The sequence below is a fragment of the Haliotis asinina genome, chromosome 8, assembly GCF_037392515.1.
Source record: "Haliotis asinina isolate JCU_RB_2024 chromosome 8, JCU_Hal_asi_v2, whole genome shotgun sequence".
Taxonomy (NCBI): Eukaryota; Metazoa; Mollusca; class Gastropoda; order Lepetellida; family Haliotidae; genus Haliotis; species Haliotis asinina.
The window spans coordinates 121,478-193,566 of record NC_090287.1 but is presented as its reverse complement, the minus strand read 5'-3'; the positions used below and the strand labels follow the sequence as shown (position 1 = coordinate 193,566).

The following is a 72,089-nucleotide window of genomic DNA, read 5'->3' as shown; positions in this document are numbered from 1 at the left end:
TGAAAATTCGAATTTTGACTGTCACTGTCACTAGGAAACGTCTCCATTTGTATTGTCTAAAAGCTTCAAGTGAGGAGGTAATTCTTTTAAAATAAAATTTTGCAATTTTATGGATCTCTTTGCAGTATATACAATTTTTTTTTAAATACACAATTTCAAAAATTCTCATCTTCCAACCATTTCTTTGAAAATACAAGTCTCAAAGTTTATTTGGAATTATTTCTTTATAGCCTATGTTTACAATCAATCCAGTATCATAGTGAGCTGACAAAAGTCAACAGTTTAATAAAACCTTCTTGATCTGGTAAATCTATGTGACAATGTATAGCAATGACTTTCCAGTGTGAAATTTAAACCACCAGCTGCGAAGTACGATCATGCTGACAACTGCGGGGTGTAACAGCTTAGCATTAATCTGGGAAGGTGCCCGGTTAGAACGATAACTCTGAAAGGCACAATTTGCGCATTGCACCTTCTTTGACATTTGCATTTGTTGGTTACGATAATCGTTGTTAGTAGCGGATTAGTATTAATTAACCATACTAAAAAAAGGAAAAAAATCAGCATGAAAAGTGACATATTTCTCCAAAACATCAATAAATATAATCATGATCAAGATGAAGTTAGATATTTGATATCTATTTGATATATATATCACTGCACTCGTTCCCCAAGTCAGGGTCCATAATACTGATATGGTCTCTGCCCGAGTTATTCTTTCATAACCCTCACTCCTTCGATCGTTTTCATTAGGGAGTTAACCATAATGACAAAGTGCTGTCTTATAAAATACAAACAACAAATACGAGTATCCACAAACTGATTTTACGCCCTCGTTAAATTGTACTGGCATGCGAGCTTCCCTTAGTGGCGAGTACTTTGATTGGTTTCCCTCTTTTTATGTATGTATGTGTGAGTGTGTGTGTGTGTGTGTGTGTGAGAGAGAGAGAGAGAGAGAGAGAGAGAGAGTGTGTGTGTGTGTGTGTGTGTGTGTGTGTGTGTGTGTGTGTGTGTGTGTGTGTGTGTGTGTGTGTGTACGTATTTATTTATTGTCGTCCCCTATACAAACAAACAAAAAACTCAGGCTAGTAGGTTCTATTCTATTTTTTCTTTGAACGTTCATAGCTTCAATGTCAAAACGTACACATATTCTCATGAAACATGTACCAATTAATTGATTTCATGTCTCACCCAGTTCACTAAATTAGACAAACTCAGGTGAAAGTCTGATTTCTGCGGTTGACTGGTTACAGGCCGGGAAAGCCACATTTCCACATTTTGCATCTTTTAAAGCGAAAGCGGTAGACTAACAGCTAGTCTCTGAAATGAACATATTTTACTGAAAAAAACGTTCATAGTGAAAAAAAAGCTAATATAATATAATGAAATGGATCCCCGAGACTCTCTTCATTTTCAGAAAGAAATCTAAAGTTGCCACATTTTCTAGACTTGCGTGGGTTTTCTTGGATATAAACTGAAGGGCAAAAGAAACTATACCAAAATATTTTTCATGATGATGATATCATTTTGGATTCGCATCATAAGTTTTGAAGTGGAAAAAATCGCCCGAACGCAACTGTACTGGGTCAAACAAGGAAAACACGTGCTTCATCCCAAATATGCACTTTATTGAACCTTTTACGTGAAAATCAACATGCACGTGCATCGTGACAAGATGGCGGCAAACGGTATAAAAACCGTCCATTGGCAAGCCTTACATCAATGTTACACCGATGCACGTAACTGGCATGCCGAGGTTAACTGCAGAACAGCGCGAGAGAGCAATTTGAATGATCCAGCTTGGAGCACGTCATGCACACGTTGCAAGAATTTTCAACTGCACCCGTACAACAATAACCAGACTGCAAACACGATTACGACAAACAGGCACGACCGCGGACAGGCCAAGGAGCGGTTACAACTCCAGCCGAAGACCAGTATCTGCGGACCATTCATCTTCGTAATCGTTTCGTGACGGTGACGTCGACGGCAGCAACAGCTCTTCACCATGTTGTCAGCAGGAGAACTGTTTCCCGACGTCTCCGACGACATGGTATTCGAGCCTACAGGCCCTTCCGTGGAATGACCCTGACCCGTCAAGATCGACGTAACCGTCTCCAATTGTCGAGGAGATTACAACATTGGCAGAACCGGAACTGGCAAAGGATACTGTTCACGGACGAGAGCAGGTTCCAGTTGTATCGAGCTGACGGGAGAATCCGTGTATATCGCCGAAGGGGGGAACGGACGGCGCAATGTTCTATCCAGGAGACGGTACCGTTCGGGGGTGGAAGCGTGATGGTTTGGGGCGGAATATGCAGTGACCACACAACTGACCTTGTCGTGTTTGAACGAAACCTCAATGCCAAGGGGTACATCGACGACGTGCTTCGCCCTGTTGTCATTCCCTACCTCCAACAGAACCGACGAGTGCTGTTCCAACACGCCAACGCTCGTCCCCATACAGCCAGGGTTACAAGAGACTTTCTAGCGGCAAACAACGTCAACACCTTGCCGTGGCCTGTCAGATCACCAGACCTGTCGCCCATTGAACACCTTTGGGACCATCTTGACCGGCAAATAAGGGCCAGACATCCACCTCCATCAAGCAGAGACACCTTGATACAGGCACTGGAAGAGGAATGGCAAGCCGTACCGAATCACGTCATCAGACGTCTCATCAACTCTGTTCGTCGACGTGTTCAAGCGTGCATTGATGCCAGTGGGGTGCACACGCGTTTTTGACGCTATTGACTGCCATAACTTGTGTTCCTGTCAGTACAGTTTATGTCATTTTGATGTGTAACTTCCATTAAAATGTTGGCAAATACATTCTCTTTGAATCCCACCTAATGTTTCATGTCAACATAGTTTTATGTGTCGTATTTCATGATTGAAATGTTGGTATAGTTTTTTTTTGCCCATCAGTTTATATACTTCAGGGTCTGTATGACAGACTACGAAAGTGGTAACCTCCTAAAACCCCTACAGATTATATCGCCTATTTCAGCACGGCTCCTTTGGATGCTTCGTGCCGTTGGATACAGCTGGATCTATAGGCTACAAAGAGAATGTTTCCGTTTGTTTTCATGCAATTTAATAGCAAGTAAGGTTTCTGTGATTTTAAGCTGTCTGTCTTTCAGACAGGTCCCGGTGGAAGAATTTTGTTCCGTGCAGCTTCCTAGGGTAAGTGGCCTGCACCATATTGCTTTTTGGAAGCCTTCTACTTTGTCATATCTATGTATGTTATACATTGTTGGAAACCCGAGGAAACGCTCTCTCCAAATATGCAAACGTGAGTATTATGCTGCCCCTGGTAACCAGTTCAGACTGAAACTCCGACGTGGTGATGTTTTGTGTAATGTTACTGAAGTCTTCTGTGCTATAGACATTTTTCGCCCACATAATACAGGCATGGTATAACGGCTAATACTCTTACACATCACCTCAGAAAATTCTTTTCTACGGCAGCAATAATTTCAATGTCCGTAATCCGAAATTAAATACATGAAATGCATCGGAAAGCCCTTTAATTGACTTCCAACGACGTATGACAAGAGCACGTGCGACCTTGTGCGAAGGTACTAGACATGTCCGGGTATAATGTCGCATCTCTAATTTCTTTATTCATATGTCGGTTTTTAATACCTATAATGCATTTGAAATGCCTCTCCACTGCGCTTCTAACAACGTATAACATGCACGCTAGACGTTACCGGCATTTTCCGAAAGCTTGCCCTCTCGTTTAGAAACCTATGGGCTACTATTCGGAAGTGTTTTTTTTTTTTTACGACTAGAAGCCCATGGGCATTTTTATTCGATATGAATGTCACTTTGGAAAAACGAATAAAAGACCCTGTTTCCGAATATAAGCCTGCACAAAGATGGTGTTCAAAGTTCACTTGTCAAGGTCCCTATTTTCGGGATCGAAGCCCAAGGCTTTCTTTCTTTAAACAACGGTACACACGTCCGTACCGCCGCTAGCTTATTTAGTTGGCGATTAACGACACCTCAGCTCGGGCTTTGTCTTACCGCGTCTTTGTTTTCTTCTAAATGTCGTATCCTTATCTGCAACATACCTTTAATGGTATCACTAGAAAGCTCTTTTGACGGCGATGACTGTTGTGAAAACAGATTTCATGTATCCTGGAGATTTAAAATATATATTGCACAATTTGTTTTAAAAAATAACACTTTTTGCTATATCTTTATGGAACATCCTATGTAACTTTTTCTCAAAATTCGTATTGGGTTATATTGCAAGAAGTCCATTCAATGGCCCATGAAAAACGGTGCTATTCTTTCTCTTCACATAAAGTATTCACAACATTTTAAAATGCATAGTACTCTTAAGTGTAACGTTCCTACGTATTGTTGGGGTTTTCTTTACTTGCATATCGAAAAGCCGGTTTTCGTTCAGGGTATCGTGATACGTATCGATTTCATGTCTACACCGGTTTTGTTGCGTTCCTTAGAGGACAGGCGATAGAGGCGAAACGGTGGCTGGCGGAGGCAAACTAGTTCGAGTCTTGGCAGACGCGCAGAGGAGATGTGGCTTTAACTGGACAAGATTAGCCTTGCCCCATGTCGACCCCATGACAATCTGAGCGTTCCATGCACATGGCGACATAATATGCGTGCATATGCCTCTTTATCCGTGTGCGAGACAGTAAACGGGACGCACCGGCCAAACCCGGATGTTATCAAATCTGAGCAATTTTAGCTCCCGTCACACGCATGGGACTTAGTTTAGGGTGGCTTTAAGGGTGGGGAAAATGACGACATCCGCACGTGTCGTACATGACGTGAAACCCAATACACAGGACTTACAGTCCTTAGCAACCTCCAAACCCTGTGGTCGATGTACGAAACATGACAAGTACCCGCAGCGTGAAAAACTACCCAAAAAATCCGGTTAAATCGGGCTTACAAGCACCCCGACGTCGAACCTGTTAAAGGCCACCAGTTATCCCTGGAAACCAGCTTCACGTCGATGTGCTGCACGTGAGTGGGTTTTATATATTCAACGTCCACACGACGTTTAAAGGACGGCATCCATGGTTTCTGGCCGCTGGTATATAGGCCCGTTAATCTGTACTACAAGCCTAAACATAGCACACCAGTGCCTGTCACTGACACTACAGGTACAACGGATAACAGGTGAACCTTTGCGGCACAACTATAACATGCTTGCACAGCAGGCATTGTAATTGTCTCATGCAGCGTGTCACGTTTTCAGATGAGACTGGCTTCAACCAGCACACCCACTCTTCAGAAAAGATTTGTCGGGGATGCAGTATGTTCTACTCACCGGAGTAGAGCCACTGAGCTGCTCTACTATATGCAATGACAAGTCTCTGAACAGTGCTCTGGGGACGAAACACTTACGATCTTTCTTCCATTTGCGCGGCGTTTCTGTCATGTTTTGTCTATTAGGACGACATTACCCACGATAACCGTGCAATCGGTCCAACACAACACCCGTAGACTGATCGCACATGTGTTCCTCCGCTGAAGACGCGTTGAACACGGCACAGGGACGTCTGCGCCGATGACGTGTGCCGAAAGGTACCAGGAATGGCACAGACTCCACCAAAGCGCCCCTGGAAGTTTGATATGTAGCACGTCTCTCCCATTTAATGTCACAAATCGGTAGAACACACGTCTGATCGCAATACGTCACCTGTAAATGTTCCATTGTTGCCACTATGGCATGAAACAAACGGTTTCATAACTGCTGCCGTACCGACTAGGGGTTTCCACCATAGTCACTCTTCCCCCCCCCTCCCCCCCCCCCCCCCCCCCACACACACACACACGCACCTATACATAGTGTACATATATGTGAAATCCAAACAACAGAAAGTGAGTGAGTGAGTTGAGTTAATAGTGAGTGAGTTAATATTTAACGTCACATCGGCAGTATTGCAGCCATATTGTGACGAGAACATTCTTGGAAAAAGGAATTTATGTGTATGGTAAAAACCTGTCGACAAAGGACAGTAAAACAACTAGAATATCACAACAAGAAATAAAACTAGCGTTTTACACCATCCCCTCAGCTGCTGGTGATTGTATGCGAGATTAGTCACAAATTAAAATGACAGAAATACTACGGTTAAACAAAATGGAAGATTAAATTTGACTTCAAATGTTTTGGAACTTACGTATCCTCTCAGGAGGACAATGATTTTACGGTACTTCAACCCCCCTCGAGGATACAGTCACTAACAATCTCAGTTTCTAATTCAATTCCCAATCATAAAACACGTATTTATTTACAAGTCAGACAACAAATCTAATTCTTATAAAAATGCAATAATTGAATGCGAACTTACGTTACTAAAAAGTAAACTAAATAGTTCTTGATTTGAAATAATTGTCCCTTGTGATGGAATATTCAACACAGTCAAGCAAGACATGCTTGACCGTGATTATTTCATCACAAGGGATGCAGAACGGAGAATCCTCGCCTTTCAAAAGATATTCATGTGTATACCTGGTGTTTCCAATACGACACCGTCGTATAATGACCTCTTCATATCTGGACTGACAACCCAAGTAGGTGTAACCGACATATGGTCTTATTGCATGTAATTTATTAATACCTACCTAGGTGTCCCACTTCTTCTGCATCAGATCACGGATACCAGCCTGGCTGGGTAACCAACAGAAGATGATGTCGTATTGGCCAGTAGCAAGCTCAGTAATTTCTATAAGTGGATGCTTACACGATAAGTTTTTTATATCCTGAAGGCAAGAAAGAGAGTCAGAAAAGATTATGTATTGTTTATGTTTAGGGTGTCTTTGAATATATTTAAGAGCTGTTAATATGGCGTTTGCTTCTGCAGTAAAAATAAAGCTGTTATCTGGTATTCTAGAAGATATTGTTCCTGATCCAGTGACTGTGGCACAAGCTACTGCGCCACTGTCCTTGGAACCATCTGTACATAAGGGTTTGTTATTGCTATATTTAGTTTTTAATTGATTATACTCTTGTCTATATTGTAATTCATTCGTTTCTGATTTTCTTAATGTGGCCAATGTTAGGTCAACTTGTGGCCTAACCAATTGCCAAGGAGGAGAAGAAAGAAGTCTGGATGGAGCTATATTTTCCAGCTCAATGCTAGAATGCTGAGCCCAAGAGGCGCAACAAGTGAAGACGTTTTGTTATACAAATCCTCATAGAGAGGATTGAAGACACAATTAAAGGCAGGATTAGACTCATTTGTAATATATTATAATGATAATTTTATACGGCGTTGGGTAAGATATGGCTCATCTGCCTCAACATACAGACTGTCAACAGGAAAAGTTCTGAAGGACCCTAGACAAAGTCTCAGGCCCTCGTGGTGGACAGAATCTAGTAGTTTCAGGTTGCTTTTGCAGGCTCCACCATATACGATGGAGCCATAATCAAGTTTGGAACGGACCAGGGATCTGTATAGGTGAAGGAGGGTAGTTTGATCTCCTCCCCACTTTGAATTAGAAACGACTTTTAATAAAACAGCGCCTTTAGGCATTTAGTTTTCAGGGATTTGATATGGGGGACTTGGCCTCCTTAACAGCTTTGATATGAGCGCCACTTAAAAATAATTCTGGGTCTTTATGCGGTTTGTATTTTCTACAAAAATGTATACAATTGGTTTTCGAAAATTTAAAACCGTTTTCAAGATATCATTTATTTATTTTGTTTAAGCACAGTTGGAGTTGCCTTTCAATAGTATACATTTTTACCTCGACAAGAAATATTAAAATCATCCACAAAAAGTGAACCATCGATTGAATCATTTAAAACCTTGGATAAACTGTTTATCTTAATACTAAAAGTGTTACAGACAAAATACTGCCCTGTGGGACACCCTGATCCCGATTATAATGATCAGACAAGGTTGAGCCCACTCGGACTTGAGATTGCCTGTCTTTTAAAAACTGTGATATAAAAAGAGGTAAACGACCCCTCAAACCAAAGTCATGTAAATCCTTCAAAATGCCATGCTTCCAGGTGGCATCGTAGGCTTTCTCGAGATCAAAGAAAATCGATACTGCATGTTGTTTATTTACTAGACCATTTTTAACAAAGGATTCTAGGCGTACCAGATGATCAATGGTATTACGATTTTTCCTGAAACCACACTGAATATTTGTGATAAGGTTATTGGTTTCAAGATACCAAACTAATCTATTATTCACCATACGTTCCATGGTTTTACACACACAGCTAGTGAGAGATATTGGTCTGTAATTCGACGGATCTGTATGATCCCGGCTAGGTTTTGGGATTGGGACTACAATGGCATTACGCCAGGAAGGTGGGAAATTCCCTGATGTCGATATTGAATCGAAAATATTGAGCAACGTTTCAAGACACGATTCAGGAAAATTCTTCAGGAGCTGATAGTGGATATCATCAGCACCTGTTTCTGTATCATGAGCTTGCTCAAGGGCGGTATGTAGCTCATGTATTGAAAATAATTCATTATAATCCTCACCGTTGTCGGAGTTAAAATTTAATCTCTTCTTCTCCTGTTGTTTCTGAAACTTTTGAAACTCAAGGACATAATTGGATGAAGATGAATGCTTGGCGAGAGTTTCGCCAAGTTTATTTGCAATGTCAGTTTTGTTAGTTAATAAATTATCACCATCCTTTAGATGATGAACAGTAGATTTATTCTTTGAATCATGTTCCACACCTTTGTCATTGGCGTGCGTGAATTTATTTTACTAACGTAATTTCTCCACAACTGACGCTTATTTTGTTTGAAAGTTCGTCTAGCTTTGGCATGTAAAATGTTTACTTTATCTAGATTATGTACGGTGGGGTGTCGGTGAAAATACTTTTCAGCTTTCCTTCTACATTTTCTGGACTGTTTACATTCGATATTGAACCACGGTTTACGAATGTGAGGAACTGCAGAGGACTTAGGAACAGACTGGTCAGCAATTTCATATAATTGAGCAGAAAACAACTCTATCGGGTTTGATATATTGATAAAATTTTCCGGTATTAAGTTTTCATACACAATGTTTCATATAAAGACCAATTTGCCTTATTAAAATTACACCGTGAAAAAGGTGGGTCATCTTCCGGGTTGATAGCTTTTAGGACAGTTGGGAAGGGGTCACTTCCACAAAGGTCATTATGAACAGACCAGTCAAATTCGTTGTAGACATTCAAATCAGCGAGGGACAGATCTAGAGCAGAATAGGATCCTGTGCCAGGATGTAAATACGTTTTTGATTCGTCATTAAAAACACATAAGTTATTATCAGATATAAAATCCTCAATAACCTTGCCTCAATAACCTTTGACGAGGGTGGAATGTACAAAGAGCATAGAGTGATCGCAATGTTCAAGCTGAAGCGAATAGCTATGGCTTGGAGATTTGTATTCAGGTGAACAGCGCTATGAATGATATCCTGTCTAACTAATATAGTTGAACCTCCAGTTGCTTTATCCCCTGGAGGATAAAATGCATGATAAGAACAATACTGCCTTAAATCAAATGCATCGGCATGTTTGAGATACGTCTCTTGGAGACATAGTGCTGACGGTTTTAAGTCTTGAACCAACAACTGTACTTCATTTAAGTTATGTTTAAGTCCTCTGCAGTTCCATTGCACTAGATTAGGCGAATAACCCATGATGGTTTAAATATCTAAGGAGCAGTAACAGGAGATACTGTTCTCCCTTTCTTTTTCGGTGAGTGACCACTTGAATGGCCACAAGCGCTCACACGGGTGGATATCTTCAAGCAATCCATATTTATTGTGATGTAGCACAGTGTCTTTTAGTGCCTTCGACAGTCTATCTGACTGACTCTGCTTTTTCTTAATATCTACTTTGGTACACTTTTACAATTTAATTTGATGGGATTCTGTTTGTGTAGAAGATGTTGTTCCTGTTGGTTTTAATGATGGCTGTTTTGAATCTGGGGCTGCTTTTTGAATCATTACTGTTTCAGAAAGGGATGCTGGATGTTCCGATGTGACCCAAGTCAAATCAGTTTGAGAAGGAACAGACACCTTTTTGGCTGCTGAAGCATAAGATGGACGTTCAGCATTTTCAGGTATAAGTAATCGGGCTTGTCTGGCATCAGAGTAACTGTTTCGTTTCTCATGCTTCAGTTTCTGCACATGGGACAGTCTCTTGATGATGCCATGTGATCACCTTTGCAATGTAAGCACTTAATGGTGTTAGTGCACATCTTCCCATCATGATCAGATTCTCCACATCTGAAACAAGTCAAATTATTCTTACAAGAATTTTGCCCATGACCAAACGTCTGGTAATTGAAACAACGGGTAGGGCGTGGAATAAAAAGATCCACAGGCATAGAAAAACATCCAACCTTAATAGAAATCGGCAGTACTGGCGTGTCAAAAGTCAAAAACGTATGTATCTGACGGAAAAACACGGTCATCTTTACGATAAGTAAACCGCATGGCATCAATGACACCTTGACTTCTAAGCTCTGATACTATTCCTTCAATATATTCATCAGCGAGGCTTCGGTCTCTATCACTGATGAGACCCTTAGAGAAATTAAGGGTTTTTTGTGCAGAGCAGGTAATTGGAATGTCTGCTAATTTGGTTGAAGTCATAAGATTAATGGCCTGTGATTTCCTGGCGCATTCAACCAAAAGACCTCCAGAGCGTAATTTTGTAACGTCTTTCAAGACAACGGCTTTACCTTGTAGACCCTTTTCCAAAAGAAATAGTGAGTAGGAAGAAAGGGCACGCTCACCCTTTGCTTCCAGCACAAGAAAACGTGGCCAAGTATCCCTTTCGGAATACAATAATTTGGTAACGATTTCATCTTCATCAGAATCAAGTTCAGAATCAGATTCTGAAAGTTGACGTTTTGGTTTTTTGGGATTGTGTTTACCCATGTTGAAATGCATATTGGTTCAGTAAACCTGTACCCTGCCCGCCATGGAGCGCCAACAAGGGCGATGTCATACGTAAGCGGACCTCCAGCAAACTGACACCAAAGGGTTACAGGAATGGTATACTCCAGTTAATTGTTTAAACATATTTTATTCAGTGAAGAAATGGATTAGGAACAAGTTATCCAACTTAGGTAACCCTCTCCCGAGTATTTACAACATGGTAGATATAATATACAACAACCAAGGAAGGAAAATGGAAGGCAATATGGTACAGAAGTAGTAGAGGTCTATGTACAAAGATAGTTATTTACTTATATGAAAATATTTACAGCATTCAAGAAAAACGCTTGCTATTTGATATATACTGCTGAACTCTTCGTTCTATGTACATTATGTAGGAAACACTCAAGGAGGAAGTGATAAACATTTTCACAGAAATAGCCACACATACATTTTGAGTCCATCTTAATGCCAACATGAAATAGATCATAATTCAAGTCACTTACATGATATCTTAAACGAGTATGAATAATATTTTCTTTGCGGATACCTGTAAAAAAATATGATGGTGCCATGTCAATAGGTTTTTTCAAATATGACTTAAAGTTCTCTGTTGATGGTAACATTCGTTTTTCTAATGGAATATTATTCCATAACATTGCAGTTGATGGGATAAAAGACTGACATGAGTGTTTAAGCCTATATGATGGTTTTACAAAATCTTCAGAGTTTCTGAGATCATACGTTGTAGAGTCGCTAACAGTTTGAGGAAGCAAATCTGTCAGATATGAAGGTGCATTACCACATCTCATTTTGTAATATAATGTTAACTTTCTTCTTTCTCTATGTATCGATAATTTTTCCCACCCAGTTTCAAAATAGAGATATTTATGCGGTGTATATTTTGGTAGTCCAGTAACAATACGGGCTGCTTCTAGTTGTAGTTGTTCTAGCCTCAGTGACTGTACATGGTTACACCCATCCCAGACCTCGCAGGCATATTCAAAGTGTGGTCTGATAAACATAGTATAAATGTTATTCAAAATTTGCCTACTGAGCAGAAATTTCAATTTACGCATGGAATTTATCATCTTTGAGCTTGATTTTACTATTTTATCAATATGTTTATTCCAATTCCCATCTGCCGAGAACATTACACCTAAGTGTTTATGTTCATTTACATTACTAATTTCACAACCGTCAAAGTATAAAGTTATATTGTCACTTTGTTTCTTGAGAGTAAAAATGATAGCCTCTGTTTTATTTGGGTTATATTTAAGAAGCCAATGTTTTCCCCAAGTGCTCAGTTTCTGTAGGTTGGAATTTAAAGTAGACTGAAGCAATCTATGATCGGTTGATGAAAACCCCAGTGATGTATCATCAGCAAAGAGTCTTGTCAAACAGTTTAATTCATCAGCTATGTCATTTATGTAAATAATTCATCCCAATCTAAACTATCTAAGACTGTTCAACTTGGCGAAATCTGCCTGTTTGTAACACCATACTTCTCTTTTGTAAGACCTTTCACTGATTGATATATAGGTTCCCTTGTGGTCATATATGTTTCTACCAAAGTCAATCACACCACAATCACTGACAATTACATCATCACTTACTATAACTGGGTCCAACAGAGTGCTAGTTGTTGCGGTTACTCTAGTAGGATCTTTAATTACATTTCTTAATTGTTTCCGTTCAAATATATTCTGCAAATGACAACTCTTTCCTGATAATAAGTTTTCATTCAAGTCACCAACTATTATAATTTTGTGGGAAATGTCTAATGCTCTCTCAATACTTACATCTAGTCGATTCCAAAATTGAACAGGGTTGTGTTCTGGTCTTTAAACTGTACACAGTATAAATGTTTTTTGCGGAAGAAATATCTTTAACCAAATCGATTCATCGTATATATTTTCCAGATGAATAATTCTTTTGAAAGTTAATTTCTTGGTCACATAAACCATTACTCCACCTCCAAAACAATTTCTGTCTTTACGAATTGGCAAATGATAGTTGCTCCACTCAAGATTAACATCATTAACTTTGTGATCCAAATGTGTTTCAGTAAAGCATATGATGTCAAAGTCTGACAAATACTCTTTTAAAAACTGCTGCTTACCTCTGACACTTCTACTATTTAAATGAAAAATGGAAATACTGGAGTTACAACTAATATTTTTTTCTTCGTGATTTGGCCCTGGATTTGTTTCAACATCACCCGCAAGTTGAAGTAACAATAAGATAGCAAGCATGGCGTTGTGATTACCTAAGTAAGCTTGAAGAAAACAAAGAAACACGCTTACATTACACGCAGTCAGGTTAACTGACAATATATCAGACATAAGCTTTCCTTCGTTCAGCAGCAAGTCTATTACATAACAAGAAGTAAATGAAAGTGTTGTAGTAGATTTTCTCATGAATCCTTTTATGTAAAATTTACAATGAAAAACGCCAATCGTGACACGATACTGGCTAAGGTCGTTACCCATGTGGAAGTTTTACAATGCGAATAATTAAGCAACGCGCGAAGAGTGTCGGGGTAGATTTAACATGATGTGATTTGTTGGATATTTCGCACAAAATCTGGATAACAGCGAGTGGCTGTAAGTTGCCTGTGTTACATGAACGCTGTGATTGATGCTGTCTTAACAATACACACAATGTAAAGGATAGTAACTGAGAAGGGATAGTTGTTAAATATACAAGAACATGTACAAACAATATATACATTATGATACAAACATGAGGATGACACATGTGCACAATCCTATTGTTGTATGTTGTGGTATAGTTGGTGTTGTCTACAGATTATACAAGTAGTATATACAATGGGGGTTTTAAAACACTTTCAAGAAAAGACTCTACAAAGCCTTATTTACTAAATAAGGCTTTGGTTGGGTCCTTAGCTCTTGCTACTATTACCCCTACTACTTAACGTGTGTTGGAGGTAACACTGTGCCGTACGGTACGATCAATAATTCTTCTCTTACAAACCCCCTACCCGGCCCATCCCTCAAGTAGTATAAGTTAGGTTCGTCGGCTTTCATATCCACTTTATCTATGCTGTAAGTTTTGACTGACCATATAGGATCGGTGGCCCGCTTACGGCTATCACCCTCGTGTTCCCCCGGCTGGTATAGATACCTCACTAGGGCCCTATCTGGTATCTGTTTCTCCTTCCCACGCAATGGAGCGGCCGACTCTGCAACTATTGATTTTAGTTTGATAGCGTCTGCCGGTTTCTTACCGGTGAGACGGGTGACTTCATGGTTGATTGCCGACACCACCTTGGGTAACCTCGTGACCCATTCAGTCGATCGTTTTCCAGGGGTGGCCATCTCCCTAGCATACTGATGGCCGAACAAGCGCTCAGCCAAAGTCCTATTAAATCTCTCAACTATGGCTTGGCTGCGATGGGCTCCGGCCGTGCCACGCCTGACCTTTGTATCGTGTTTGGCTAGCAGTTGTGACACGGCACCCATGAACTCCCGTCCGGGGTCAACTTGCAGCTCTGTTGGCCACGTCAGCGGACTGCGTTTGTATATGCGTTCGAATCCTCTGGCTACCTGGGCCGAATCTTTCGTGGTCAAGGGTTCGGCTTCCTTGTAACGACTGGCTACGTCCACTACGGTTAAGGTATACTTGTACCTCTTGTCATGGGGTAGGAACAGTAGGTCTGCCTGGTGAACGCTATTAGGTATGTTAATACCGAACCTCCTTCTAGGCACGTAGCGTGGTGCCGGCAAATAGATCTGCCACAGGGCTTGTTTTTCAAGCCACGCTTTGGCTTCCTCCGGGGGTACTCGCGCTATTTTAGCTAGCTTATCTACTGCGCTAGCTCCTTTCCAGTACCCACGCGGGCTGTAGTAAATAGCCTCAAATTTTTTCATGTCCATACGCGTATGTGTTTATCCCATCAATAGCTATCCAACGTTTCGTGTCCATAGGCGACAGGGACGTCTTGTTTATAGTCAGTCCGTATATCTTATGTCCATCACTTCTAAGTGTGTTCATTTTATGCCTAAAGGTACGGGTCTTGAACAGGGCTTCCTTGAATCTGGCGTGTTTGATGTGTTGTTTCACCACATACTTCTTAACCCCCTTAGCCTTCCGGATCTCACTATTGTCGGCTTTCAGTATGGAGTACATCTTAGGTCTCAATCCTATGTACTCGGCTATGGGCGTGCCAGCACACTCGTCCTTCATCTTACCTAGGACCTTTTTATTTACCGTACTGTGTATGGCATGGGTCTTAGGGTAGTCGCTGGTGTCGTATAAATCGAGGTGTTTTTTCATGTCCTCGTACACGTCCTCGGTTCGAATCTCCATCAGCAGGGAATCCGTGTCAGTGTACAGCACTTCACACCTGTCACCGTACTGTTTCTTGAGCTCGTTGTAGTAAAAGTCGTACATCAGGTGTTTGGATAAATCGAGGATGCTCATCCCCACGTAAACAGGCCGGTTGAATTTTATGTGGCTTTTCTTCATGTGTAGGGCAACCAGGTTGTCTGTGAATATCTTACTACGGTTGAATGCCGGACTGGCTATCAATCTCCTGAGCTTGTCTTCCTCACTCGACCGAACCAGCTTCACGGTCACGCGTTTCGTCAGGTTCTCCATAGTCTTACCAAACACCGAGTTGTTCATGAGCTTGTAGAGATTTTTCTCAAAGTCACTGGTGGCTTTTTTTCGTAGGTCTGTGTTCATTCTGATGTAGGGCTCCATCCATGGGCTCTGGTCGAACATGAGCACCCTGTGTATTTTGGTCAGCCTCATACCCAACGACAGGTACAGCTGTAGGTTGCGATAGTGAACGATGTACTTGGTCTTATTCATTAAGTTAGGCACGAGTTTTTCAACGTCTGTCACACGCCCACCTAACAAGTTATGTTGGTACTCAGACATCCAGTCTGGGTTAACCCTCATACGTTCGGGGGCCAGGGGGTAGCTGTTGTGCGATGTGTGTAATTCCTTGGTATACTCTAAGTCAACCTCGAGTATATAACCTTTGTTCGAATCTGGTGCAACCCCCATAACATCAACGTGGGGTACCCATTCGAATCCTATGAAGGAGCGGTCTAGTCTCGGCGTCTGTGTATCGATCGGTGATAGGGAAGGTATTGTTGGCCTTGACCAGACTGTCGAGTGACGACAGGAGGAACTGAAACGAGTCAATGAACCTAAGTCCGTTTAAGCTGAAGGAGATGTATCTCTCCATGTTGTTGGGGATGCACGTTATATTACCATCGATTTTCGCGATGGCCTGCATGATCAAGTGTGAGTCGTACCCTCTCAAGTTGTGAAAGACAACGGGGATGTTTATTGTCTTAGGGTTGATTTTAAGTTTGAGGTTGCACGCGCTGTGAGCGGCGCCTCTATACTTACCAGTTATGTGGCAGTGATCTCTCACCGAATCACCGTTAAGTGGTGAGTCACACACGTGACAGTTAGTGCTACTAGCGTGAGCTAGCCTGTCGACTCGGGTCATACCATGGGAGCGATTCTATACAATGCATTCCTAATAATTTTTTCTTCCTCCTGCAAACACTTTAGAAACCTTTCAGCCGCGTCAGGGCCCCTATACACTACCGGGGCTTTCGTTTCCCCGTCACAACGGACGACAATGTATCCAAACCCACAGGCTTTATGCTGTTGTGTTTTGTGGGTGACCAAGGCTTCGAAGTCGGCGTATATGATATAAGGCACAGACATTTGGTTCTTGTGGTTACCGAATTTTAGGATATTATCACCTTCCTTAGGCATGTCGACTCGTATGGCCGTCTGCCCCACACCTTGACAATCATCCCGGTGGGATTCTAATAAATCAGCTCGTGTGAAGCCATGTAGGCATCGTTCACAGAAGTGGGTCTTTTCTCTGTGTGCCGATTGGTCATACAACAGCCTGCTAAAGTGTTTTATCCATGTGTAGTGATACTTGTCACCTCGCTGGATCATGAATATATTGATAACTTGGCGATCCTTCACTTCGCTGACCCTGTGTACTATTGTTGTGTTACCTTCGTGCCCAAAGATATTTATAGCCAGATTATTCTGTTTTTCTACTTTAGTGATCTGGGATATGGGGGTGGGTTCATCTATACCATCCCAGTTGAGCCCATCATCCTGAGGATAATTAGAAGGCCTGTTCGGATTAGTGTCAGCTGGAAATAAGGCTGACCTGATAGCTAACCTCAGGCAATCGTTTCCTCTATTCTTAACGTTTACTATGGCATGTTTGTTCCTATAGTAGGGGGGCAAGGCTAGGTATGACCCGCCTCTGAATGGCACGTAGTTAGCTATGTCTAGATAGACATTATCGATTTTATCTACAGCCCACCCGGACCCCAAGTGTGTGTAGCGTTCTAGGTATTCTCGTATCTGCTGAAAACTGGTATCGATTGATGCGTCAATGGTCTCTGTATGTGTGACAACCTCTTGTTTACCTCGGAAGTAAGGCTGAACATATTCATCCTGCTTATCGAGCGACATTTTCACTGTGATCTGAAACTTGATACTTCCTAGGTTATTTAGTTCCTGGTTGACCTTATCAGCTATCAGAGGCTTGATATCTGTAATGTCTATGTTTCTATCAACGTGCATGCGCCAACCTCTCAAATAGTTGCCTACAGCGCGCTCAGTGCGCACGAACTGTAGGTCAATAGCTCTATTCTGTCGTAATAATTCTACAAGCTGTGGTTTTCTCATACGGGAATACCCGCCTAAACCCAAATCGTGTGCCTCGGCTTTCAGTTGTTTTACAGTGGGAACGGGGGCATGTGATAACAATGCGGTTAACCCGGCTCTCCCCAGGTTTGAATAACCCGTGTATCCAAGCTGTTTTACTTGAGCTTTTAATTGTTTTACCGTAGGAGGGGCTTCTAAACCTAGTAATCTCAACAATGCTGACTTCCGCATTCGAGAATACCCGATCACACCTCTCTCTTTTGCGACCCGCTTAAGCTCGCGTACAGTAGTCATAGTGTTTACACCTAACATAACCAATGTCTAATTGGAGTCTATCTTGAGCAGTCGCCTACGTTCTTTTATGTAGCCCTTTTTATTCTCGTAGATGAGTTGATGTCTGACTACGTTCGCTCCGTGAGCTTTACATAGACAGTAGTGTCCTTTAACCCCGATACCACACACAGAACACGTGTAGTTAGGACTTCCCATATGAAAACAACAGAACCCCTGATTCCTGCATTTCCTACCACAGGCCTCGGTCTTCCCCATAAGTATGTATTCGCATCGGTATGGAGCGGGTCTCATGTTTACTTATATAGGTATTTAATTTAATTGCTTCGCAACCAACGCAGTAGCTGCTATACCCAACACTATGAAGCCCAGTTCACGATTTATTTGTCCCTTGGATGGTGTGTAGTACTGAGCGAGTGTGGGTTTATTGAGCGGTTCCAATCGTTTACCAGTTAGTAGGTAGTATTCTTTCATTGCTTCATCGACATCGTTGAATGTTTGAACGGCATGGTTTTTACGCTGGAGTTGTTCGTTAATAAAATCGATCCTCTGGAGGCGTTTTTTAGCGTACTCGGTCTGTGCCTTTTGTAAGTTCTCAGTAGCGAGATCGTGCCGCTTCCTTTCTTCCTGTATTTCAGCCGCGTGATCATCTCGTAGTTTCGAGAAGAGGAAATTACTCCCGGAAAATGCCAGGGCATTCACTAACGCCCCACCGACCATCATAGCTATCGTGGCCATCCTATATTTATTTCATTATATTATCAGGTATTATCCCTTGTTTTACTAGGATGTCTTTTGTGGCCATCGCCATACCAAGGTTCATTATGAGCATACCCATATCCTGCAGGTTGAAATCTAGCTTGATAGTTGGTTGTTTAAGCACCATTTTAGTCAACCGAGCGTACCCTACTGCTAGACTGGCGACCACTGTGGCGTGGTATGCGTCGTTGACGAACGTTTTCCCCTCAGACATTATGTATATATAAAAATATTTTAAATTATAACATGATATGCGGGTCGACAGTGGGGGTTACCTCACTGTTGGGGGGTACCACCTCACTGTGGGAGGGTACTCCCACGTATAACCATGTTATAACCACGGCAGCACCTACAGCCAACAACAGTCAGGGGGTTGATAATTTTATGTTGGTTACACCACCGTTTTTTACCGGCAGCTACTCTCTTAGGATTCTTCTGCCTGGTTACTGTTTCCCTGGTCTCCACCGTCACCTCGGGAGGGGTTTCCCTCACTGTTGGGGGTGTGGGGGGTACCCCCACTGGTTCCTGTGAGGTGGTCACTTCCGTCACCTCGGGAGCAGCATCCATCTATACCATTATTATTTTTTCTCTCAAATTGACAATGCTTTGCCGTGATAATCGCCGCCGTCACTGGAGCCAACAACATGCCATATTTGTGGTACAGCTCGCAGCTGATAGAACTCACGACGTGTTCGATAAAAGGGTCTTTCTCGAGGTCCTCCCACAGGTAAAGTCGGCGCTCTGGTGGAATGGGAAGGAAGTATGATACAATACCGGTGTATATCTGGGTCATAGCCGATCCTATAGTCTTTGTCATTTCTGCTCCGAGCCGGGACTCGTATCTAGCGTACAGCTTATCGATTTCTTCGGCTGACATTTTGTGAATTTTATCCGGAGTGTAGTCTCCAAAGTAATGTTTGGCTTTGCCGCCAACAGCCAACGCCACCAGTTTCTCTCGCTTATCATCAGTGGGGGAACCCTCCACCAACAATTGTTCGAGCAATTCCTCACACTCCATCTTATAATATAACAAGTAAGATTTAGTTTTAACTATATAATACCCGATGCAGACAAAACACAGAGAAATGAAGGTTAAGTTGCACACGACAAACACTTCAAATATCATAGCTATACTTAGCATTTGCTTAGCTTTAGCTTAGCTTTGCTTAGCTTTGCTTAGCTTTAGCACACCCTATATGCTACTGGTTGGCACGAGCTTAGCGTGTTTAGTTTCAGCGAGCTGTTTCTTCACCCGTTCCCGTTCTAATTTGCTCATCACATCGTTCTCTCTCAAACACTCCTCGAACGAATCCCTGTCCTTGCAGTGAAATAAGGCTACCCATCGCGTCTGCTCCCTGAGGTCTTTCAACACCGAGTTGAACTTCTGCGTTAGCACCCAGACGCTGTGATTTGCATGCCGGCCGGAGAAGGCCAGGTACGATAGCATGTCTCTCTTTTTTGTTATCTCGCGATTAGCGCTGCAGTCGTCCAGTATGAACAGCGTCGGTTCCCCTTTAAATTTCTCATGAAGAGCTTTCAACCAGTCCTGCAGGCGTGTTCCAGGGTCGATTTTGTGTACGTCCGGGTCCGTCATCACCCAAGGTCGCGCGTACGTTTTATTCATACTCAGAGTAGGGCACATGATAACGATGTTATCGAACACATCCTTGTAGTAACCCTCCAACATATCCAAGACGAAAACGGTCTTCCCACAGCCAGTCTGCCCGCACAGTATGGCGCAGTGTGGGTCAGTGGGTAGTTGGGGGTGTGGGGGTGTCCCCCACTTAGTAGATGGCTTGCACGAATCTCCCATTGTCTATATTAAGTTGCGCGTCCATAATAACGTACAGATATAATTTCAACTTACCAGCGGGTTGAGCCTTCTTAGTAATCTGAATGGTTATCCCTTCGCTGCCGCTACCGTGCAGTTTATCATCATCAGTGGATCGCATGTCCAACCATAGGGCGTACTTGGTGGTCAGGTATTCACCGATCTGCACGGAGCCGAGGTCCAGGTCCTTTGTTATGTAATCCCCCACTGGTAGCTTTTTTATCTCATCCCACTGCTGGTGTGGTCTCATACCATGACTGAACAGCTGGTAGAGCACGCCCTCGATGGTCACTTCCACCTTTTCAATCTCGGGGTTGAAAAACTTCTCGCTGTCCCTCCGGAATGGCTCGTAATCCTCCACGGGGACGACCAGGATACCTTTCATCGATCGCGCCGGCACGTTCAGGTTGATATTCCACACAGTGTCGCTCTTATCTCGCACGACTGATCTATGCCTCAGTACGCGATCGTACAGGATAGCCATCTTCCCAGAGTACTGGCTTCGAACCTGCCTGGCCAGCTCCGGGCTAGTGACCATGTCGAACTCCAGAGAGATGTTGTCTATGGCATAACTGGCCTCATCACCGTTCGGCGTACGCACTACTTTGCTATAGTCGTTAAACGTGAGCTCGTATTCGAGCCTATCACCCAGCGCGGCCTGGTAAAACGGCGTGTGTCCCGTGAGCAACTCGAAGTCGAGCGGCACGCAGAATCGATTCCCGTATGCTCGAGCGATGGCCTTTTCACCGTCCGATAGCTTGTCTAGCTGGTCTGGCGTGAAGGCATACCCTATGCGCGACCGGGTTGATTTGCTGATGCCCTGGTACACATCATTGACTCGTTCTCCCTCGCTTTTCCAGAGATCCCCGTAGCAGTGAAACACGTCGCTGTCGTCGATGCTCAGCACCTCGTTACCGCTGATCTTGACGGTCGTTTTCTTGATGATAGCTCGACCCACGTTCCGCACTAGCTCGCGTTTGTCGTTGTCGGAGGTCAACGTGATATTGAACGCCAGTCGAACAGTGCCTGGTACAATGAGGTCATTCTCACCAAGGTTTGGAAATCTAACCAGCAGAGTTTGATTCTGGTCTATCTTGCTGGGATTGTTGGTGATGGTCACCGACTGGCGCACGGCTCTGGCGCCTAATGGCTCTCTCAATCTTCTGAAAGGATCTAATTTTCTGCCGTACATTGTTATATAAAGGAAATATATTTTTAATACTAATGGATGAAGACATACCTATGGATGATATGTGGGACGATAGTGCCCAGGCATTCAATGATGACCAGGAGACCTCATTCTCGCAAGGTGGCTCACTCATGGAGGGCGCCGTCGACGATTATTACAACGCAGTTGAAAATAAATCCAAACTCAAGCCGTTGGGAAGGAACTATTCCAGGTTTACCCTCGATAGCAATGGCACGCTGCGTTTGAAGGCTCACCCGGAGATCGATCTAGTGCATAAACGCACAAGAGAACCGCTTGCTTTATCAACACTGAGCAGTCGACATGGGAGTAACTTTGTCCGCGATGAACTAGGCTTCATAGATTACGGTGGCGCGCGACCTAAGCAGTATCCTCCGAAGTTAGTTCAAAGTCTGGAAGGTATCAGGGACGCCACATCGGATCAAAACATGACTTATGATATTGAAAAGGTGTTGGCCGACTACAAGAACAAGCCCTTCCCGGGTCTCGAAATTACCTTTCGGGAACTGAAGGGGTTGGACCTGTTGATGCAAACCATTCGTGGTCAGCTCTGGAAAAGCACGGCCAAAATGAGTGAGATAGACGACCACATCGCCTATGAAAAGGAAAAACTCGGTGAAACTGAGGACGAGTCTATGAAAGCCACCATCGAGGAACGAATACGTAATTTGGAAGATGAAAGGCAGACCTGGTTGGAGACAGCGTCCGGCTACAAAGAAAAGCTTAGATCCCAGACCAACCGTGTGCGGGAAACCATCAATCAAGTCCTCCACCGAGACACCACGTTAGCAGACAGGATTCGGATATTGTTCCGGGAGCAAGGGATCACCATCGCCAGTATTCTGACTGCATTGGGTTTCATCATATCAACCCTGGTGGTGTCACTGACAGGGGGTACTGTGGGGCCTGCCGGCGGCGGTGGGGGTGTTAAACCTGCCGGCGGCGGTGGTGTTAAAGACTGGATAAAAAAACTCGGGGAACGCCTAGCTAAACTAGCTGGTAAAGCCGCCGAAGCCCTTCCCGGCATCCTGGGTAGCATCGTCTCGTGGTTGTTGGGCGCTCTGGCTAAAACTGCCACGTGGCTCAGTCAAAACCTGTGGGCAGCCATCGTCGCCGTGGCGGGTCTGGTGTACGTAGCGGCTAAGAAATTTTTAACCAAATAAGTCCCAAAGCTACCCCACCAACCACCAGGGCCGTTTTATTATCAATATGATTGGAGGCCTGAATATGGGGGTGTGTCGGGGGTACCCCCACATGAACTTTAGACTCCGGGGGTGGCGCCACTATACCCGTTTCACGTGGTGGGATGTGTGGGATATAGGGGGTGTTAATATCGGGGTTGATACCCAACTTTTGATCCGCCGTGGCTATGACTATTTTGTTGTTATAACCCACCACTTTTTTTACTCTCAGTTGCATATCACTCGGAGCCATGTACAGCCCCACGCCGAACACGTAATTGACTTTCGATCTGGCGTATTCTAACACGTTTTGGTAACGGTCGATGGCCCGCGGGAGATCAACTGGAGAATTGATAGCATCCTCAACGTTGGCAACGAACTGTTTCTGAGCGTCGTAAGCAGTTCCCTTACCGAGGATGTTGGAACGCGTCATCGACTGCGCACCCAACAGCGCCCACACATACGTTCGAATCGAGTCGTTCAAGCGTATTGTACCAGCACGAGTGAATTCTTTCGATGTTTTTGAGATCATTTTAGTCCAGGCTGTGGCTGCATCAGGATTGGTTTGCTTTATACAGCTGACATGGATCTTTTCATTCGTTGTGGGGCCTGTAAATGTATGACGGTTTGGGTTGTATGAACCATCTTTAGAACCGGCCTGATATGTTCCGGACCTGTAGAAGTACACGAGAACTATACCGAGACCATGGTTCACACCAGGAAGGCGAAAGTCTTTATTCGTTGGAATCTCAAACTCCCCACAAACACGTTCATAAGCGCGTTTATCATAGGGGTTATTCGTCATACTCCACGCTTTATCTTGGGGAAGAGGAGCACTTATTTCCTTCAATATTCGTCTCGTTTGATAATAAATATGAAACAAATTGACTGCCTTACTCAGTTCGTCTATACCGTAGTCTAGTGTCACACCCGACCCTGTCGTCGCACACCACACAGCAAAGTTGAGTTGGTTCTGCCAAAACTGCATTGGGTTTTGATTCCAGTTTACCACCGCCTGCGCGTTATTAACGGTCACGATATAGTTTTCAAAGATATTAATAAAGGTTGCTTTAAACCCCGTACTACCTACCACCACGATTTTCAAGTGTGCTAAGTCCATATTATAATATATAATTCATATATTATAATATGTACATAACACTTCCAGGAATAACGAGCGGTGAGGCCGTTCAGCTGACGCACGCGATCGATAACACGTCAGGCCAACTCGAAGTCGCACTCTGCGATATCACCTACCTACCGCAATGGACTAACATCAACGCCAGCAACAATAAGCTGTTCGTCAGTGGAACTCGCAGTCAGATAACTGACGGCTACTACAGCGTGTGCTCTCTAAACGACGAGGTCTTCAAACCCCTGGGAGCCGAACTCAAGATGAACGACTCAAACGGCACAGTGGTGTTAATCAACAACGGAAGAACCTCCTTGAGGCTCGGCCGACCATTAGCGAGGATACTCGGTATGTCTCCTGACGAGATAAAACCAACAACAACCGTCACAGGCACGAAGTTACCCGACCTAGTACCGTACCGAGAGCTGTACATTCATCTCAGTCAGGTGAGCACAACGTACAACATTCAAGGAGGTCACCCTTCCACTATACTGAGAGCAGTGCCGGTGAAAACTGAGAAATACAACGACGGTAGAACCGAGTCGTTTTCACCACGGCAGTATAAGAGATTAACCCAGGGCAACATACCTGAGCTGACAATATCGGTGTTAGATCTAAATCATAATCCTGTAAATATAGGATACCTCAGCTTAACGCTTCATGTAAAATGACCAGCGCACAAGGGCCCGGAGTGAAAAAATGCGTCAATATCGGGATCTCCGACCTCGGAGACACGCACGGTTTCGACGCTCCCGGAGTAGATGGTAAATCGTACGCCTTGCAACTGAAAAACAACATTTACAAACGCGTTGAAGTCCCCTCCGGTAGAACCCTAAGTGATATAGTAGATACCACAAGAGCAAAAATCAACACTAAGTACGCCCTTGTCAACACCGGTAATAACTGGATAATATACCCATCGTTCGGGGGTAAACTGTTCAACTTAGACGATGTTGAGAGCACTACCGTCGCCCGAAACAAGCCATATATGCTCGTCTTCACCGAAGATGATAAGTGGGTGTTGTTACCCGATAACGACTGGTTTCTCAATATTAGGCTCGGCTCCCCCTACGTGTTTACTGATAACAAAGACAACCACCTAAACAAAGTCGTGAACAATGGAACCCTGCTCGTGGCTTACGTCCCAACTCAGAGACGTAGCGTAGTCGTCAGCCCACTCGACACTATGGCAGCCCACATGCTATCGAGTAAACCGGCCATACAAAACGTGACATTACAGTTGGTGTCTGAATTCGAAGGTGTGGTCAGTATACTAGAGAGTCTACCGGCAAACTCAACACTGATCATCAAAGTCTACCTAGGGGAACCATCGGGGAATGATGTCGAGACCGTGAAGGGGATCAAACTCGGGTGGGGGAAACGACACCAGTATCAAGTATGCAACGTTTACGTGCGGGTGGGTGTCGGCTCCAACACCAGTCTGCAGGGGGTCAACGTGATCGTGGAAAACAAGATATCACTAACCAATATCTTCCTGCCTGACAACATACACTTCATGGGTATGAAGTTCACCCCTGAATTATTATCAGAAAACCAGTTGGAAATTATATCGTAATAGTATAATAATGACCAGTCATCGTCCCAACACTATGCTTAACGACCTAGGAGATACGGAGGGATTCGATCAGCCTGGTGAGGAAGACGCCTTATATATCCTGCACTTCAAAGACAACGTGTACAGACGGATGTCGTTATCAGATTTAAAAGAGCCCAAATGGTTGATCAACTTAACACTCGCCTCACCTTATCTCACATTAGACGAATGGGGGGATATCTCTAAGATTAGGAACAACGGTATCTGGGCCGGGGATTTCATTCCGGAGATGGAATTACGCATGATAACTATTTTGGACGGGGAAAAAAAGGGGTTAAGTGCTGGGTCAAACAATAGATTAACATTTAGCAGTAATCCTGATAGAATATTCCCCCCTTTCACACTCATCATAGAAGTCGTCTTTACGTATTTATTCAATGAAAACCCCCCAACAGTACACCAAATTTTACCCGGGGTGTCAATACACTGGTCTAACGAACACATGCACCAATATTGTCGTATTGTTATACAACGGGATACCACAGGTTCTATAAACCACTTAATAAGCCTCAGTGGGGTTTTTATTACAACAGAAAGGTATATTAGCCTCTCACCTATTACCCTGACTAATAGTCTAAATCTTGTAGACTTCAAATTCATTGATAGACTTTTAACTGAAACCCAATTAAAATATCTTTCAAAATATATATTATAGGATGGGTCTGTACCCAGTCGTAGAGGAAGTAGCGAAGACGCTGGAAACCGTAGATGGGTTCCGCTTGAGGCAGTTATGTGATGTGAAACGCCAACTAGAACAAGACCGTGACACGCGGAAAGCACTATGTAAGAAGTACCATAGAGCTTTCAATATCGTGGACGGGGCTGACACTACCCTTATGGCAACCAGCATGGGACTAGGGGCGGCAGGTGTTGGGTTGTTGGCTACCATCGTGGCTGCACCTATAGTGCTAGGTATTGAAATAACAGCTGGGGTGGCAGGGGTGTTAGGGTTGGCGCTTAAGTTAGTATCACGCAGACTGCATCGTAAGGCATTGAAACACGACGAGATCAGGGTTCTGACCGAAGCAAAGCTCAACACAGTAAGTGGACGTATTTCCACGGCACTCTCTGATAGTAAGATCTCAGAAGAGGAGTTTCGTTCAATCCTCTCTGAACTCACAAAATATAACGGAATGAAACAAGATATTCGGTCCAAATCTCGTAAGTCTGCTATCAGCGAGGACGAGAAAAAAAAGTACATAGAACAGGGGATACAAAAAGCCCAACAAGCCTTTATTACGAACACCAAAGAGATCATAGGCGGTTCACGTTAAACTGTTTCATTGATATAAACATGACATAGGCACAGTGTTACCTCCAACACACGTTAAGTAGTAGGGGTAATAGTAGCAAGAGCTAAGGGCCCAACCAAAGCCTTATTTAGTAAATAAGGCTTTGTAGAGACTTTTCTTGAAAGTGTTTTAAAACCCCCATTGTATATACTACTACACATGTATTTACATTTGTACTTACACATTCCTTGGTTTGTCCTTGTGAAAAACACAAATATGTCAGTATACTAAATAATCACTAGAGTTCGCTTAAGTCACTCTCTATACTTGTCCAGATCAGAGTCATATTTGATGATTCGAGTGAGTCCTTCTGGCTGCTCACAGACATAGATCTTACCATCCTTCGTCCATGTCGAGTGAATCTTCCTGTGGTATCTCAGATCTCTGGCATTCTTGTAGATGAGACTCCTCCTCCGTGTGAGATCCTCGTTGATGTATACGTTTTTAGTCTCCTGGTTGTCGTGCAATGATCGTCTATTCCTGATAACCTTGTTCCTGTCGTAGTAACTGACGAATTTCACTAAGATAGGTCGACTCTTTCCTGGCTTCTTTTTTCCAACTCTGTGACATCTGTCAATATTATCGTTACAAATAGCCGGATGCACTTTCCTGAGAATGGAAGAGACTGCAATTTCTGGGTCTTCATCTGGAGTTTCCTCGATACCACTGATCCTGAGGGAGTTCCGTCGTCTATACTGCTCCAGTTCGTCCGTCTTTTCCTCTAGTTCCTGCCTCAGATCCTGGATCTCCTGGTTGAGCGGTTTCACAACGTCAGCTACGATGCCTTTGATAATATCCTTCGCAATGACTGTGAACATTTCCTTGAACTTGTCCTGTAGTGCCGGCATCATCAAAACCTTCGCCAACTTGGTGGTGAGTACATCTACTGATACTTCGTTGATGTAGTTGAAGATCGTAGAGGGATAGGAGATGTTATGTCCTGACCCGTCTTGCCTTGTGTCCGCCATCTTGTCCTGTGATGTTGACTTGTTTGTTGATATCGGAGTGCTGCAGTTTCCAGATGTGAATACATCAGCTCCTTCTGGCAGTTGCAACGTCGTCTGAACGAAGTTTTTCGGAGTTTTAGGCGGCATGGCATCAACTGGAGAAGATGATGGCTTTCTCTTCTCGCTGCTACTGCGTTCAGGTCTCTGCTTGCTCGAGTTAGTGCTCCTGTTCTGTCTTCCTCTGTGCAAAGGCATAGTTTCGAATATAATTCTCAAAACTCTAGCTGGAAATCATGCACAGGTCTGTTCTGTTCACACAAGGAAGCAAACAAGTTGCAGGGCTGTATTTGCTTTTAAATAAATCACACCACAACACGGAGCTCTCTCACATGCGTCTTACTCCTGCCGCCAGTTAATCCAGAGGAATAACCAGATTGGCCCATGAGCCACCGCCTTCTGGGCATAAGACTCCAGGCAGAGTTCATGTAAACAAAATTCAAGTCAAATTATATGCTGTGAACCAAGGGCGCCAAGACCAAATCTAAACAATTCCAAATCAAATGTTGTGCATTTACGTAAAATCCATGCACAGGGCTTGGCATGACCAGCCGATTGGTTGAACCGGGCCCATTCAACCACCCGTCTAGGTGAAGTCAGGGCCAAAGTGGTGTGTTGAGGAATAGAAACACTGGTCCTACTCCTATGCCCTCAACCACCAGGATCCCCACCCCCCTCCACCGACACATGGCCACAACCCACGGCAAACGGGTAGGTGGACCAAATATGCCGCCGGATCCATACGGGGGGTTGGCGAGCACTTAGCGTTACCCAGCACCCACCACGAGGAGGTGGCTCGCCACGGGTGCCGAGTCAGTTAATATTTAACGTAGCATCTGCAATATTTCAAACAACAGAAAGAGTAGCATTGTGCACTAAAGAATGATCAGAAAGTAATATGACTTTGTGTGAATGGTACTGTGTATTTAACACATACCATTACATAAATTTATCCAGCCCCCGTCGCCTATTTAATGTGTAACTGTTCTTAAAGAATGTCTAGAACATGAACCTTTAAGATTTATTTTTAAAACACAGTGATAAAATTGACGAAGACGAAATAGTATAGACTTCTACACTAACATCACCTGTGTCTGCTTGTTTGCTTTTTAACGCTGTACTCAGCAATATTCAGTTATATGGAGGCGGTCTGTATGTAAACTTGAAGAGACAATCAAAATGATGAGTTTCGATATAGCAGCTGGGATACAATGCCATGTGTCAACCTAGTCAGCGAGCCTGGCCACCCGGTCACGCGTGGGGTGTTGAGGACCAACATATCATTAACGACATACATGTTTGAATCACTACATACATGCTATTGTTATAGCCCTTCCATACATCTTGAAGAATATCTGCCAATAGAAGGGTCCATTGTACAATTTCCTGTAGATGAACGGTAAAAACTAATATAAGGAATTACATGATTTTGTCTCATTCCGCGTCAGATTTTGAATTTGTACCACGTGTCTGCCACATACCTTCTTGAAAGCTTCACCAAGGCTTCGGATGTTGTAATACTGATCAAACAACAAGTTTCATCTGGCGCTCTTTGATAATCATCTACAACACGATTCAGGATTCTACCTGTCAAATGTTGTGACACGTGACGGTAATGGAGAAGACATCATCCCTTGTCATGCAGTCACGTGGAGGTTTTTTATCACTCCTGTCCTAGCCACCCACCATATAGCTCGAATATTGCTTAGCGTCAATATTGAAGAGTTACACCGCGGCGACTTGACTAAAACAATACCTGCAGGAAAAACAGCAACAGGCAAGATTCGAATCGTTTGATTCACACATGTTGGCTGAAGTGTATGATCCGATACCCATGCTTCAAACCGTTGAAAATTAACAATGAGGTGTTCTCTAAGATAAATATGGCTTGATGTACCCTCGATGTTCGTTTATGTTCCTCCCTTCAGGCTCAAGGAAATTAAACAAACATCGTGGGTACATTACCCCATGCCCCTTTGTGGGCAGGGAACAACTTATTGGAAACGTTTTTTTTAAAGAAACAGTTATAATTCACAAATTCTCAGATACATAGTGATGGTATTGTTGCAGGGGCGGGTCAATGATAATGACGAACTGCAGGTGCGTTTATGAGCTAACGTGTATTCGAATCCATCTTAGTAAGTATGTATAATCAATTGTTCCATTGAGCAGTCAATCACCCTGTAATATAAGAAAGAATGATGTACATTAATCTAAACAATCAACAAGTACAGTTACACATAATTAGTTCACGATAAGTTATTATTATTATGTTTTACAGAATGAGATAGAAATGCAGCAGAGAGGGTTTGGGTGATCCTGACACAGTCAGGCTGGTCAAGCTCATCATCAGCACAGGGGTCTCGCCCCCTCTACACGCAGCCCAGACAGCGAATGGGATTTCTCCCAGGAAACACTGCCTAGTCGAACACACCAAGAACTTTCCGGAGAATATGGAGGCTCCCCAACACTGCAGCCTTCTGCATTACCCAAATTGTCAGAAGGGCTGTGCTCCCGGTGGAGAACCCGGTGGAGAACCCGGGCATTCTTCTGATCTGCGCCAAGAGATCAGGAGGTACCAAACCAAGGGCACCGAGAACAATGGGGAGCCTGACGACAGTGTGCTTGGGATGCAAACGAGACATTTCAAAGGCGAGGTCCGCATATTTATCATGCTTTTCCTGAATCTTGCCAATCACATTGCTGTCAAAAGGGACAGAAAATTCAATGATATAAATAATTTCATTGGCTTTATCAACAAGAACAAGATCAGGTTTGTTGGCTGGAATTCGTCTCAGGCTGTATATTGGCCTATTCCAGAGAAGTTTGTAGCTGTCATTTTCCAGGACGCCCTGGACATGTTCAGGGTCGTACCATGGATGGACCTCGGAGTCAAAGCCACAGGCATGGCGGAGATGATAGTAAAAGCAGCGAGCCATGTCATCATGTCTTTTAAGATATGCTGTTTGTGCCAAGGAAGGGCATCCACTGTCACTGACAGTCTCTGTAAATTCATTGCAAAGACGACATTTCATATTGATATTTTCTTTAAGAATAACATTCTGGCGATTGCGAGTGGGAAGTGACTGGTCCTGAGCAGCAAAAAGGAAGCCCTCAGTTTCACATTTGAGACCAGCCGACTTCATCCAGGCGAAGGAGTCGGTTGGATTGCTGTTCTGTTCCACAGACTGCATGTACACATGATGCAGTGGCTTCTCAGACAGCTTCTCCACAAAGGACAGACTCTGGGCTGACTTGGTAAATGACTTCACTTGGTTTACTCCCATCACTGTACCGTCCAGTAGTACATCACCATCAACAAAATCAGCTTCGAATTTCAGATTGTGTCCAACAACCTTGGCACGCTTAAAATAGCTGTGGAATTCCTTGTTTTCATCATGAGTCTTGACGTGCATCATTAGAGGGTCATCCGATAAATAAATATGTGCAAAAGTACACAATAAAATTCTATCACGAAGAGCCTCCACATTAATCAGTCCAAATATCATGCCATTATCATTAGAAAAGGAATCGACAAGGCGAACCTGTTCTTACAAATTGGTATCTCCTTTGGCAAGGAGCTCGATGTCATCCATGTAGAGGAGATGAGTAAGAGGTGTTGGGGATCTGAAGTGATAAATTGTAACTCACTCATTCACTCTTATCAAAACTACAGATCCAACGTTTGCTCACTTGTGGTCCCAACAGTGGACGTGACTTAACACGTAGAGTTTGTCTGCAGTGAAGATAATTCAGCTGAAGATGTCTTTCACTATTGCAACCGAGCACTTATGAGGAAGTTGATCTCATTAACGGCAGTGCTCCTCGTCATACAAGATCTGACACACGTACATTATCTCGCTTACTGTAAAACCAAACTCGTTCACACATTGACCTTTTATGTACAGGAGTTTTTGGGAGGCGAAACGTTGGTGAGGAGTTGACAGACCCTTCTGGAATACCTGATGGTCCCGAGGTAGAGGAATCGGGGAAATGACACCGAGGAACAACTCCCGAATATGCTAACATGTAGACATTGAAATAAAGAATTCTGGCTCCATGAAAGCAGTTTGTTTTCCTTTTTGCGATGCAATGTTTTGATGAGGTACATGATGTTATGGTACAGCTCCGTGAGTTGGTGAATTACGTTTACACGTTACACTGGTAAACCCATAGCATAATATAGACATTTTGCTCCAAGTGTTCTGTTGCCCATTCTAGTCTCTGATCTTTTTCGCTTTTTACTTACACTTCTTTTCTTTTTCATTTCCGTATGTTAATGTTTTGAAACTCTCTCCGGGTGAGAGATAAAATGTGATTGGCCAGACCGCATGGTCTCATCGGGTTTCTGTTTGGTAGCCAGTTCTCCCAAATGCATGTCCAAAAGGCGAAACTTGTGGCTTGCATAGAGTAAGTAATGCATTCTAATGACCATACTTGGTATACAATGACCATGCCTTTCAGTTCACAGCAATTGTGTCAACAAATGCATCAGGTTGCTGTAAACAGTAGTTATGTATTGGTAACTAGGAACATACTATTGAGTGCCACTGGGTAATTTCATAATTTGTATGCACACCACCATGTTCAAAATCCGAGTTTGAAGCGTCCATAAAAGAGTGACGTACACATTGTCTATTATTGGATTAAAGTGGTCAAAGGTAGTTTATATATTATTCGGTTCACGAGGAATATGTATGTAGCAACTATTTACAGAACTTGTATTGTTTTGCAGTTTCTTTTACTGCTACAAGGAATAAAGTCAACATTCCATGGGTTAACTTACTGTTATACCTTCTCAAATGAGATTGACACAGTACACCAAGATTTGAAAAATATGTTGATTCCCAAGTTGAAGCTCGGAATCGCTGGAGTACCACGTGTGAACCACGAAGCAACAGGGTCACGTGTCCTAAATTTCTTAAACTTTCAGTATTACTCCGGCAGTATACAATTGTCTGGCAGGATACATTCAGAGTGAGTGAGTGAGTGAGTGAGTGAGTTAATATTTAACGTCACATCGGCAATATCTCAGCCATATCGTGACGAGAATCATACATATCATACATAATAGTGAATGGTAAAAAAGTCAACGAAGGACACTAAAACAACTGGATCATCACAGATAGACATTTTAAAAACAGAAATGATCTCTAAAACAGTCTAACTATAGAGGACAATAAAATGTAAAACACGGGCTATAGATCGCCAACAACTGAAGGTAGATCACCATACTAAGGACCATGGGGACTTACGGTACCTTTCCTACCTGCATGGACCCTAGTTGGATTTAAATCATCTCCTCAGCCGCTGGCGATTGCAGGAACGTTTAGCCAAAGTTTTAAAGGAACAAAAATGCCACGTTTAAAATCAGGTAAGCAAAAATTGAACTGTGAAAGTTTTAGGACTTACGGATCCTCTCAGGAGGACAATAATTTTACGATGCTTTAACCCCCTTTGAGGATACAGCCACTAACAATACCTGTTGCCAATTTCTACTACCAATCGTTAAAATACATCTATCTACAGCATATGGTAATCATAATTCAGTCATTAAATCAATTTCTTTTTAAAAAAAAAAATTATTAAATGATAACTAACATCAGTAAAAATATCCTTAAGAGTTTTGACATTAAAATATTTATCCCTTGTAATGGAGAATTCCACACAGTCAAGCAGGATATGCTTGACTGTGACTCTCTCATCACAAGGGATACAAAATGGAGGATCCTCACCTTTTAACAGGTATGCATGTGTATATCTTGTGTGGCCAACACGACATCGTCGCATGACGACCTCTTCAAATCTGGACTGACAACCCAAGTAGATGTAACCAATATAGGCTTTTATTTCATGTCATTTATTGATACCTACCTGGGAGTCCCACTTCTTTTGCATCAGATCACGGATATAAGATCTAACGGTGGCTTTATAATCACTGTAAGGCATAAGAAGTGGTGTCACAGATTTGTTGAGTGCTGCTTTAGCAGCAAGGTCAGCCAGTGTGTTGCCAGAGATCCCTACATGGCTGGGTAACCAACAAAAGACGATGTCGCATTGGCCAGTAGCGAGATCATTATACAATTCAATAATTTGTATTAAAAGTGGATGTTTGCAAGAAATATGTTTAATAGCCTGAAGGCAAGACAGAGAATCGGAATATTTTATATATTGTTTACGTTTCGGATGTCTTTCAATATATTTAAGAGCTGTTAATATGGAGTTAGCTTCCGCTGTAAAAATAGAACTATTATCTGGTAATCTAGAAGATATTGTTTTGGATCCAATGACAGGCACAAGCCACTACGCCACCGTCCTTGGAACCATCTGTAAATAAGGATTTATAATTGTTATATTTATGTTTCAATTGATTATATTCTTGTTTATACTGTAATTCATTCGTTTCTGATTTTTTAAATGTAGTTAATGTTAGGTCAACTTGTGGCCTAACCAAATGCCAAGGAGGAGAAGAAAGAAGACGGGAAGGAGCTATATTTTCAAGCTCAATGCTAGAAGCAGTAAGAAATGGCTTAATTCTGAGTCCAAGGGGCGGAACAGAGGAAGACTTTTTGCTATCAAGAGTACATTTTTGAAAGAGCACACTTATGAGTTAGTGCCTGGGGTGTATCGTCAGAAATGCTCACAAAAGGGACAATGAGACTTCTGTTGAGTTTGCTAGATAAAAGGAAACATTGTTTGATTGGTGGTGTTCGTCTGAGGAAGTAAAAAAATTCGATGGTTTGAGACAGTTAGTGTTGATGGAAGATTTCAAGCAGAATGTTCATTCTGATCTCAAGACTTATTTGGATGAACAAAAGGTTGATGACTTATATGAGGCAGCGATGGAAGCAGGTGGTTATTGTTTAACTCACAAGAGTTCTTGTAGGTCTCTGGGGTTTGGTTTTTTGTGGGAGTCCCAAGATTACGTAGTTCAGGATATACGTGGCAATTCTTCTACTCCTCTCCATTTCATGAATTTGACTTCAGATCTGGTTTCAGATGATATGAATGTTGCTGATTTTGACTCTCTCCCAGTTTTGTTGTCGATTTCTGATCGGTAATGATGTTATAGGTTTTTTTTCTGGGTATTTTTCTTCCTCGTACAGTGACTCGTTCGATGTCGAAAGCCATTTCTTCCAAGACTTCTCTACCAAATGATTCCGTTTATGATTTGTCAGGTAGGTACTTTCATGGATCATTATTTGTGTGAGATGACTGATGACTTATCTTCAAAGAGTAGTAACTGTTCAGGTCTTTTTGATAAGTCTATAGTTTGTCAAGTGGCGATCACATTCTTTCCAGAGAGCAGCTTATTAGTGCCCAGAGTGAGGATGTTGAAGTGCATAAGTTGGCTAGTAAGGCCTTTTATTTTGAGGAGGTTAGCAGGGTTCCAGTTTGTTATTACTACAAGGATGGTGTTCTGATGAGGAAATATAGGTCGTGGGATGTTCCTGCGGAGGATGAATGGAAATTGTATCAAAAGTATTTTGAAAGTATGTACTTTCATTGGCTTATATGCTCGAATATTCAAGAATCAGTGATTGTGTATATAAAGACTGGTTGGTGTGTTGTCACACGGACACACACAAACGGATAACCAGAGTATATCAGTTCGCCTGCCTTTGTCAACACTTGACTTACGTGACTGCTGCCTGACCAGTGTTACATTCAGTATAATTGTTTCTCACTCTCAAGCCAAGACTTTGGTGAGTTGATATATTTGTGATCCATCGCTTTAGTTTTGACTCAGTTGCAGTGCACGTGAATCCTCTATCCCTTCCTAATCTTAACAGTACTTGAACGAAGAACAGTTTCCAGCCATGCAGTAGTTCACCATCTTAGTATTTGTTGATTTGTGAATGCAAGTGCAACGAGCAAGTATTTACAAAACCCAGCATCTCTATATACAGCGTTGGCACTCTTGCTTGATATGAATCCATACGGAAACATGCCATACCATCATATACAATAAAAGAAGTTGTTATCCATAAAGAATCTTACTTTCTTATTACTCCATACTACATACCATACTTCAAAAATGCCAATCAAACAGATCATCTCTGTATACACAAAATAAGCCTTTAGCATATCGGCAATGAACCAGCCATTGCAAGACCTTGTAACACTTGAGTGCACATCAACCAGCTCTGATTGGTTAAGTCTCCCGGATGCTTCGTTTCGAGGGAAGTAAACAGAGGCACAAATATTGCACTTTTGGTTTGCGATTGTACGCTCATAATTTGGTTTATTTGATTTTTCACGGTCAGAAATGTATATTACATGTCATGAATAAGTGATAATTGTGTTTTGATTATGTATGGTTTGTTTTGGTTGCATGTGACCTTAAACAGTTCCAGTTAATAATCACATGATACTAGGTTATAAAACATAACATGTCTGCACATAGCTGGTTAGCATTTGTTACAGTCAGTTTGAAAGCTTGACTGTGCCTCCTTGGACCAATGCACTTCATTCCGTGAAAAAAACGAACACAGACAAGTCAAACAGTGCAGACAGTGCTCATGGGTGGCACATATGTTTCTCATACTCTTGATATCTGATGAATGCCCCCAACCTTAAGATGATGGGTGTGGGTGGGTGTAAAAAACAGTTGCCCTGTCGTATCCCACGTCATTCTCACAGGGACAGATACATCATTTTGAGGTAGTTCTCACGTTAGTTTAAATATACGTTCAATACAATTTCAGAAGAAAAAAAGGGATGGGTGAGAGTGGTGCGCGACCCTGCACCCACATCCCTCCGCCCCTTCCCTCTGGATCCGACTATCTTCTCGGCTAACGCATACCTTATACTGTTTATTACTGAAAATGGAACCACCTCCGGTGGTTCATGAGTACATAGAATGGAATGCAGAAGACACAAAGTATACCAACAGAAGGAATACTGAAAACTAGAACATACATATCTGAAGTGTTTGATTGTTGAAGTTTTAGTACGTGATATCAGTATTTTCTATGAAGACAGATTAGGGAAGGAACAAGCACTAACTTCTAGGTGAGTAATGCGTTGTTAGTTAAAATATGAACATCTCAAGGTGTAATGGAATTCATACCAACTAACTGTTACTTACAGATTTTACATGCTGTTGCTTTTCTTGCTAGACACTGACCGCTCCCTGTATTACATTCAGTTTTCACTAGTCTTTACTATCAAATGAAAGAGTGAGTTGATGTTATATTTGTGACCCATTACTTTAGATTTGACCCATTTCCATTGCATTAGAAACCTCTGTTGTGAATCTGTGTATTTTGCTTTTGTTTGCTCAATACATATAACTGAATATTTTAGACTTGTCAGTGTTATACTTTGCTGGTTCTAAGGGGATTTCACTGCAAATGTTTCACCTTAAAAAAGGTCCCAAATGCAATCGTTGTAGAAGAGCACGTTCAGACGTTTTGGAGAGAGATAAAATCGGAGGCATGAATGCTATGTCGTATGATCTTGCAAAGAAAAGGGGTTTTTTTACATCAAGGACTGAGTTATCTTTCTTGATTATATTCCGATGACCCTGACATTGGAAGCTCTTGGTTTATTTTAAACTATATAGGTGGTGAAGCTTATGGTTCATTGTCTCATGGGGAGTCTGTGAGGATCAAACTAGTTTATTCCGTGGTTCATTTAAATATGGAGAGAATAGGTAAATATATAACAGTCACACTAGGTTATAGCAGTTGCATCTTTTCTACTCCAACTCCAAATTCGAAAACACAGTGTGCAAAATGCTAATATAAATTAAATTAAGTTGACTGAAAGTGAAAGAAATAATAAAAATAAGAAAACATCCTTAAAATTAACAACACTTTAGTAATCACCACGTCATACATGTTCATGGACCCATAACTTGAAAACCACAAGCAATCAGTGTTAATCATGATAATATCCCCACATTTCTGTGGTCAAACGTTCTGCTACTTTCTTCCAATTGGAACGCGAAAGCAATCTCGTGACTCTCAATCATTAACAAATGATGGGGAATGACATAGACAGAGTTAGGTCGTTTTGGATAAAAATCGCTTAGGTTCGAAGAGTTTCAGTACAATTACCAAAACCTCAAGCATTTTAACGATCGATAAACTGTAGTTCCCATGTGACCTCTTTTGCAAAGTGACACCTTACTAAGAGGTATCATATCTGTTTACACTATGGAAACATGGATAAAAGTAATAAAAAAAAACCCTTTTTTCAAAATTTGGAAATAGATCTGTTAATAGTGAAACAGCAAATGCTGGTAATAATTTAGAAGTGACGAAACTACCATGTCGAAGTTGTTAATAGTGCCACTGACATGGTTTCTGGCAGGAGAAGACATGACAGGCGACGTTGTAGACAGAAACGGATGAGCCTGCTGTTCTCACCCAGGTCATCAGGCTTGTGAAACATCATAGGTTGGATAATCTTTTCATGCATAGTTTCCAATCTCTTCCCAAGAAGCACAATGCACAGAAAAAGCTAAATTAATGATGATTATAATTCGAGGAAAACCTGAAAGTTACCTCTGAAGTCAGTTTGTTGTGTTTTCTTCTGACAGTACTCATACATACTTCTCATGAAAAGTCTAGATTCACTGGTACAAACACAGCCTTTCACTTCAGGCAACTGGTCTCTAAAGACTTTGCTAAATATGTAATACTGTTTAAAGGTAATATTTACACATGAACTTATGTACTGTAAAAAAAAGCTCATAACGTGCACAAGATCATTGTCATCAGTTCTGTAAGTGGTGGAAATCAGACGAATGCTTAACAAAACTTTACACCACAAGGCAGCTGTTCACATGCAGGTTTGCAATTGATTCCCCCAAGTTAATGGAGAAATCGATCTTTGATGTAACCATATATATATATTCATAACATACTGTCCGTGTTGTAAGTCTAAACATTTGAAGAGAAATATACATTACAGAAGCAATGTCACGGTTCTGAAAATATTCATTTTGCTGAAAAATGAAACTCAGTAAGGTGAACCATTCCATTCACAGCTGGAACCAATCATAATGTTCTCCGTGCTGTGAAAATGTTTATAAGTCTGTCGTGTTGATGGGCAAAACAGGTTTCCTGGCGACTACCCACACGGTTCAACATGAAGCTGTTCCTTCTGATGGTTCTTGGTAAGTTAGCCTATTGTGTGTCAGAAAACATCTGTGACCTTTGAAAATTAAAGGCTGTAAAGACCTCAAACACCAAACCACACCTAATTTCATTATAGTCTGTTTGTAGTGAAAAAGTACCGATGAAGTTTACTTTAAGCAAAAAAAAGTAAAACAAGTAAAGTGGAATTAAGATAGCGAATCCTCATAATTCTACCTGTATAAGTGAACATTTCAATCTCAGAATTTTAGTCAACCTTTTGGTTGAGCTGATTTTCTGTCTACACTGCCTAACAGGGCAAATGCTTGCACACAGAACGCGAACTACCTGCATAACTAAGGGAAACACCAGGAAAATGATATTTCGGGTTTTGGGCCACTAAATCAAGATCAAATCCTTCCAGACATTAAACTTTTTTAATGATGCATCTTGATGTACGTCTTGAGGTACTTTCCATGCGACTCCTTCCAGTCAATTGGAATCGAGTCCTGCTTTACCCCGACTTGGCGACTCGTGAGAGCCGTAATAGTGACCAACATTAGACCACTTTTGAAAAATAGTTCTGAGTCACATTTTTGCCCAACGGAAAGGGTCCACTCCTCCTTAAGGCATCTTGAAATGTGTATTGTGAAGAGAGACGTAGAAAGTGTTTTACTCTCATTTTTCAACCGGTGAAGTCAACCCAGTACGGGCTTCAAATATCAAAGGGAAGCTAAAGGGAACGTATTGGGGTTCCATTGATGTCATTTCCTTGTGAGTAGCACGGAAAGTGTACTGATTATTAAATGGCTGGTAAGTGTTGAACATCAGTTATTCCTGAAAGAAGCATTCTTCACCTTCTAGAAGGATTACATATTGGCGTATGAAGACCTTAACTATTTCTAACAAGAACGATAACTTTCAGAAGGTTGAAGTTTCATCCTGAGGGCGAATGTAGGCCTAACGTCATTCCAAATGTTTATCATTTTCCATGATTTTAATCGTGGAATATATGTGTTTTTAATGTTTGGCTAATTTGGCTAACACGGGAAAGGAAAATTTAAATCCAGCGAGGGACCATGAAGTTAACAAAGTTAATTTACGTGGCTGTGTGCCCTGGTATCTACCTGCACTAACTGGTGATAAGAGTATTAAGTGTAATATGAAATCATACGTTTATTGTGTTATGTGACTGATATTTTCTTCTCTTTATTAAATGACTAACGTATTGTACAAGGTGACCTTAAATTGTAACCCACCAATGCACTTATAATCAGTTCTCTTAGTTTTTCTTAGTGGTGTCACATCGAGTGGTCAGACTCACGTTCCTGTGCATCGTATCCATGTCATTGATGTCAATCACTGAAATGTATCATCCAGTATTGATGAGAATGGCGTAAATCAATAAATAAACAACCAACAAAAGTACTGAAACATTTGTTTTCTCCCTTATATGTTTCAGTTATTTCCATGATACAAATGAATACACATTCTGGGATTGTGGATGGTGAGTAGAACAGCCTTTGGGTCAGTCATCTGCTCCTTTAGTCCCCAGAGACAGTATATAGAAGATACTAATCGTGTCTCCGCTAACAACACAATACATTGAGGTTCTTGAGAGGTATTTAGAAGTCGGTATTCTGATATACGACAAAATGTTATGGATGTCAACTTCTTTAATATTGTTTTTACGACGTTTCTGGGATGTTCCTTGCCCCTTCGGCAGGTGGGTGCTAAACAACAGTTAAACAGAATATATATACTTGTAATGTACATGAAGCCAGAGTGATGATTGTAAGCACGTATGTACGATTAAAACATAGCAGATGAAAAGAGGATTAAAATATATAAAATCTGATATGGTGTTGTGACAATGGATTAAGCAATAGAAGCCAGTGTATTTGATTAGTGTACAATAGTAGGCTGTAATAGTCTAACAATATACAAAAGCTAAGATAAGATACTAAGGGTGGGATGATGCTGTAACAGTGGATTAGGAGGTGATTGGTGAAGCCTTGCGTCTATTTCATTTCCCTGGCATTGGGTAGATAAACCCCTTGGTCTCTGTTCATCCGTATGGCTAATCTCTTGATGTTGATAGCTTCTGAAATTTTGCGTGGTCGCCAATGATGGACGTTCGTCGCTATGATTGTAGTTACTTGCCAGTTAATGGAGTGTGACATATTGTTCACAATATGTTCAGAAAGGGCGGACTTTATATCTGATTTCACTACTGAAGTTCTGTGCTCTTTCAGCCTAATGTCAATGGGGTTAGATGTCTCTCCTACATAGTTGCTGCCACAGTTACACTTAAGTTCGTAGATGCAGCCCCTAGACTTGTAAGTGGTCTTGGTTGGTGTACATCTGCCATTGGCCTTCAGAATGGTCTTCAGTGTTTTGTTAGACCTGAAGGTCACGTCACATCTATCTCAGCAGTTTGTTTTCAGCAGTCGACTGATGTGGCGGGTAATCTGACCTTGGTAAGGAATGTTAATTCTACCTGGGGATGACTCAGGTTTTCGTTAGCGTTCTTCTTGCTGTTGCAGGGTTGATGATATGGTTCTGTCTAAAGGTTGTTTGGGATAGCCGTTGAGGTTGACGAATGTAGTTCTTAGATAGTCTACTTCAGTATGCACGTTTGCTCTGGGGTTGATGGTTGGAGAGGTACTGATCCTACTGGTCGGTATGGGTGGGTTTTCTGTAGACGGAGAAGGCCATGTTGTTGGGGGGAGTACTGCAAGGACACATCCAGGAACGGTAGTTTCTCTTGGTCTTCTATTTCCATCGTGAACTATGGAGTAATCATATTGTTTAGTTCACTAAAACGCATAACCGGCATGCCATTTTGAGAAAATTTTCTTCACAACATGCTTAAGATATTAAGTACGCAGTTTAAAGTGGAGAATGTGATATCTAGAGAAGGCCCTTTATTCATGATCACACTTGGGTGTATCACATCAGAACATGTGCTGATACAGGTGTGTTTGTTTTTCAGCATCCGCCGCCGTGAGTGGCAGTAGTGAGTATGGCAGTCCAACAACACTAAATGAAACTATGAAAAGAAAAGCGACAAGATATCACAAAAGTGTCCTTTTTAATCACTCTCCCATTTTGACGATACCAGGTTTTGTAGAAAAGTGAACTTAATATGGTCATGTGTTATTTTATTTTTTTGCTTGTACTTAGTCCTCTTTTTGACACCCTAAACATTGGAACCACAACATACTTACAGCACTTGACTTAGCTACAAGAATGCACATGTAGAAAAGCACAGTGTGTGAAATTTGATGGTAATTATACCATGTTGCACCTGCAGTTTGAAAACGTTTCACATCTTTCCTTAAAGACCAGCTACAGATTAATTGGTAAAGTTCTGTGTCTTCAGTTCAACAAACCTTCGTCTTTAATGTTTTGACAGTAGTATATACAATGACAGTTCTGGACCACTTTCAAGAAATGTCTCTACAAAGCCTTATTTACTAAATAAGGCTTTGGTTGGGGCCTTAGCTCTTGCTACTATTACCCCTACTACAATGAAACAGTTTACCGTGTATTGGTTGGAGGTAACACTGTGCCGTACGGTACGATCAATAATTCTTCTCTTACAAAACCCCTACCCGGCCCATCCCTCAAGTAGTACAAGTTAGGTTCGTTGGCTTTCATATCCACTTTATCTATGTTGTAAGTTTTGACTGAACATATAGGATCGGTGGCCCGCTTACGGCTATCGCCCTCGTGTTCCCCCGGCTGGTATAGATATATTACCCCTACTACTTAACGTGTGTTGGAGGTAACACTGTGCCTATGTCATGTTTATATCGATGAAACAGTTTAACGTGAACCGCCTACGATCTCTTTGGTGTTCATAATAAAGGCTTGCTGGGCTTTTTGTATCCCCTGTTCTATGTACTTTTTTTTCTCGTCCTCGCTGATAGCAGACTTACGAGACTTGGATCGAATATCTTGTTTCATTCCGTTATATTTTTTGAGTTCAGATAGGATTGAACGAAACTCCTCTTCTGAGATCTTACTGTCAGAGAGTGCAGTGGAAATTTGCTCACTCACTGTGTTCAGCTTTGCTTCGGCCAGAACCCTGATCTCGTCGTGTTTCAATGCCTTACGATTAAGTCTGCGTGATACTAACTTAAGCGCCAACCCTGCCAACCCTGCCACCCCTGCCGTTATTTCAATACCTAGCACTATAGGTGCAGCCACGATGGTAGCCAACAACCCAACACCTGCCGCCCCTAGTCCCATGCTGGTTGCCATAAGGGTAGTGTCAGCCCCGTCCACGATATTGAAAGCTCTATTATACTTTTTACATAGTGCTTTCCGCGTGTCACGGTCTTGTTCTAGTTGACGTTTCACATCACATAACTGCCTCAAGCGGAACCCATCTACGGTTTCCAGCGTCTTCGCTACTTCCTCTACGACTGGGTACAGACCCATCCTATAATGTATATTTTGAAAGATATTTTAATTGGGTTTCAGTTAAAAATCTGTTAATGAATTTAAAGTCTATAAGTTCTAGACTATTAGTCAGGGTAATAGGTGAGAGGCTAATAGAATTTCCTGTTGTAATAGAAACCCCCAGGAGGCTTATTACGTGGTTTATAGGACCCGTGGTATCTTGTTGTATAACAATACGGCAATATTTGCCTTTGTGTATGCTAAACCAGCTCATTAACACCTCGGGTAAAATTTGGTGTACTATTGGGGGGTCTCCATTGTCTGAATACTCAAAGAAGACTTCTATGATGAGTGTGAAAGGGGGGAATATTATTTCAGGATTACTAAATGTTAATTTATTTTCGAAGAAAGACGTTAACCCATTTTTGCTAGTTCTTATTAATCCCCTCTCCGGAATGAAATCCCCGAGCCAGATACCGTTATTCCTAATCTTAGAGATACGCCCCAATTCAGTTAATGTGATATAAGGTGAGGCGAGTGTTAAGTTGATCAACCATTTGGGCTCTTTAAAATCTGATAACGACATCCGTCTGTACACGTTGTCTTTGAATTGCAAGATGTATAATTCATCTTCCTCACCAGGCTGATCGAATCCCTCCGTATCTCCTAAGTCGTTAAGTGTAGTGTTGGGATGATGACTGGTCATTATTATACTATTACGATATAATTTCCAACTGGTTTTCTGATAATAATTCAGGGGTGAACTTCATACCCATGAAGTGTATGTTGTCAGGCAGCAAGATATTGGTTAGTGATATCTTGTTTTCCACGATCACGTTGACCCCCTGCAGACTGGTGTTGGAGTCGACACCCACCCGCACGTAAACGTTGCAAACTTGATACTGGTGTCGTTTCACCCACCCGAGTTTGATCCCCTTCACGATCTCGATATTATTCCCCGATGGTTCCCCTAGGTAGACTTTAATGACCAGTGTTGAGTTTGCCGGTAGATCCTCTAGTATAGTGACCACACCTTCGAATTCAGACACCAACTGCAATTTCACGTTTTGTATGGCCGGTTTACTCGATAGCATGTGGGCTGCTATAGTGTTGACTGGGCTGACGACTACGCTACGTCTCTGAGTTGGGACATAAGCCACGAGCAGGGTTCCATTGTTCACGACTTTGTTTAGGTGGTTGTCTTTGTTATCCGTAAACACGTAAGGGGAGACGAGTCTAATATTGAGAAACCAGTCGTCGTTATCGGGTAACAACACCCACTTGTTATCTTCGGTGAAGACGAGCATATATGGTTTGTTTTGGACGACGGTAGTGCTCTCAACATCGTCTAAGTCGAACAGTTTACCACCGAACGATGGGTATATTATCCAATTATTATCACCGGTGTTGACAAGGGCGTACTTAGTGTTGACTGTTGCTCTTGTGGTATCTATCATATCACTTAGGGTTCCACCGGAGGGGATTTCAACGCGTTTGTAAATGTTGTTTTTCAGTTGCAAGGCATACGATTTACCATCTACTCCGGGAGCGTCGAAACCGCGCGTGTCTCCGAGGTCGGAGATCCCGATATTGACGCATTTTTTCACTCCGGGTCCTTGTGCGCTGGTCATTTTACATGAAGCGTTAAGCTGAGGTATCCTATATTTACAGGATTATGATTTATATCTAACACCGATATTGTCAGCTCAGGTATGTTGCCCTGGGTTAATCTCTTATACTGCCGTGGTGAAAACGACTCGTTGTATTTCTCAGTTTTCACCGGCACTGCTCTCAGTATAGTGGAAGGGTGACCTCCTTGAATGTTGTACGTTGTGCTCACCTGATCGAGATGAATGTACAGCTCTCGGTACGGTACTAGGTCGGGTAACTTCGTGCCTGTGACGGTTGTTGTTGGTTTTATCTCGTCAGGAGACATACCGAGTATCCTCGCTAATGGTCGGCCTAGCCTTAAGGGGTTTCTTCCGTTGTTGATTAACACCACTGTGCCGTTTGAGTCGTTCATCTTGAGTTCGGCTCCCAGGGGTTTGAAGACCTCGTCGTTTAGAGAGCACACACTGTAGTAGCCGTCAGTTATCTGACTGCGAGCCCCATTGACGAACAGCTTATTGTTGCTGGCGTTGATGTTAGTCCATTGCGGTAGGTAGGTGATATCGCAGAGTGCGACTTCGAGTTGGCCTGACGTGTTATCGATCGCGTGCGTCAGCTGAACGGCCTCACCGCTCGTTATTCCTGGAAGTGTTATGTACATATTATAATATATGAATTATATATTATAATATGGATTTAGCACACTTGAAAATCGTGGTGAATGCAGATGGTACGGGGTTTAAAACAACCTTTATTGATATCTTTGAAAACTATATCGTGTCCGTTAATAACGCGCAGGCGGTGGTAAACTGGAATCAAAACCCAATGCAGTTTTGGCAGAACCAACTCAACTTTGCTGTGTGGTGTGCGACGACAGGGTCGGGTGTGACACCAGACTACGGTATAGACGAACTGAGTAAGGCGGTTATTTTGTTTCATATTTATTATCAAACGAGACGAATATTGAAGGAAATAAATGCTCCTCTTCCCCAAGATAAAGCGTGGAGTATGACGAATAACCCCTATGATAGACGCGCTTATGAACGTATTTGTGGGGAGTTTGAGATTCCAACGAATAAAGACTTTCGCCTTCCTGGTGTGAACCATGGTCTCGGTATAGTTCTCGTGTACTTCTACAGGTCCGGAACATATTATGCCGGTTCTAAAGATGGTTCATACAACCCAAACCGTCATACATTTACAGGTCCCACAACGAATGAAAAGATCCATGTCAGCTGTATAAAGCAAACCAATCCTGATGCAGCCACAGCCTGGACTAAAATGATCTCAAAAAAATCGAAAGAATTCACTCGTGCTGGTACAATACGCTTGAACGACTCGATTCGAACGTACGTGTGGGCGCTGTTGGGTGGGCAGTCGATGACGCGTTCCAACATCCTCGGTAAGGGAACTGCTTACGACGCTCAGACACAATTCGTTTCCAACGTTGATGATGCTATCAATTCTCCAGTTGATCTCCCGCGGGCCATCGAACGCTACCAAAACGTGTTAGAATACGCCAGATCGAAAGTCAATTACGTGTTCGGCGTGGGGTTGTACATGGCTCCGAGTGATATGCAACTGAGAATAAAAAAAGTGGTGGGTTATAACAACAAAATAGTCATAGCCACGGCGGACCAAAAGTTGGGTATCAACCCCGATATTAACACCCCCTATATCCCACACATCCCACCACGTGAAAAGGGTATAGTGGCGCCACCTCCGGAGCCTAAAATTCAACCAACACCACACCCCCATATTCATGTGGGGGGACCCCCCTATCAGCAGCATATTGATAATAAAACAGCCCTAGTGGTTGGTGGGGTAACTTTGGGACTTATTTGGTTAAAGATTTCTTAGCCGCTACGTACACCAGACCCGCCACGGCGACGATGGCTGCCCACAGGTTTTGACTGAGCCACATGGCAGTTTTAGACAGAGCGCTCAACAACCACGAGACGATGCTACCCAGGATGCCGGGAAGGGCTTCGGCGGCTTTACCAGCCAGTTTAGCTAGGCCTTCCCCGAGTTTTTTTATCCAGTCTTTAACACCACCGCCTGTGGGAGTGGGAGTTCCCCCGCCGGCAGGTGTGGGGGTTCCCCCTGTCAGTGACACCACCAGGGTTGATATGATGAAACCCAATGCAGTCAGAATACTGGCGATGGTGATCCCTTGCTCCCGGAACAATATCCGAATCCTGTTGGCTAAAGTTGTATCCTCATTCAGTATTCTATCGATTGTTTCCCGAATACGACTGATCTGGGATCGAAGCTGTTCACGATTCGAGGAAGCGGATTCCAATCGTGTACGTCTCTCGTCTTCTAAATCACGTATTCGTTCATTGATACGACGCTTCATATCATCGTTTTCAGTTTCGTTGAGTTTGGTTTTTTCCCTAGCGATGTGCTCGTCGATTTCGTTCAGTTTCCCCATGTTGTTCACGAGTTCTCCACGCACGCGTTTCACGGCTTCGTCTAAGCCGCGCAGTTCCCTTACCGGAAAGTCAAACCCCGGTAACGGTTTGTCCCAGTAGGTGCTCAACAGTTTTTCTATGCTGTCCGAGGCTTCTGTAGCACGCTGTGGTGTCATTTCATCTCTAGTGGTGAGGTGGGATCTGGTAGCTTGCAGATCTTCTTTAACGGCCTTAGGTATTGCACCACCGTAATCATTCATGTTTAGATTTGTACGGATAAATTCAACACCATGGCGGCTGGCTAGAGTTGACAAGGCCAGTGGTTTTTTATTGCTCTTGTTAAAGAGGTCAACCCCTGGGTCAGACTTAAGGCGTAGAACACCCTTTGTATCAATAAAAAAATTCTTATGGTATCGACCCTGTGGTTCAACGTAGTTTTTATCTCTTCTTAAACTTTCGTAATAATCATTTACCGTTGTTTCCAAGAGTTCTTGGTTCAATGGTGAACTAGTAAATGAGGTCTCCTGCTCATCATCGAATGCCTGGGCACTAGCGCCCGGCATCTCCGTCATATCTATGTCTTCATCCATTAGTATTAAAAATATATTTCTTTTATATAACAATGTACGGCAGAAAATTAGATCCTTTCAGAAGATTGAGAGAGCCATTAGGAGCCAGAGCCGTGCGCCAGTCGGTGACCATCACCAACAATCACAGCAAGACAGACCAGAATCAAACTCTGCTGGTTAGATTTCCAAACCTTGGTGAGAATGACCTCATTGTACCAGGCACTGTTCGACTGGCGTTCAATATCACGTTGACCTCCGACAACGACAAACGCGAGCTAGTGCGGAACGTGGGTCGAGCTATCATCAAGAAAACGACCGTCAAGATCAGCGGTAACGAGGTGCTGAGCATCGACGACAGCGACGTGTTTCACTGCTACAAGGATCTCTGGAAAAGCGAGAGAGAACGAGTCAATGATGTGTACCAGGGCATCAGTAAATCAACCCGGGCGCGCATAGGGTATGTCTTCATGCAAGACCAGCAAGACAAGCTATCGGACGGTGAAAAGGCCATCGCTCGAGCATACGGGAATCGATTCTGCGTGCCGCTCGACTTCGAGTTGCTCACGGGACACGCGCCGTTTTACCAGGCCGCGCTGGGTGATAGGCTCGAATACGAGCTCACGTTTAACGACTATAGCAAAGTAGTGCGTACGCCGAACGGTGATGAGGCTAGTTATGCCATAGACAACATCTCTCTGGAGTTCGACATGGTCACTAGCCCTGAGCTGGCCAGGCAGGTTCGAAGCCAGTACTCTGGGAAGATGGCTATCCTGTACGATCGCGTACTGAGGCATAGATCAGTCGTGCGAGATAAGAGCGACACTGTGTGGAATATCAACCTGAACGTGCCGGCGCGATCGATGAAAGGTATCCTGGTCGTCCCCGTGGAGGATTACGATCCATTCCGGAGGGACAGCGAGAAGTTTTTCAACCCCGAGATTGAAAAGGTGGAAGTTACCATCGAGGGCGTGCCCAACCAGCTGTTCAGTCATGGTATGAGACCACACCAGCAGTGGGATGAGATAAAAAAGCTACCAGTGGGGGATTACATAACAAAGGACCTGGACCTCGGCTCCGTGCAGATCGGTGAATACCTGACCACCAAGTACGCCCTATGGTTGGACATGCGATCCACGGATGATGATAAACTGCACGGTAGCGGGCGCCGTATAGATAACGGCAGCGAAGGGATAACCATCCAGATTACTAAGAAGGCTCAAACCGCTGGTAAGTTGAAATTATATCTGTACGTTATTATGGACGCGCAACTTAATATAGACAATGGGAGATTCGTGCAAGCCATCTACTGATGGGGGGTACCCCCCCACACCCCCCAACAATAAACAAGACCCCCACACCCCCCAGGGGTACCCACAACTACCCACTGACCCACACTGCGCTATAGTGTGCGGGCAGACTGGCTGTGGGAAGACCGTTTTCGTGTTGGATATGTTGGAGGGTTACTACAAGGATGTGTTCGATAACATCGTTATCATGTGCCCTACTCTGAGCATGAATAAAACGTACGCGCGACCTTGGGTGATGACGGACCCGGACGTACACAAAATCGACCCTGGAACACGCCTGCAGGACTGGTTGAAAGCTCTTCACGAGAAATTTAAAGGGGAACCGACGCTGTTCATACTGGACGACTGCAGCGCTAATCGCGAGATAACAAAAAAGAGAGACATGCTATCGTACCTGGCCTTCTCCGGCCGGCATGCAAATCACAGCGTCTGGGTGCTAACGCAGAAGTTCAACTCGGTGTTGAAAGACCTCAGGGAGCAGACGCGATGGGTGGCCTTATTTCACTGCAAGGACAGGGATTCGTTTGAGGAGTGTTTGAGAGAGAACGATGTGATGAGTAAATTAGAACGGGAACGGGTGAAGAAACAGCTCGCTGAAACTAAACACGCTAAGCTCGTTCTAAAAACCGACCAACCAGTAGCATGTATAGTATGCTAAGCAAAGCTAAGCTAAAGCTAAGCAAAGCTAAGCAAAGCTAAGCAAAGCTAAGCAAAGCTAAGTATATAGCTATGATATTTGAAGTATTTGTCGTGTGCAACTTAACCTTCATTTCTCTGTGTTTTGTCTGTATCGGGTATTATATAGTTAAAACTAAATCTTACTTGTTATATTATAAGATGGAGTGTGAGGAATTGCTCGAACAGTTGGGGGTCTCCCCCACGCCGCCGGCAGGCCCCACTGGGGGTGTGGGGGATTCCCCCAAACGAGAGAAACTGGTGGCGTTGGCTGTTGGCGGCAAAGCCAAACATTACTTTGGAGACTACACTCCGGATAAAATTCACAAAATGTCAGCCGAAGAAATCGATAAGCTGTACGCTAGATACGAGTCCCGGCTCGGAGCAGAAATGACAAAGACAATAGGATCGGCTATGACCCAGATATACACCGGTATTGTATCATACTTCTTTCCCATTCCACCAGAGCGCCGACTTTACCTGTGGGAAGACCTCGAGAAAGACCCTTTTATCGAACACACCGTGAGCTCTATCAGCTGCGGGCTGTACCACAAATATGGTATGTTGTTGGCTCCAGTGACGGCGGCGATTATCACGGCAAAACATTGTCAATTTGAGAGAAAGAATAATAATAATAGTATAGATGGATGCTGCACAGGAACCAGTGGAGGTACCCCCAACAGTGGAAGAGACCCCTTCACAAACAGTAACCAGGCAGAAGAATCCTAAGAGAGTAGCTGCCGGTAAAAAACGGTGGTGTAACCAACATAAAGTGACCAACCCAACCCGACTGTTGTTGGCTGTAGGCGTAACTGCTGCCGTGGTTATAACATGGTTATACGTGGGGGCACCCTCCCACAGTGAGCCACCACCCAACAGTGAGGTAACCCCCAACAGTGGGGGTGTGGGGGTATCCCCCACTATTGACCCGCATATCATGTTATAATTCAAAAATATTTTTATATATACATAATGTCTGAGGGGAAAACGTTCGTCAACGACGCATACCACGCCACAGTGGTCGCCAGTCTAGCCGTAGGGTACGCTCGGTTGACTAAAATGGTGCTTAAACAACCAACTATCAAGCTAGATTTCAACCTGCAGGATATGGGTATGCTCATAATGAACCTTGGTATGGCGATGGCCACAAAAGACATCCTAGTAAAACAAGGAATAATACCTGATAATATAATGAAATAAATATAGGGATGGCCACGATAGCTATGATGGTCGGTGGGGCGTTAGTGAATGCCCTGGCATTTTCCGGGAGTAATTTCCTCTTCTCGAAACTACGAGATGATCACGCGGCTGAAATACAGGAAGAAAGGAAGCGGCACGATCTCGCTACTGAGAAATTACAAAGAGCACAGGACGAGTACGTTAAAAAACGCCTCCAGAGGATCGATTTTATTAACGAACAACTCAAGCGTGAAAACCATGCCATTAAAACATTCAACGATGTCGATGAAGCAATGAAAGAATACTATCTACTAACTGGTAAACAATTGGAACCGCTCAATAAACCCACACTCGCTCAGTACTACACACCATCCAAGGGACAAATGAATCGTGAACTGGGCTTCATAGTGTTGGGTATAGCAGCTACTGCGTTGGTTGCGAAGCAATTAAATTAAAATACCTATATAAGTAAACATGAGACCCGCTCCATACCGATGCGAATACATACTTATGGGGAAGACCGAGGCCTGTGGTAGGAAATGCAGGAATCAGGGGTTCTGTTGTTTCCATATGGGAAGTCCTAACTACACGTGTTCTGTGTGTGGTATCGGGGTTAAAGGACACTACTGTCTATGTAAAGCTCACGGAGCGAACATAGTCAGACATCAACTCATCTACGAGAATAAAAAAGGCTACATAAAAGAACGTAGGCGACTGCTCAAGATAGACTCCAGTGTGTGAAAGGGTTACCTCCCCTTACTGTGAACCAATTAGACATTGGTTCTCTTAGGTGTAAACACGATGTCTACTGTAAGCGAGCTCAAGCGGGTCGCAAAACAGAGAGGTGTGATCGGGTATTCTAGAATGCGGAAGTCAGCATTGTTGAGATTACTAGGTTTAGAAGCCCCTCCTACAGTAAAACAATTAAAAGCTCAAGCAAAACAGCTTGGATACACGGGTTATTCAAACCTGGGGAGAGCCGGGTTAACCGCATTGTTATCACATGCCCCCGTACCCACTGTAAAACAACTGAAAGCCGAGGCACAGGATTTGGGTTTAGGCGGGTATTCCCGTATGAGAAAACCACAGCTTATAGAATTATTACGACAGAATAGAGCTATTGACCTACAGTTCGTGCGCACTGAGCGCGCTGTAGGCAACTATTTGAGAGGTTGGCGCATGCACGTTGATAGAAACATAGACATTACAGATATCAAGCCTCTGATAGCTGATAAGGTCAACCAGGAACTAAATAACCTAGGAAGTATCAAGTTTCAGATCACAGTGAAAATGTCGCTCGATAAGCAGGTTGGGGGCCCCACAGGGGCCACTGAGTATGTTCAGCCTTACTTCCGAGGTCAACAAGAGGTCGCCACACATACAGAGACCATTGATACATCAATCGATACCAGTTTTCAGCAGATACGAGAATACCTAGAACGCTACACACACTTGGGGTCCGGGTGGGCTGTAGATAAAATCGATAATGTCTATCTAGACATAGCTAACTACGTGCCGTTCAGAGGCGGGTCATACCTAGCCTTGCCTCCCTACTATAGGAATAAACATGCCATAGTAAACGTTAAGAATAGAGGAAACGATTGCCTGAGGTTAGCTATCAGGTCAGCCTTATTTCCAGCTGGCACTCATTCAGATAGGCTTTCTAGCTATCCCCAAGACGATGGGCTCAACTGGGATGGTATAGATGAACCCACCCCCATATCCCAGATCACTAAAGTAGAAAAACAGAATAATCTGGCTATAAATGTCTTTGGGCACGAAGGTAACACAACAATAGTACACAGGGTCAGCCCGGTGAAGGATCGCCAAGTTATCAATATATTCATGATCCAACTAGGTGAAAAGTATCACTACACGTGGATAAAACATCTCAGCCGGTTGTTGCACGACCAGTCGAAACACGATGGGGAAAAACACTTTTGTGTACGATGCCTACATGGCTTCACCCGAGCTGATTTATTAGAATCCCACCGGGATGATTGTCAAGGTGTGGGGCAGACGGCCATACGAGTCGACATGCCTAAGGAAGGTGACAATATCCTAAAATTCAGTAACCACAAGAATCAAATGTCTGTGCCTTATATTATATACGCCGACTTCGAAGCCTTAGTTGTGGGTGGGGATTCCCCCACACCCCCCAGTGGTAGCTTCACCCACAAGACACAAGAGCATAAAGCCTGTTCGTTTGGATACATTATCGTCCGTTGTGACGGTGAAACGAAAGCTCCGGTAGTGTATAGGGGCCTGACGCGGCTGAAAGGTTTCTAAAGTGTTTGCAGGAGGAAGAAAAAATTATTAGGAATGCATTGTATAAAATCGCTCCCATGCGTCTGACCCGAGTCGACAGGCTAGCCCACGCTAGTAGCACTAACTGTCACGTGTGTGAATCACCACTTAACGGTGATTCGGTGAGAGATCACTGTCACATAACTGGTAAGTATAGAGGCGCCGCTCACAACGCGTGCAACCTCAAGCTTAAAATCAACCCTAAGACAATAAACATCCCCGTTGTCTTTCACAACTTGAGAGGGTACGACTCACACTTGATCATGCAGGCCATCGCGAAAATCGATGGTAATATAACGTGCATCCCCAACAACATGGAGAGATACATCTCCTTCAGCTTAAACGGACTTAGGTTCATTGACTCGTTTCAGTTCCTCCTGTCGTCACTTGACAGTCTGGTCAAGGCCAACAATACCTTCCCTATCACCGATCGATACACAGACACCGAGACTGGACCCCTGCTTATGAGGAAGGGTGTGTACCCCTATGAGTACATGGATAGTTGGGCTAAGTTCACCGAGACCAGACTACCCCCTATTGACTGCTTTTATAGCAAGCTGAATGAGGCGTCCGTCTCACGAGATGATTACTCGCACGCGACTAACGTATGGAATAAACTGGGTTGTAAGAACCTGGGTGATTATCACGACCTGTACTTGAGGACAGATGTACTGCTGTTAGCCGACGTGTTTGAAACGTTTAGGCGGACATGTTTCAAGCAGTATAAACTCGACCCCGCATGGTATTACACCAGCCCAGGTCTGTCGTGGGACGCCTTGCTTAAAAAGACCGGAGTTAATTTGGAATTGCTCACAGATTACGACATGCACCTATTCATTGAGAAAGGTTTGCGAGGTGGGATTTCCATGGCATCCAAACGATACGCGAAAGCAAATAATCAATACGTGAAAGGTTACGATCCTAACAAACCAACCAATCACATTCTCTACCTCGACGCAAACAACCTGTACGGCTGGGCCATGAGTCAGTATCTACCTACAGGGGGATTCGAATGGGTACCCCACGTTGATGTTATGGGGGTTGCACCAGATTCGAACAAAGGTTATATCCTCGAGGTTGACTTAGAGTATCCCAAGGAATTACACACATCACACAACAGCTACCCCCTGGCCCCCGAACGTATGAGGGTTAACCCAGACTGGATGTCTGAGTACCAACATAACTTGTCAGGTGGGCGTGTGACAGACGTTGAAAAACTCGTGCCTAACTTAATGAATAAGACCAAGTACATCGTTCACTATCGCAACCTACAGCTGTACCTGTCGTTGGGTATGAGGCTGACCAAAATACACAGGGTGCTCATGTTCGACCAGAGTCCATGGATGGAGCCCTACATCAGAATGAACACAGACCTACGAAAAAAAGCCACCAGTGATTTTGAGAAAAATCTCTACAAGCTCATGAACAACTCGGTGTTTGGTAAGACTATGGAGAACCTGAGGAAACGCGTGACCGTGAAGCTGGTTCGGTCGAGTGAGGAAGACAAGCTCAGGAGATTGATAGCCAGTCCGGCATTCAACCGTAGTAAGATATTCACAGACAACCTGGTTGCCCTACACATGAAGAAAAGTCACATAAAATTCAACCGGCCTGTTTACGTGGGGATGAGCATCCTCGATTTATCCAAACACCTGATGTACGACTTTTACTACAACGAGCTCAAGAAACAGTACGGCGACAGGTGTGAAGTGCTGTACACTGACACGGATTCCCTGCTGATGGAGATTCGAACCGAGGACGTGTACGAGGACATGAAAAAACACCTTGATTTATACGACACCAGCGATTACCCTAAGACCCATGCCATACACAGTACTGTAAATAAAAAGGTCCTAGGTAAGATGAAGGACGAGTGTACTGGCACGCCCATAGCCGAGTACATAGGGTTGAGACCGAAGATGTACTCCATACTGAAAGCCGACAATAGTGAGATCCGGAAGGCTAAGGGGGTTAAGAAGTATGTGGTGAAACAACACATCAAACACGCCAGATTCAAGGAAGCCCTGTTCAAGACCCGTACCTTTAGGCATAAAATGAACACACTTAGAAGTGATGGACATAAGATATACGGACTGACTATAAACAAGACGTCCCTGTCGCCTATGGACACGAAACGTTGGATAGCTATTGATGGGATAAACACATATGCATATGGACATGAAAAAATTTGAGGCTATTTACTACAGCCCGCGTGGGTACTGGAAATGAGCTAGCGCAGTAGATAAGCTAGCTAAAATAGCGCGAGTACACCCGGAGGAAGCCAAAGCGTGGCTTGAAAAACAAGCCCTGTGGCAGATCTATTTACCGGCACCACGCTACGTGCCTAGAAGGAGGTTCGGTATTAACATACCTAATAGCGTTCACCAGGCAGACCTACTGTTCCTACCCCACGACAAGAGGTACAAGTATGCCTTAACCGTAGTGGACGTAGCCAGTCGTTACAAGGAAGCCGAACTCTTGACCACGAAAGATTCGGCCCAGGTAGCCAGAGGATTCGAACGCATATACAAACGCAGTCCGCTGACGTGGCCAACAGAGCTGCAAGTTGACCCCGGACGGGAGTTCATGGGTGCCGTGTCACAACTGCTAGCCAAACACGATACAAAGGTCAGGCGTGGCACGGCCGGAGCCCATCGCAGCCAAGCCATAGTTGAAAGATTTAATAGGACTTTGGCTGAGCGCTTGTTCGGCTATCAGTATGCTAGGGAGATGGCCACCCCTGGAAAACGATCGACTGAATGGGTCACGAGGTTACCCAAGGTGGTGTCGGCAATCAACCATGAAGTCACCCGTCTCACCGGTAAGAAACCGGCAGACGCTATCAAACTAAAATCAATAGTTGCAGAGTCGGCCGCTCCATTGCGTGGGAAGGAGAAACAGATACCAGATAGGGCCCTAGTGAGGTATCTATACCAGCCGGGGGAACACGAGGGCGATAGTCGTAAGCGAGCCACCGATCCTATATGGTCAGTCAAAACTTACAACATAGATAAAGTGGATATGAAAGCCGACGAACCTAACTTGTACTACTTGAGGGATGGGCCGGGTAGGGGTTTTGTAAGAGAAGAATTATTGATCGTACCGTACGGCACAGTGTTACCTCCAACACACGTTAAGTAGTAGGGGTAATAGTAGCAAGAGCTAATGACCCAACCAAAGCCTTATTTACTAAATAAGGCTTTGTAGAGACATTTCTTGAAAGTGGTCCAGAACTGTCATTCCCTATACTACTTTTGACACTCTAAAGATTAGAACCAGAACATAGTTATAGCACTTGACTCAACTATTCAGCAGACAAAATTATTTGTAGCAGTAGTAACTTAAAAACATAGGAAATACAGCCTCTATTTTACTTATTTCACTCTGTATTTGGGCTCTACCGTTTGTTTAGACAGATATCTTACAATGTAATTCTTCTCGTTACAATATGGCTAAAATACTGCCGATGCACTTATAACCTTTGACTCGCTCATTCACTCTTATCAGTGAAAATTGCAGATCGGAAAGTTGATGATTTTCTTGTCCTAACAGTGGACGTGACTTAACAAAAGGAGTTTGAGAGTGTCTGCGGCACATCACACAGCTCAAGATGTCTTTCACTATTGCAACCTAACATTTATGAAGGAGATGATATCATTGACAGCAAAGTTCCTCATCATACAGAATAGGACACAGGTAAATTATCTTCCTTACCGTAAAACCAAACTCGTTCACACACTGACCTCTTATGTGCAGGGATTCCTTTTGGGAAGCGAAACGGTGGTGAGGAGTTGACAGACCCTTCTGGAATACCTGATAATGGTCCCGAGGTAAAGGAATGACGCCGAAGAAGAACTCCCGAACATACTAACATGTAGAGACTGAAATAAAGAATTCTTGGTCCATGAAAACAGTTTCTTTTCCTTTTTCCAATGCGATATTTTGATGTGGTACATGGTGCATGGTACAGCTCCGTGGGTTACTGAATTACATTTACACCTTACACTAGTAAACCTATGGCATAATATAGACGTATTGCTCCAAGATTTGAAAAATATGTTGATTCCCAAGTTGCAACGCGAAATTGCTGAAGTACTATGTGGGAACAAGGAACCAACAGAGAAATGACAATGGTATTCTTAAATGTCAGCCAAAAAGGTATTACTCCGGCAGTATAGAATTGTCTGGCAGGATACATTCAGAAGCAATGCAATAAAAGAACTGTAGCGATAGACACAATGACGATTACATCCACCTTTCAGCAACAACAATTACTCTATTTCGTCGTATCTTATCTTAATTTATGGCTAGATTATCTACAATTGCTAAGTCCTGAAGGGATTGTGTACTTTTATATTCTAGTTGTTTTACTGTCCTCCTCTGACAGGTTTGCAGCTCTGTTATATAACAGGTTATATATTATCCAAGAATTTGTATTATATTAAATAATCTCTCAACAAATGCTGGTGAGAACAACCTAACCACAAATAGCTCCTCGGCAACCAAGGTTACTCCACCACACTGCCACTGGGCAATATTCAACGACCAATCACCAGTATATCCATTGAAGGTCACATGCCAAGAAAAGCGTATGTGCAGCCACGAGTTTCACATGTTTGGAACCAGAGAGGTGACTCGTAAAAACAAAGCAAGTGATGCAAGGATTATTTCTTTGGTCAAACTTGGAGAACAAGAGATGTTTCTTGTGACTGCAAGTAACTTGGGTCTGTAGAAATAGAAATACACTGCCTCCGTACTTGGTTGCAGGTTCACAATGCAACTTTTCACGACACTGTAGCATACTAATTCCATTGTTAAAGGTCACATATACTCTAATAGGGTACAAATGCAAAATCACTTGCTGACATCGTTATAAATGAAACCCCGTCATTAAAACTGCTCATTTCGATCTTTAGTTACCTTAAATCGTGCACAGTGCACAATTCTCAGTCGCAAACGAAATTTCAACCAAACAGAGTGGCGCGTCTCCGTGACGTAATAGTAGGTATAGAAATGAGGGTCTGTGCAGAATTCATCTACATTTCAGACGGTAAAGTATTTCGTTTACGGTTTTGTACAAAGCTGAAATCGCGAAAGCTGTTATGAAAAATGAAAGCTATATGTTCTCACAATCTACTATGACTTAGTTTTGTCTCCTGCTTTGCCTAGTTTTCGAGTTACAACCCTTGTTTTCATGGACGATTCTGTCAAAATCACTTGGTGTTGCTAGGTTGCAATTGTAATCTGTGTTAGGTGGTATAAACCTACACGTTATTTGTCATCATTCACTTGATGCTCAGTTAATGAATTTATAACAGGTATAATTAGTGGTAACGCCACTTAGATTACCCGACAAAGGCCACCATTTGGCATTTCTTGTGTTTGGATCGACCAAAGGATTAACCGATAACACGCTGATTGATTAATTACTTTTATGCGGATTTAAATGGGGGATTGGTCAAAAGGTAGTGTTGATGTATGTACATTTACTAATCTATACTGAATACTCTCTATCGTATCCGTGTCTGTGTAAAAACAACACCCTTCTTTCAAAAGATTAACCGCCAATACATTGATTGACTATTGGCTACCTAATTAGTTTTTTAAAGGAATGACGCACATTATGCAATTAGTTGCCAGGTGTGCAGGTGCGTGTGCAATAATTGACATAGTTATATGACATGCAACAAAAGAAACATTCCCCCCCCCCCCTCCCTTAATAAATCTATTACGATCTATTTAAGTGAGGATGAAAGTTTCTCCTGCTTTTTATAGCCAAACGATATGGAATCAAAGTGTTTGTATAAAGCTGTGTTGCTAAGGTTTCTTGTAAACTAATACATTCTGACAAATCTTTCATAGTGTTTAAATAATTCTTAATGGCGGGAGGATCTTTTTAACGTTTAGTGTAGATGTATTAAACACACATAAATCCTTAATATATGCGTGCATCTTTTTAAAAATGGCATTTGTATTTATTCGATCTGATCTGGAATTTGTTGTAATATTCATGTTGTGCACAGGAGCAGATAACTGGGGTGTACCATATGTCTCAATCTTGATGTATTTAGTATGTGATATCTCAGCAAGTGTACATTGATGCCAAATTGTTCAGGTTTTCATGTTAAAGGAGGAGATCATACCCTGGTGGATTCGTTGTGAAACAATAAATCTGTAAAAATCCTTAAAATAATGAATGTCACCTCATAAATCATAGCTAGTGGCATTCTTTGCTGATAACTGTCGATGTGGTAGCCTAGTGGTGTAGGCGCTCGATCCGGGTCTGATTCCTCTCATGGGCACAATCCGGGAAGTCCATTATACTGCTGGAATATTGCTAAAGGCGACGTACAAATACTCACTTACTCACTTTCATTGCTGTCAAACCCAAAATCTCATGCTGGAGGTACCACAGCTGAACTGGATTTGGTGGAACACTGTGTTTAGGAGTATTTCATGCAATGATGGCAGTGTATGGTTCTGAGGAGCTCAGGTCCCAATTAGTTGAAGCTGAGCAACGTTGGAGAGACCTTTGAGGTATGAATGTGTTTTGCAGCTTGACTCCTTTAGTCTTTCTAAAATTTAAATCCTACGCCACAAGGAAACACATGTGATACATGTGGTCTCACCTTAGTAAACTCAGTTTTTTCACAATTGCCTTGTCCACATACCGGTAAATTCTGTACCTGATGTGAAACATTGGTAATCTGAAATTTGAACCTTGAGAGTCTGACAGGTGACCTGTTGTATTCTCCACGTTGAGTGTTCTGTACTCGTTGACCAGTGATAGTATGTTATCGCTTTGAGCATGCACAGTGCATGGATAAATGCGCAACATAAACGGATTATTATGTTCTACAGATTAAAGATAGAATATAGCAGAGAGGGTTCAAGTGATCAGTTAGGCTGGTAAGGCTCATCATCACCTTAGGACTATTGCCCCTCGGGATCGGATGGCATGCACCAGCCACGTCGGTATCGGGTGTGACCGCCACATTCCATATGTCACCTTCTACGATAACCACAGGTTGCTGAATCTTTTTATGTACAGTTTTCAATCTCTTCTACAAAATAATATGGGGTAGAAAAATGCTATGTTTATATTAATTAAGAATCCAAGAAAATACGTGCAACATGATCGTTCCATTCCGTAACTAGCCTCCTATGATAACTACGGATTGCTGAAGACCTGTTCTCACCCAGGTCATCAGGCTTGTGAAACATCATAGGTTGGATAATCTTTTCATGCATAGTTTCCAATCACTTCTCAAGAACCACAATGCACAGAAAAAGCTAAATTAATGATGATTATAATTCGAGGAAAACCTGAAAGTTACCTCTGAAGTCAGTTTGTTGTGTTTTCTTCTGACAGTACTCATACATACTTCTCATGAAAAGTCTAGATTCACTGGTACAAACCCAGCCCTTTACTTCAGGCAACTGGTCTCTAAAGACTCTGCTAAATATGAAATACTGTTTAAAGGTAATGTTTACACATGAACTTATGTACTGTAAAATAAACTCATAACGTGCACAAGATCATTGTCTTGAGTTCTGTAAATGGTGGAAATCAGACGAATGCTTAACAAAACTTTACACCACAAGGCAGCTGTTCACATGCAGGTTTGCACAGTTGATTCCCCCAAGTTGCAGTTGATTTCCCGAATGGAGAAATCGACCTTTGATGTAACCATATATATATATTCATAACATACTGTCAGTGTTGTAAGTCTAAACATTTGAAGAGAAATATACATTACAGAAGCAATGTCACGGTTCTGAAAATATTCATTTTGCTGAAAAATGAAACTCAGTAAGGTGAACCATTCCATTCACAGCTGGAACCAATCATAATGTTCTCCGTGCTGTGAAAATGTTTATAAGTCTGTCGTGTTGATGGGCAAAACAGGTTTCCTGGCGACTACCCACACGGTTCAACATGAAGCTGTTCCTTCTGATGGTTCTTGGTAAGTTAGCCTATTGTGTGTCAGAAAACATCTGTGCTTTTGAAAAGGCTGTAAAGACCTCAAACACCAAACCACACCTAATTTCGTTTCGCAAAAAAAGTAAAACAAGTAAAGTGGATTTAAGATTGCGAATCCTCATAATTCTACCTGCATAAATGAACATTTAAATCTCAGAATTTTAGTCAATGGTTGAGCTGATTTTCTGTCTACTCTGCCTTACAGGGCAAATGCTTGCACACAGAACGCGAACTAGCTACATAACTAAGGGAAACACCAGGAAAATGATATTTCGGGTTTTGGGCCACTAAATCAAGATCAAATCCTTCCAGACATTAGACTTTTTTTATTACGATAATGCACTTTGACGTACTTCTTGAGGTACTTTCCATGCGACTCCTCGCTTCCAGTCAATTGAAATCGAGTCCTGCTTTACCCCGACTTGGCCCCGAATACTCTGAAGAGTCGTAATAGTGACCAAAATTAGACCACTTTCCTTCCTGAGGATCAAACGGACATACTTATGTTGAATCTAAACCGGAAGTGAGTCAGTAGTAATGTACCATTAGTGTAATATTTCAGAAATGTTACAGATACATAATAAATATGTGTACATAGAATAGAGCCCTGAAGGACAGAAGAATATCTAGGCTGAGAAGTAATTCCAGAGATAAAAAAATCTCAATTTTGAAAAAAAGTTCAGTGTCACATTTTTGCCCAAGGGAAAGGGTCCACTCCTTCTTAACGCATCAAATATCGGGCTTCAAATATCAAAGGGAAGCTAAAGGGAACGTATTGGGATAGCATTGATGTCATTTCCTTGTGAGTAGCACGTAAGTGTACTGATTATCAAATGGTTGGTAAGTGTTGAACATCAGTTATTCCTGAAAGAAGCATTTAGTGATTCTTCACCTTCTAGAAGGATTACATATTGGCGTATGAAGACCTTAACTATTTCTAACAAGAAAGATAACTTTCAGAAGGTTGAAGTTTCCTCCTGAGTTCGAATGTAGGCCTAACGTCATTCCAAATGTTTATCATTTTCCATGATTTTAATCGTGGAATATATGTGTTTTTAATGTTTGGCTAATTTGGCTAACACCGGAAAGGAGAATTTAAATCCAGCGAGGGACCATGCAGGTAGCAAAGTTAATTTATGTGCCTGTGTGCCCTGGTATCTACCTGCAGTTAGTGGTGATAAGAGTATTAAGTGTAATATGAAATCATAAGAAGATTATTTTAATATTTGAAATAGGTTTTAGACCTAAATTTTCATGTCTTTCTAATACTTTTACTGTGTTATGTGACTGATATTGTTTATATTTAACATAAGTCTTCTCTATATTAAATGATTAACGTATTGTACAAGGTGACCTTAAATTCTAACCCACCAACGCACGTATATACAGTTCTCTTAGTTTTTCTTAGTGGTGTCACATCGAGTGGTCAGACTCACGTTCCTGTGTATCGTATCCATGTCATTGATGTCAATCACTGAAATGAATCATCCAGTATTGATGAGAATGGCGTAAATCAATAAATAAACAACCAAGAAAAGTACTGAAACATTTGTTTTCTCGCTTATATGTTTCAGTTGTTTCCATGATACAAATGAATACACATTCTGGGATTGTGGATGGTGAGTAGAACAGCCTTTGGGTCAGTCATCTGCTCCTTTAGTCCCCAGAGACAGTATATAGAAGATACTAATCGTGTCTCCGCTAACAACACAATACATTGAGGTTCTTGAGAGGTATTTAGAAGTCGGTATTCTAATATGCGACAAAATGTTATGAATGTCAACTTCACGATGTTTCTGGGCTATTCCTTCGTCAGGTGGATGCTGACTAACAGTTAAACAGGATATATATACTTGTAATGTACATGAAGCCAGAGTGATGATTTTAAGCAGTGGATTAGAAGGTGATTGGTGAAGCCTTGCGTCTATTTCATTTCCCAGGCATTGGGTAGGTAAACCCCTTGGTTTCCGTATGGCTAATCTCTTGATGTTGATAGCTTCTGAAATTTTGCGTCGTCACCAATCATGGATCTTCGTCGCTATGATTGTAGTTGCTTGCCAGTTAATGGAGTGTGACAGATTGTTCACAATATGTTCAGAAAGGGTGGACTTTATATCTGATTTCTCTACTGAAGTTCTGTGCTCTTTCAGCCTAATGTCAGTGGGGCGAGATGTCTCTCCTACATAGTTGCTGCCACAGTTACACTTAAATTCGTAGATGCAGCCCCTAGACTTGTAAGTGGTCTTGGTTGGTGTACATCTGCCATTGGCCTTCAGAATGGTCTTCAGTGTTTTGTTAGACCTGAAGGTCACGTCACATCTATCTCAGCAGTTTGTTTTCAGCAGTCGACTGATGTGGTGGCTAATCTGACCTTGGTAGGGAATGTTAATTCTACCTGGGGATGGCTCAGGTTTTCGTTAGCGTTCTTCTTACTGTTGCAGGGTTGATGATATGGTTCTGTCTAAAGGTTGTTTGGGATAGCCGTTGAGGTTGACGAATGTAGTTCTTAGATAGTCTACTTCAGTATGCACGTTTGCTCTGGGGTTGATGGTTGGAGAGGTACTGATCCTACTGGTCGGTATGGGTGGGTTTTCTGTAGACGGAGAAGGCCATGTTGTTGGGGGGAGTACTGCAAGGACACATCCAGGAACGGTAGTTTCTCTTGGTCTTCTATTTCCATCGTGAACTATGGAGTAATCATATTGTTTAGTTCACTAAAACGCATAACCGGCATGCCATTTTGAGAAAATTTTCTTCACAACATGCTTAAGATATTAAGTACGCAGTTTAAAGTGGAGAATGTGATATCTAGAGAAGGCCCTTTATTCATGATCACACTTGGGTGTATCACATCAGAACATGTGCTGATACAGGTGTGTTTGTTTTTCAGCATCCGCCGCCGTGAGTGGCAGTAGTGAGTATGGCAGTCCAACAACACTAAATGAAACTATGAAAAGAAAAGCGACAAGATATCACAAAAGTGTCCTTTTTAATCACTCTCCCATTTTGACGATACCAGGTTTTGTAGAAAAGTGAACTTAATATGGTCATGTGTTATTTTATTTTTTTGCTTGTACTTAGTCCTCTTTTTGACACCCTAAACATTGGAACCACAACATACTTACAGCACTTGACTTAGCTACAAGAATGCACACGTAGAAAAGCACAGTGCGTGAAATTTGATGGTAATTATACCATGTTGCACCTGCAGTTTGAAAACGTTTCACATCTTTCCTTAAAGACCAGCTACAGATTAATTGGTAAAGTTCTGTGTCTTCAGTTCAACAAATCTTCGTCTTTAATGATTTGACACTCTAAAGATTAGAACCAGAACATAGTTACAGCACTTAACTCAACTATTCAGCAGACAAAATTATTTGTAGCAGTAGCAACTTAAAAACATAGGAAATACAGCCTCTATTTTACTTATTTCACTCTGTATTTGGTCTCTACCGTTTGTTTAGACAGATATTTTACTTTCCGTCACAATATGTCCTAACAGTGGACGTGACTTAACAAAAGGAGTTTGAGAGTGTCTGCGGCAAATCACTCAGCTCAAGATGTCTTTCACTATTACAGCCTAACATTCATGAAGGAGATGATATCATTCACGGCAGAGTTCCTCATCATACAGAATATGACACAGGTAAAGTATCTTCCTTACCGTAAATCCAAACTCGTTCACACACTGACCTCTTATGTACAGGGATTCCTTTTGGGAAGCGAAACGGTGGTGAGGAGTTGACAGACACTTCTGGAATACCTGATAATGGTCCCGAGGTAAAGGAATGACGCCGAAGAAGAACTCCCGAACATACTAACATGTAGAGACTGAAATAAAGAATTCTTGGTCCATGAAAACAGTTTCTTTTCCTTTTTTCGATGCGATATTTTGATGTGCTAAATGGTGTATGGTACAGCTCCGTGGGTTACTGAATTACATTTACACCTCACACTAGTAAACCTATGGCATAATATAGACGTATTGCTCCAAGATTTGAAAAATATGTTGATTCCCAAGTTGCAACGCGAAACTGCTGAAGTACTATGTGGGAACCAGAAACCAACAGAGAAATGCGCCTTAAATGACGATGGTATTCTTAGAACAAGCACTGATAACTGTCGGCTTCCTATCAGTGCTTGTTTTATACTGGCTTCCAGCTTTCGTTAATTCATTCCACTTGTTACTTTGTTATTGTTTTACCTGTACATATAAATATAGCTCTGTACCCCATTCTCAATCACCTGATGAAGGAGTAAGCTTTAATCCGAAAAGTTGTGTTCTCATATAAAGAAGTTGATATCCATAAAAATCTTCATTCTTACGATAATATTGGCACTTCGACCACAACCTCGCGTCCGAGGAAGAAAGCGTTATATTCATGCAAAATCCTTTTGGTCAGCAATGTGTAGTGAGCAGTCTTTATTTTATAAACTCGATGAATTTTGAAATCCCATTTTCTCTCCTGGAAGCGTGGAAGGGGGCGAACCATCCGATTTTGTATATACCACAGGCTTCCACACGCTCGCTTCTCACACACAAACAACCAGTTTAAGCACAAACTACGGGGTCCGGTGGAAATGTGTGCATAGTGACACCATCACCCGACCCCAAGGAGCAATTGACGGCAACACAACGATTCGGCATGTCTTTGGTGACGTCTAGAAATCAGCAAATTGACGAGCTTCCTACACATTTTCTATTCAATCAATTCAAAATCGTTCCTTCTATTACGTCACGTCCGGTTCTCTGGCGACAATGTTACGTAACCGTGTCTGTGGTTTCGTTTGAAGCGCTTGGTATTAATTAACCACATGTTTGTTTTTGTTTGTTTTTAAAAAAAAAACAATTGTGTTTCGTTTATGACTAACCAGATGTCTTTCATAAGCAGTGATAAAAAGAGTACCAAAAAAAATGAGTTTAGTGATCCTTTAAGAATTGCTAAGCTTCCAAGTTGGATTGCATGGTATATATGTGTATGGAAACACAGAAAAATAGAAATTCTTACTTTCTCATTATTCACCATAATTCTAAAATGCCATTCAAACAGATCATCTCTACACACACAGAATAAGCCCTGTCAGTATCGCCAAATGAACCAGCCATGCAAAGTTCCCGTTACACTTGAGTGCTCATCCATCCACTCTGGCCTGGTTCGGACTCCCGGGTGCTTCGTTTCGATGGAAGTAAACACAGGTACAGAATATTGCACTTTTGATTTGCGATGGTACGCTCATAATTTTGCTTATCTGTTTTTATCACAATCAGCACTGTATATTATATGTCATGAATAAGTGATAAATGTGTTTTGGAGGAACGCCACCTGTAATGGTACTGGGTGGACGTGAGCACTGAGCTATTAAGACGCGTATCGGCCTGAATTGTCAACCTATTAACCAGAAGGGTCACCCGATACATGGGATTTAACTTTCCAGTAGATTTTGTGCACGACAGCTACAGGTATTGTTGTTTGGAGGTGTTCTACTCCCCATGAACGGAAATGTAGAGAGCAACCCAGGACCATGTGGGACACGTCAGAGTAACTCAGCCCTCCACAGGACACGTCGCGACAGCAGATAACAGTGACCACTATATCAGCGCTATCCTTAACGGCATCCGGGGCCAACTACAGTCTCTCCACACTAATTTCGATACATTTGAGAAATCATTCGAGGCTATCCAATATGATCAGAGAGCAATGTGGAAGGTGATGGATAAACCTGGGGGAGGGGGATTTGGGAGAAGGCAACTATGTCACGAGACCTCGAAACTATGAAATCTGTCAAGATGAGATAATCTCTTATTCTCTGGAACTGAGTAAAAGGAAAAGGGAAACTGGAATGACAGCAAAGAGAAACTTACTTAACACCTTTATGAATGATAAAATGAAATTCACCTGTAGCGAAATTGCAGAAACGGGTATAGAACAAGCACATAGAACAACACAGACAGAGCATCCTACAGTCTACGAGGGATAACCTGAAGGATAACAGAAAATACCGAGTAGCACCAGACTTAACCGAGTCTGTGAGACAGACAAGGAAAATTCTTGGTGAATATGTTGTCGACAGGATCAGTTTACCGATTCTGAGCAGCGATCCCATGCCCACAGCACAGGCACGAGCAGGCGATGTGACAGCCGACTTCCATGAGATGGGGCGTGTTAGACGGCACAACAGAGATGGGAATGACCTCCGTGTAGACGACACGAGGTCGGACCCACAGGCAAACTCGAGCAGATGATGTGACTGCTCACCCGACCTTCCCGAGACGGGGCGCACTACACTGCATGACAGAAATGGGAGCCAGTTCCGTACATGAGACCGGACCCATAGGCAGACTCGCAGAGATAGGAGGGTGATCTAGGCCATGACCAACCTAAAGTTGCGTATTTCAGCGATCAAGCTAACACTTCTGCAAATAATCCACAACTACATTCACAAATATCAATTCTGTCCAGGAATATTAATGGTTTGTATTCAAAACTCGAAAATCTAAATTTTCTTAATGAATTTGATGTATTTTTCATTAATCGAAATGTGGGCGAAAAAATAAAGCAGACTTTTAACATGCCTTTCCAGACCACAGTCTGCCACCAGTGCGACCTGCAGAAGACACACACACGTGGTAGATACAATGGAGGTATTGCTGTCTACATCAGGAGGTCGCTAGGGTCTTTCTTCACTCGTCTCCATGGTGAATGGCCCAACTGTGTTTCTCTGCAGACAAATCTACCCTCTCAACAGAACATTCTAGGGTTTGTGTATGTACAGGATGCCGCCACCACGGCAGCAAACTTACATGATTCTGCTAACATTGAATTGTTGGAGTTAAGATTGATGACACTGAACACAGACTTACCCATGACTGTATTTACTATTTTAGTGGATCTTAATACATGTAATGGTGAGGAACAAGTGAGTGAGTTAAAAATCATCGTCACATCGGCAATATTCCAGCCATATCGTGACGAGAACGATTAATTACAAAAGTACACATTAATCAATGGTACATTATAAAAACCTGTCAACGAAGGACAGTAAAACCAACTAGAATATCACAGAAAATGTAAAACTAGTACTTAGGTCTAAAACAGTTCAACCACGGAGGACAATGCAATATAAAAATGGGCTATAGATTACCAACAACTGAAGGTAGATCACCGTACTAGGGACCATGGGGACTTACATTACTTTGGCTATCCTACCAGGATTTACACCATCCCTTCAGCCATTGGCTTTTATGCGGAGATTTGCTATACATTAAAATGACAAAAAGGCTACGATTAAAAACCTGGAAAACTTTAATTTACATCAAATGTTGCGGGACTTATGTACCTTCTCAGGAGGACAATAATTTTACAGTACTTTAACCCCCTTTGAGGGTACAGCCACTAACAAATTGAGCTACTAATTTAAACTTCCAATCATAAAATAAGTATCTATTTACAAATCAGTTAACAGATCTAATTCTTTTAAAAATGCAAGAATTAAATGAGAACTAGTATTGTTAAAAAGATCCTTCATTGTTCTTGATTTGAAATAGTTGTCCCTTGTGATGGAATACTCAACACTGTCAAGTAAGATGTGCTTGACTGTGATTCTTTCATCACAAGGGACGCAGAACGGAGGATCCTCACCTTTTAGTAGATATTCATGCGTGTATCTTGTGTGGCCAATACGACATCTTCAAATGACCTCTTCAAATCTGGACTGACATCCCAAACAGGTATGAACAATATAAGGTTTTATCGCATGTAATTTATTTATACCTACTTGGGTGTCCCAGTTCTTCTGCATGAGATCGCGGATGAAAGATCTAACTGTAGGTTTATAATCTGAGTATGGTATAAGAAGTGGTGTCACAGATTTGTTGAGTGCCTCCTTAGCAGAAGGATCAGCCATTGTGTTACCAGAAATGCCTACATGGCTGGGTAACCAACAGAAGACGATGTGGTATTGACCAGTAGCAAGATTATTATATAATTCAATAGTTTCAATTAAAAGTGGATGTTTACAAGAAATATTTTAATAGCCTGAAGACAAGAAAGGGAGTCTGAATAGATTATGTATTGTTTATGCGTATGGTGTTTTTGAATATATTTAAGAGCTGTTAATATTGCATTTGCTTCAGCTGTAAAAATAGAGCTGTTTTCTGGTAATCTAGAAGATATTGTTTTGGACCCAATGACGGCGGCACAAGCCACTGCGCCACCTCCTTGGATCCATCTGTAAATAAGGACTTGTAACTGCTATGTTTAATTTTTAATTGATTATATTCCTGCTTATATTGTAAATCATTAGTTTCTAATTTTTTAAGCATAGTTAATGTTAGGTCAACTTGTGGCCTAACCAACTGCCAGGGAGGAGAAGAAAGAAGACGGGAAGGAGCTATATTTCCCAGCTCAATGCCGGTAGCAGATAAAAATGGTTAATTCTTATACCAAGAGGCGGAACAAGAAAAGAGTTCTTACTGTTTAAATCCCCATATAGACAATTGAAAACACAGTTATGTGCAGGATTAGATTTGTTAGAGTGTAGTTTTGTAATGTATTGTAAAGATAATTTAATACGGCGTTGTGTAAGAGTTGGTTCATCAAACTGGACACAAAGACTGTCAACAGAAGTTCTAAATCATCCAAGACAAAGTCTTAGACCCTTGTGGTGTACCGAATCTAATAGTTTGAGGTTGCTTTTGCAGGCTCCACCACATACAATGGAGCCATAATCAAGGTTTAATCGGATGATCGATCTGTACAGTTGGAAAAGGGTCTTCTGGTCCCCTCCCCAGTTGCTATTTGAGACTACTTTTAATAAATCCATTGCCTTCATGCATTTAGTCTTTAACTGTTTGTGTGCGGTAGGAAGGTCAGGTGTTCATCAAAGACAACACCAAGAAACTTGGTCTCTTTGACAACTCTGACAGGAGATCCATCCAATACTAGATATGGATCCTTATATTTCCTGCAAAATTGAATGCAGTTGGTCTTGGCTTTTGAGAATTTGAAACCATTGTCAAGACACCATTTATGAATCATATTCAAACATAACTGCAACTGCCTTTCAATAGTATGCATGTTTTTACCATGAAAAGAAATGTTAAAATCATCCACAAAGAGTGATCCATCGATCGAATCATTTACGACTTTTGATAAACTATTGATTTTAATGCTAAACAAGGTAACAGACAAAATACTTCTTTGTGGGACACCCTGATCCTGACTGTAATGGTCAGACAGGGTAGAGCCTACTCTTACTTGAAATTGTCTGTCTTCTAGAAATTGAAATATAAATTGGGGTAGACGGCACCTCAAACCAAAGTCATGGACGATCTTTTAGAATGCCATACTTCCATGTCGTATCATATGCCTTTTCAAGGTCGAAACAAATGGATACAGCATGCTGTTTATTCAAAATTGAATTTTTAATAAAAGATTCCAAACGTACCAAATGATCGATGGTACTTCGGTATTTGCAAAAACCTCACTGAATGTTAGTGATGAGGTTGCTGGTTTTCAGGTACCAAACTAAACGATTATTAATCATAGGTTCCAGAGTCTTGCAAACACAGCTAGTAAGTGATATTGGGCGGTAGTTAGAAGGATCAGTATGATCCGGGCCAGTTTTAGGGATAGGAATGACAATAGCATTTCTCCATGATGATGAGAAATGGCCAGAAGTCCATATATTGTCAAAGGTAGTCAATAGTGTTTCTAAAGATGATTCAGGTAAATGTTTCCGTAACTGATAATGTATGTTATCGGACCCTGAACAGGGTCATGAGCTTGCCCAAAAGCAGTATGGAGCTCATGAATGGAAAAATTTCATTATAATCCTCCCCATTGTCTGAATTAAAATTAATTTTCTTTTTTTCTTCTTGGTCTAAACATTTCTTAAATGCCAGCAAATAGTTAGATGATCAGGAATGTTTAGCAAACGTTTCACCAATTTTATTGGCAATAACAGAAGTTTCGGTTAGAAGAGTATCACCCTCCTTTAGATGGTGGACACTACATTTGGATCCTTTACCTATAATTTTCTTCACCATATCCCAAACCTTAGAAATTGGTGTTCGTGAGTTGATTTTAGAAACATAATTTTGCCATGACTGTCGTTTATGTTGCTTAAAAGTGCGACGAGCCTTGGCATTTGAAATTTTAAACAGGTTCAAATTATGGACAGTTGGATGTCGACGGAAAAACTTTTCTACCTTCTTTCTCGCCTTTCCAGCTTGTTTGCAGTCACTGTTAAACCATGGTTTACGAATGTGTGGGACTGTAGAGGATTTGGGAATACATTCGGCAACAACAGCATTAACTTCATCAGAAAGTGTTTGAATTGGATCGCTGACACTAAGAAATAATTTAGGTTGCAATCTTTGAGTGCATAATGCATGAAATAAAGCCCAATCAGCTTTTGAACAGTTCCATCTTGAGGAAGGTGGAGCATCACTTGGATGTACAGTTGATAGAACAGTTGGAAAATGATCATCATGAACCGACCATTCAAATTCATTTAATAAGTCTGAGTCTGCAACATATGTCATATTTGGGATTTCACTTTCTCAGTAAAGTACAAATTCTAGTACTTTTTTTGGTTGAGTCCCATCCGGGATTCGAACCCGCACCCTCAGAGTACTAGAATTTGTACTTTACTG

General features: G+C 42.3%; 2 long non-coding RNA genes across 2 annotated transcripts; both read left to right on the top strand.

Moving 5' to 3' along the window:
• Nucleotides 1-40,440: 40,440 nt before the first annotated feature.
• LOC137293631 (uncharacterized) lies at nucleotides 40,441-57,320 on the top strand. The gene is made up of 3 exons (XR_010957490.1): nucleotides 40,441-40,486; nucleotides 41,975-41,998; nucleotides 57,205-57,320. It is a non-coding gene; the product is annotated as an uncharacterized lncRNA (long non-coding RNA).
• Nucleotides 57,321-61,372: 4,052 nt separating this feature from the next.
• LOC137295447 (uncharacterized) lies at nucleotides 61,373-65,268 on the top strand. The gene is made up of 4 exons (XR_010957567.1): nucleotides 61,373-61,415; nucleotides 63,007-63,051; nucleotides 64,323-64,346; nucleotides 65,139-65,268. It is a non-coding gene; the product is annotated as an uncharacterized lncRNA (long non-coding RNA).
• Nucleotides 65,269-72,089: the final 6,821 nt, after the last annotated feature.